The 72,089-nt window shown below is 41.1% G+C and overlaps 1 long non-coding RNA gene across 4 annotated transcripts; it reads left to right on the forward strand.

Moving 5' to 3' along the window:
- The first annotated feature begins 6,807 nt into the window (after positions 1-6,807).
- Positions 6,808-37,422, forward strand: LOC129075501 (uncharacterized). 4 transcript variants are annotated; one of them, XR_008529646.1, is made up of 8 exons: positions 6,808-8,829; positions 17,928-18,086; positions 18,695-18,746; positions 19,359-19,442; positions 24,616-24,749; positions 25,802-26,010; positions 29,502-29,630; positions 30,908-37,422. It is a non-coding gene; the product is annotated as an uncharacterized LOC129075501 (long non-coding RNA). The 4 variants fall into 4 exon arrangements; XR_008529649.1 differs by having other exon boundaries at positions 6,808-7,601; XR_008529648.1 differs by lacking the exon at positions 18,695-18,746.
- The last annotated feature ends 34,667 nt before the right edge of the window (positions 37,423-72,089 follow it).

Below are 72,089 nucleotides of genomic sequence, written 5' to 3' on the forward strand. Positions count from 1 at the left end.
GGCCTTGAGGGCTGAGCTTGAATCCTCAAGGACACTTGTCATTCCCTGAAGAGACCTTGATTTCATAAAAAGACAAGAGATCTCTCTCTCTCCCCTCACCCCTCAGTTCAATTCAAGTTTTCTGTTTTTTTCATTTGTTTTTCACTTACCCAGAATTTTCAAGTGGCTGGTGGGACCTATTTCTGTTTCACATACTTAATTTAACATATGGCCACAAACAAAATCAGGAATTCAATGCATAAACCAAATACCAACTCCTCCTTTATATTCTTGGTTATTTCATTTATACTCCTAAGCAGTCTGGAATTATAAAAACGAAGGATACCAGTCTCATCTTAAAGTAGCTTGCAGTCTGGTAGAGGAGCTGGGACATATAGAAGTAACAGTGATATTGAGACTGTTAATACCAAACAGCTGCCTTTGCTTCCTGAATAACGTCCAAGTTCTTAGGCCTACATGAGTCAAGCCATCCTCGTGTGCCTATGTCTGCTCTAGCCTTATCTCTTACCAGTCTCTCTAGTTCCTAGTTTACCTAAAACTACTTTACACAATATCTTATTATACCCATTCCATGTATCTATACTCTTGCCTGGCGTCTGCTTGCACACTCCCTTTTTCCTCACCACTCTAAATTTTACCCATCCTTCAAGACCCTACTCCTGAAATCTTTTGTGACCATAGCAATCTTTCTCCTTTTCTGCACTATAACACTGACTATCAGTACCACCCATTTTGCCCTTAGAATACAACTGCTTTTGTGAAATCTGCTTTTTATTCACTTTGTCTTCCCCCTCCTTCAAGATCAGAAGGGGTTTAAGAGTCTAAAAATTTAAATCTCTGTATTTCTGAAAAGGGCTGGCGCAGTACTCAGTTAAGATTTCGTTAATCTACTGATCAAGGTCAGGAAAGGAAGGAAGAGTGCTGTCAAATGACTTTGTAAAGGACACTTTAGCCTCTTAGAGAAGAATGTATTCACTGCTCATGAAATACTTACTCTAGCTAGCTATTTTATTTATTCATTTATTTGCTATTTTCGATAGAACCACAGCAGAGTCAAATTTTCCTCTCAATAAAGTAAAGCCTATTTCTGTAGTAAATCTGGCCAGGTTGTTTTTAGGAGGCTACACCACCAACTTGAGACCATGTCTTCTCTTTATTTCTTTTTTTTGTGGCCCCCGTCCCACCAGCCCTAAGCAGTCACTAATAATCTTTCTGTCTCTGTTGATCTGCCCATTCTGAACTTTTTTAATTTATTAAAAAATTTATATATATATATTTGGAGACCATGTCTTCTCTTAAATTCCCATTTCCAACTCAGTGGAAAGAAAAGGCCTAAATCTTAAAAAACAAACAAACAAACAAACAAAAAACCCTCACTTATAGAAATAGAAAGGCAATAATTTTAATAGAAATTTAATACATTTTCTGCTATCATAGTAACTTGCAAAAATGGGTCCAGAGAGAACAGGGTCTAAGGGCCTTCCCAGCATGTACAGAGAATACTTTCTCTTGTTGTACTATGTTACTTGGTGGGGTTGATGCTTTTCACACTTCTTACAGAAAGTCGGGCAGGTTTTAGGAACATTCAGCATGTTTGTGGAGCGCTATTGGCATGGTAAGCTGTAGCTTTCTCTTATTTGTTGTATCTTTGTCTGGCTTTGGTATCATAGAATGAGTTAGGATATGTTTTGTACTCTTTCATTTTTTGGAAGACTTTGAAAACTATTGGTGTTAATTCTTTTTCAAATTTTTGGTAGATTTCACTAGTGAAGCCATCTTGTCCTGTAGTTTTCTTTGTTGGGAGGTTTTATGTTATTGACTTAATCTCCTTATTTGGTATAGGCTTGTCCAGGTTTTCTGTTTCTTCTTGGGCCAGATTTGATAGTTTGTATGTTTGTTGTAATTTGGCCATTCCACTTAGGTTACCTAAAATTTTAGCCTTCAATTGATCATAATAGTACTGTATCTGTAAAGTTGTAGTAGTGCTTGTTATTTTTTAAAAGAAATACAGAAAAAGGTCTATAATTGTCCCCTCTGGCACCAGTAAAACCACAGCAGCAGTGCAGGTTGCCGTCTGCACAGGAGCAGCTCAGCTAGGAAATGGGGAGTGGTAGGTTGGTAAGCAAAAATGCCACAATCTTCTCTTACTGTATTTTAGCAGTCTTTCTTCCCTAAGCACTCCTCTGCTTGCTCTAGTTATTTTTTGTTAGATTCTAGGGTTCTGAAAAAGTTGATTCTGATGTTTTTTTTCCCAGCTTAATGTTTGGTTCAGTGAATGATGAATCCTTGGAGCCCCCACTTCTTTCTTCTCAGTGATGTCACCTGCACCCAACATTTCATTTTGATTATGGAAATTTTAAATCCTGTAGCAAGGATGAAAGAATAGTACAGTGAAGACCCACCACATAAGTTCTACCATTAACATGCTATTATACTTGTTCTTAATCATATAACCACTTATCTATCAATCCATTAACCCATCTTATGCTTTGATGTATTTTAAAGTGAATTGCAGGCTTCCATATACACTCTGACACTTCCATTTGTATGTCATGAATAGAATTCAATATTACTTTATAAGATTTTAAACTTCGATATAAAGTTTATATTATGCATAGTGAAATTCAGTTATTAAGTGTATACTCATTGAGCTTTGACATGTATAATTCCATGTTCTTTTTTTAATAAACAAAAACCTGCCCCAACTTCTTAATATATCCTTGAAAGACACCATAAATATGTGTGTGGTGGGGCAGGATTAGGGGAATTCTCCAAATACTCTGAGAACATTCATAAGCTCTTGAGCTAGGTAGAAGATTGTTACAGGGCATGTGGCCCAACTTTACTATTTGATGATAATCTTCATAGCATCCCCACAAAATCCATAATTGGTTTGCACACATTCAGGGATTGGCATTTTACCAGTTCTGAAGGTAGTCTGTTAAACTTTTGGACAGATTAGAGTATTCAGAAAACTTTATTTATATAGAGATGCACACAACAAGGGTAATCATCTCTTTCTGCATTGCAGACAGTGCTTATGCTTGTAAAGGGCCCTTCCTCAAGGATTCTTTTTTCCCCCTACTTTGTTCCTTTAACTGCATTTCAGTGATAATGACCCCCATTAGCCTGCTAATTTGATTTTTGAATGCTTTATCAAAGCCCTCTTTAAATGGCACTGCATCAAAGCCAAACTTCCACTGAGGGGGAGGGGGTTGTTCAAATAAGAGGAAGTTGAGTACTTTTTGTTCTTTCTTTTGGTACTGAACTGGCGTGATGACCTTGGATCTTTCCCTACAGGGTTATTTTCTTTAATAATTTCATGCTGCCATCTGGTGGCTAAATCAGGTAATTCCTACCATTTTTTTGAACTCCATCAGAGAGGAAGCATAGGCTAACAAAGTGACAAGCCTGGAGGTAAGTTAACTGCAATCTTTTCAAAAGAGGACTTGATTTTTTTTTTCTTCCCACATAATTCCTGCTGTATGTAATACATTTTGATTATGTAAAGCCTGAAGGTGATAAATGTCAAGAGAGAGCAAGACTGTTCCCCAAAATGATGCAGGATCTTCGGCAAATTTTGCGGGGGAGTCTTTTCTATATAAGTAACCGGATTAAAATACAGTCATACCTCGATACTCATCGGCTTCAGAACTCATCAAACCCCATACTTGTCGCATTCTGGTGAGAAAAAAGTGTTTCAGCACTCGACGCTTCGCTTGGAATTGGTCGCACTGGCTAAAACTTGTATGAGTCATGACGCCGCCCCGCAAGAAAAAATGCTTTGTCATTCGGTATTCGTGGATTTTGGCACATGTCACAAGTTCCGGAACAAATTAACAAGGAGTACTGAGGTACCACTATACGTTATGAAATTCATGGACCCACGCGAGGTGAGGTAATGTAACAATGAAGATTCAGAATAATGGACAGAGAAGAGATACTTATCTATTTCATGTGAAGATTATTTTATTTTACAAAAGTACTTGTGAGCATTTAATGAACTCCTCTCCATATGGCTTTTCAAGCTACCAGGACACAGGCCCTTCCAACGCCCTTCATCTTCTCCTCAGCTCATCTGCTGGAGAACTTTGTCCTTCAGGATGACAGGCTTCTTTGGGAGCTATCCCTTTCCCGGAACGTTGTAGTAACCCGCTTGTACCACGTCAGTAATGAGAGCGTCTCCAGTCTTGTTTTTGGAAGCATTTACCTGTGTGTCTGCTCACTGACCGAGGTCCACAGTTTATCAAGGTTGACAGAGGCAGAAGCTCTGGCTCCTCTTTAAGTGGTAATACTTTATACCGACTTTCCCGAAGTAACCCAGATGATATTTGTCGAAGTTGATCCTATGATGAAGCGTACCACCAACAGCACCTTGGCCTCCCGGGTACTTTCTGTGCTTTGCTAATGCGGCTGTGGCTGCGGCTCACGCGGCCCCGAAGTTTCCGGGTCTTCCTCAATCTGGATGGCTTGTTGGTGGCAGACGCAGGAGCTGTAAATTCTTCATAATGTCCATACACCATCTCTTTCTTTTCATGTCTGGAAAAACATTCCTTCATTTAAAAAAATTAAATGCGCCATGTCTGGCTAATCTAATACGTTCCAGTAGGAGAAAAAGGTAACAAAACTGTTGCTGCACTTCTTTTAGATTAGGTTATCGGCAGTATACCTTGGTAACCTAGAGCTTGAAGATATCCTGTGTCCGAAGTGAGAGTCACCCAAAATCATCGTGTTACCATTTCAGCAGCTTAATCTTACTCGATCTCATGAAAGATACTACTGTGATAATCCATGAAAGTGATTTGCTAGCCTGGCCGCTGAACCCTGGGACAACCAGTTTATAGCTCTCGTTTTTTTCACCTTTTTAGGCTGTTTTTGAGGAACAAAATGTTTCAACTTCATAAAATCTTTTTTTTTTGTAGTTGATGCTTCTTTGAGTGTTAAGAAAATTTTCCGTAACCTAAGGTCTGAAAAGTATAGAATAATTCCACAATTCTAGAAATTTCTATTCAATGGAGCTATGTTTGGTGGACCTAGTTACCTTAATAATAGGTTGCCTGTGTTAAAGACACAATAAGCTGAAATAGGTTCAGTTCTATAGTGGGGTCAGATTCCTAGTGATACTATTATTTCATGGCGTATACAAAGAAGTTTAAGACTGGTCCAGTGCCCTGATAATACTGCTGCTGGTGGTAGTCGGTTTGCTTTTTAGGTCCTCCTGGTTAGCTTGGGCTGAGATCTCAGGTGCTGAAAGAATACTATGTATACATAATCGTTTTTTTTTTTTTTTTTCCTTGATCACTGAGTGATATCAAAGTGGTTGTAGCTACTGCCTTCTGCAGGTATCGTTATTTTTCAAATATACTTTTCATAATTACAGTGATGTTAAATTCCGTAGAAATCCCACAGTTCTCACCAGAGAGATCTAACACAAGGTAGTCTCGTCAACAATGTTATTTCACTAAAGTACAAACAAAGTCATCTGAATCCAAGTATTTTTCTTTTCTGGGATCCTCATGCTGCTACCTTTTTAAAAACAAAATCAGAGAAATCAACATTCCTCAATCTCAATTTACCAATCTATATGATGAAATTTGTGAAGGTTTAAATTAGGTTGGAATCACATTGCAAGAGTTGTTGTAGGCTTTTGCTCCATAGTTTATTTTTTCGGTGTTCAGGAAGGCTCCTGTAGAAAATTATCTTCCAGAATGAAATTATATGATTCAATTCTCTCTGCGTTAAACATCATCTCCTCAAGAGTACTGCTTTTGTAACGAAATGTCTCATATGAAATGACAAATGAGATTACTCTTCTCTGTGAACCAAGAACACTTAGAAAATAGAACTTTAAGAATGTTTGTATACTTTATTATTTATCTGGAGACCGGAGGACATGCTTGCTTGATGGTACCACTTTCCAGTTCAGTTAGTACAAGGGCAAAGTATCCTTTGACTATCTAGGAGTTGTGTGATACATGTCACCAATAGTACTCTTGATTATTTAGATACCAAGTTGACATTCTGTGAAATTCCTCTTTCCATTCTCTCTTTTGATCACCATCTGACTTATAAGCACTTTTTTCCAGTATCTTATGATCAGGAGCCAGACAAAAGACAGAGTGCTGGATCAGAAAATACATTGACTCAGAATCATGGTGTAACTTCAAGTACATAATGTACCATTTATAGGAGTCTATTTCCTAATCTGTAAACAGAGGAATAAAGCTTCATCACATTAGAGAATGAAGGAGAAAGTCCCTTGAAGAAGATTCTAACGTTCGAGACCCTTCTTTGGTTCTTTGGTTCAAAATTTTGATGGTGAGTTCAACATTCTGGCTGACGAGCGCATTTAAAAACTTCATTAACATAACAAAGCTCTACCGCATTCAATCTTTTTCAAAACCAAACTAAACTCAAACGTCTTTTGTTATGCTGTTTATGGAGACGTTTAGCATCAGTTATGTAATTTTATTCATACAATGTTCCCATTTTATAGATGACAGCCGATTGAGGTCATCGCTCCTGGGCTAGTAGTGATGACAGTTTCCAGTCTATTGTTCCGGATAAGTTGCCATTTTCATGAAATTTTCCTTTTTGTCAGTAATGAAAAAATTTTAAGGTATATAAATCATAGAAATGTAAGGCTTTCACTCTTCCAGGCCACGCCTCTTTCACTCCCTCCGCCCCCGCTGCTCTCCTCCCTCACTTCTTAAAGCGCTGCAGTTTGCAGCGGACGCCATTATTTTTTCTTCTTCTCTTGTGGTGGAATAGACTTTTTTGCTAATTAGCAGATGTCTTCACCCATGAGGTTCTTTCTGGAACATTTTCCAGCTGGTACTATTCTTTATGGAGCATTTCTTCGAAAAAAATACACCGAAATCCTATAAAATACTTTCAAAATTGTAAATTTTCTCCTAGTACTTTCTTGACACTTTCGTATTCTTTTCAGGTATTTTGAATCTTTTTAGGCCATTTTCCATTTTGAAGGAATTTTTCTTTGCAATAATTTTCGGTTGAACCTTTTTTTTCTTGGTATGTTCTGTTTTTCTTTGGTTTAGTTTTCTGTTCCTTCCAGTTTCGTATACTTCTGCCCATTAGGGTGGTGGCTGCCTGGTTATATTTATCTATTTTTAAAAGTTCGCCCATCGGGGCCGTGGATACCAGCTTTTAATTTTTACTCTTTAGCCCATCGGGGCCTCGGATACCTGCGGTGTACCCTTTTCCCCCAAACTTCTGGCCCATCGGGGCCTCGGATACCTGCTATTAAAAAATTTTTTTTTTTGGCTCATCGGGGCCTCGGATACCTGCTTTTTTTTTTTTTTTTTTCCTCTTGCCCATCGGGGCCTCGGATACCTGCTTCAATTTTTTTTCTTGCCCATCGGGGCCGTGGATACCTGCTTAGATTTTTTTTTTTAATCGCTCAAAAACTGGTTGTTTTCTGTGGTTTGTTATACTATCTGGAATGTCTACAGATTTTTGCTGCTAATCGTTTGGTGGTGTGTGAGTGGACCTACGCCTTTGACTGGGAGATGACTTTGCAGTTAGGCTAGGAGGCTAGTTAGGCTGGGGAGGAAATATGGCGACCTGCCACTTTTGGATTGGTATGTGGCTTGGCTGATGGTTAGTTGGTTGTGCCTAGTATAAATAAGGCAATAGGGAGACCGGTATAGGCAGAAGCAGTTATATGTATTGCATGAGCTAAATATTTTGAATGAGTTGAAATGGAGCTTCTTTGGAGCTAAGTGTGAATTGTGGTATCCTGAGAAAGAATAGGGTCGCCCTGTGTCATATTACAGGGGGCTAGGTGAAAGTGAGAGGGAAAAAACTTAGAGACAGGGTTTAAAATGGCGGCTTGACTTTGCGGTATTGCTCAGCATGGCTGCCTGCTTTGTTAGTGTCCAAAATGGCGTGTGCAATTCTGCCGCAGTGTTCAAGTGGCGGGAATCCACATCATGGTGGTGTCTTTGTTCTAGTGCGCAGCATGGTGGTGAAAATGTTCTATTACATGTTGTAAAATGGCGGCGCACATACTTGCCGCAGTGTAAAACATGGCGGGACTTGGTTTTTGTCGCATGCACTTCCTGACAGGTATTGCCGCAGGGACAGTGTGGCAGTCCTTGTCATGCAGATATAATGGCAGTCTGTCATGTGGATGTTCTGGCGGGCTTCTTTTTTTTGCGCGGTACCTTCTTGGCGGGCTTTGCTCCAGGTGTAACTGCAGCATTGTTAAAGATGGCGAACATTTCCGCGTTTGGTGCAAAAAGAGAAAGTGGATCGGTCAGTGTTAGAATGTCACATGACCCACCCGATCAGATAGCATGGTACAATTGAGTATAGCCAATCAATGCAGGATGGAATTAGACCACTTTAGCATGGCTCCTTGCGGACCATCTTTATTCAGCCAATCAGGAAGTAGAAACCGAGGTGCCACTTTCTTAAGTCTGCTCCCAGTAGGTGGAGCCCAAGGTCTTTCCAAGGACATTTGGCCTGTCCAGCTCCCTCCCTTCTTACCAGCTCCCTCCCTTCTTGCCCAGCTCCCTCCCCTCCAGCACTGCCACTTGCCATGCTGGATATGTAGTTAGTTGCACAGCCCGAACCTCACCCCGTTCCTCTGCATTGGTACTGTGGCCTAAGGCTAGTCTACTTTCCCCTGGCCTCTGTTCTTTACACTGTGGCCAGGGGTAGTGCTCCATGCCTGCCAAGTGTGAACATGGCGGTCAGTCGTGGCAAGGACCAAAATGGATCTCAGATGATCGTTGGCCAGCAGGTGGCAGAAGAGGAATCCCTGCTTTCTTCAAGAGGAACACCTACCCCGTGGCTAATGCTGGGGTTGGATTTTGATTTCTACTTATTTTTTGGATGTCAGTCATAAATAGTTCAATTATATGGTTTTCTAGATTTATATTTAAGCCTTCAGTGACTATTATGGCTTTGTTTATTTGTAGAATTTATTTCAATTACATTTCATTAAATGTTTTTGTTCTTTAAAATTCATTAAAATTTTCAATTTCTTTTTTATAAGTGGCTTAAACATTTTACTTTTTTCTGGTTTAAGATACACAAAGTCAAATAATTTGGCATTAACATTTTTTCAATATTTTTTTTACTTTGAAATAGACTTTAACTACTTTGGGTTTTTGAACATAGTTAATTAAATTTAACTTTATGACCAAATATAAAAAGAACATCTGAAGGTCCATTCCAGTCCAGGCCTTGCTTTGTTCCCATCTTTAGCGCTGCACAAATTGACTAATGACCACTTATCAGGCAGGAAATTAGAATTGCTGTAGACTTATTTCCTCTATTCAAACTTAATGTTGGAGCATTAAATGCCCACATATTCAATTTTCTGTACTGACCTGCCTGCACAGTCCCCAGCCTTGTCCTCAGAATTCCTCCATCTTGCCCTAGTCCTTCTAAACCTGCCTGCGGCCCCAGCCCTGGCCCCGGCCCCGGCCCCGGCCCCAGCCCCAGCCCCAGCCCCAGCCCCGGCCCCGGCCCCGGCCCCGGCCCGGCCCCGGCCCCGGGCCCTGCCCCGGCCCCTGCCCCCGGCCCGGGGCCCAACCCCAGCCCCGGCCCCGGCCCAACCCCAACCCCGGCCCCGGCCCCGGCCCCGGCCCCGGCCCCGGCCCCGGCCCCGGCCGGGCCCAGCCCGGCCCCGCCCCGGCCCCGGCCCCAGCCCCAGCCCCAGCCCCAGCCCCGACCCCCTATTTCTCCCTAAATCCACTCCAGTTATTGATTCAGTATGAAAAATAAGTCATTTGTCATCCATTGCTCATCCATTAGACTTTGATGCCCTACCTGCCTCTAGCACTGCTGATCTTCAGTGCTGACTACCTGAGTCATTTTTTTCAATTAATGTACTAAATCCAATTTGTCCATTGTCCCATGTTAGAACAAAGAGTCTACGCACCATTACTTTATGAAATGTTAATTAATCAAAAGATTCCTATCAGACAATTGTCCTTAATTCTAGTTAGTATTCATCTTCTCAATCCCTTGCTCTTTAAGAAAGGAGAAACCATTCCTTAGCATTGCTGCAGTAGTCACAGTACCAATTGTCTTGCTAGTGTTCATATATTTGCTGACCATCTAAATTCTTTGCAGTGAGTGAAATTCTAATTATCCATAATCCTGCTTACCGGATTATATTTCAGTCCAAAACACTTTTGCATACTGCAGTAGACTCCGAAAACACAAGTCTTTTGTTCAACAGTTAACATGCTCATTCCTAATAACTATAAACTTGTCCAAAGGCACCTTACCAAATATCTTTGCCCTGCTTCTGAGGAATCCTGTTCTGAGACAATTAAAGAACAAAACTGTAATTCTACATGGTCTCACCTGTAATCAGCGATTCTCCATACCTTTTGCGTTGCTACTAGGCTGTGTTCTCTGAGATCGTGTTCCGTGAATAAGTAGTGAGTAGAATTCCAGTTGACCGTGTCCTTGTTCATTGCATAAATCCTTTGCAACTTCGGGCTGTTGCAGAGATGTTAACGCTCAAGGCCTTTTACTTTGGAATATGTATGGGCACAATTGTTGATGGTCCTGCCTAACAGGTAAGGCCCACCCATGCCCTTTTCATTACTTATAGGCTTTGAGAATATGTAAAATCCTCATTGATCATAGTCCCTCCCACCGATTAATCTAGCATATCCCTTTCCTCTTTAACATTGTGCCTTCTCTTAAAGAGTTGATATGCATAATTGCATATATTCATACTCCAGTGCAATAAAAAGGAATGCTACCCCGTCACACCATCTCGAATATTGCTAAGAAATTAGCTCTTGGACAGTAAATTTTCAGCCATAGCTGTCCAGAGTACTATTTATTTGAACGGTCCACTGTATCCTATTTGGTAGCTATGTGGACCCGGACCCTTCTCTTGAATTAATAATATTCATAATTGCTTTTGTCCCTGTCTGTGAACTAGCCACAGACACTCCCTTAGAATTCAGGCAGGGGATGTTTAGTACCTAAGAACAATGCACTAGGGCAGATTATGTGCACAATTCTAATTGATTAGTATGACCATTATATCAAGAATGAAGCACCAACTTTACATCTGAAGAGTGACAGTTACTTACGGCCCTTATCACAAATCAGTTATGTGCAAAATTCTGGTCCCCAATATTTCCAGTTAATCTGGATACTCTGCATACTAACTCTTACATTAACACAGAGGGTACTTGAAACTGTTACTGTGCCAAATGGAGATACTGTCCCTTTGTTAGTCTGAGATCACATCCTGTCTTAAGTTTGCTTTAAAATAGAGGGTTCTTGGAACAGTTAATGGGGTCAAATGCCACTACTGTACTTAATTTTAGTAAAGAACCCACCCATGATGATTTTGTCTTAAAACAGAGGGTCCTTGGGGCAGTTAATGTGTTCGAATGCCACTGCTGTTCTTTTGTTACTTAGAATCCACTAATCCTTACTTTGCCTTAAAACCACGTCCTTGGAACAATAAGTATGCTTAAATGCTGGCTGCATTTCCTTCTTTTCTTTTTCTCCCCATGCAAAGACATTTTTTCATTACTTTGGAATAGAAAGGGATAGAGAGAAAAATATCTGATATGAGAGAAAAACATTGATTGGCTGTCTCCTGCACACGTCCTGACATGGGATCACATACACAACCCAGGTGTACATACCTTGACTAGAGATGGAACTGGCAACCTTTTGGTTTATGGGATGAAGCTCCAACTAACTGAGCCACACGTGCCAGGGCACCACTGCTACTTTTATGAACCCACCCACCCTGACTTTGCATTAAAACAGAGGGTCCCTGGACAGTTAATGTGCTTAAATGACACTACTGTTCTCATTTTACTATGAAACTTACCATGAATGCATTAAAAAAGAGTCCTTGGGGCAGTTAATGTATTTAAATGCCACTGCCGTCCTTTAGTTACCATAGAAAATACATTCCTCACTTTGCATTAGAAAAGACGGTCCTAGGGACAGTTAATATGCCTGAATGCCCTTGCTATTCTTAAATTACTATAGACACACATACCTTCACTTTGCATTGAAACAGAGGGTCCTTGGGACAGGTGATGTGTCTGAATGCCCCTGCTGCTTTTATGTTACCATCGGCCTGAGCCATCCTGATTTTGCTTTAGAACTGAGCGTCCGTGGGCAGTTAATGTGCCTAAATACCAGTATTGCTCTTATGTTACCGTAGGCCCCACCCACGCTCATTTTTCATTAAAACAGGGTCCTTGAGGCAGTCTATGTGCTTAAATGCCACTACTGTCCTAATGTTATTACAGAACCCACTCATCTTGACTTTGCATTAAAACAGAGGGTCCTTGGGGCAGTTAATGTGCCTGAACGTCCCTGCGGCTCTTACGTTACTGTGGGACCCACCCACCCTGACTTTTCATTAAAATGGAGAATCCTTAGGGCAGGCAATGTGTTAAATGCCACTGGTCTCCTATGTTACTACAGAACCCACTCTTCTTTACTTTGCATTAAAATGGAGAGCCCTTGGGGCAGTTAATGTGCCTGAATTCCCCTGCGGTTCTTATGTTACCGTGGGTCCCCACCCATCTTGACTTTGCAATAAAATAGGATCCTTGGGGCAGTCACTGTGCTAAAATGCCACTGCTCTCCTTATGTTACGGCAGAACCCACTCCTCTTGACTTTACATTAAAAGGGTTCTTGGGGCAGTTAATATGCTCGAATGCCCCTGCGGCTCTTATGTTACCGTGGGCCCCACTCTTCTTTACTTTGCATTAAAATGGAGGGCCCTTGGGGCAGTTAATGTGCCTGAATTCCCCTGTGGCTCTTATGTTACCGTGGGCCCTACTCATCTTGACTTTGCAATAAAACAGGATCCTTGGGGCAGTCACTGTGCTAAAATGCCACTGCTCTCCTTATGTTACTGCAGAACCCACTCCTCTTGACTTTACATTAAAAGGGTTCTTGGGGCAGTTAATATGCTCGAATGCCCCTGCGGCTCAGGGGCGGCTCTTATGTTACCGTGGGCCCCACTCTTCTTGACTTTGCATTAAAATGGAGGGCCCTTGGGGCAGTTAATGTGCCTGAATTCCCCTGCGGTTCTTATGTTACCGTGGGTCCCCACCCATCTTGACTTTGCAATAAAATAGGATCCTTGGGGCAGTCACTGTGCTAAAATGCCACTGCTCTCCTTATGTTACCGCAAAACCCACTCCTCTTGACTTTACATTAAAAGGGTTCTGGGGCAGTTAATATGCTCGAATGCCCCTGCAGCTCTTATGTTACCGTGGGCCCCACTCTTCTTGACTTTGCATTAAAATGGAGGGCCCTTGGGGCAGTTAATGTGCCTGAATTCCCCTGTGGCTCTTATGTTACCGTGGGCCCCACTCATCTTGACTTTGCAATAAATCAGGATCCTTGGGGCAGTCACTGTGCTTAGATGCCACTGTTCTCCTTATGTTACTGTAGAACCCACTCCTCTTGACTTTGCATTAAAATGGAGAGCCCTTGGGCAGTTAATGTGCCTGAATTCCCCTTCTATTCTTAAATTAATATAGAACCCACTCCTGCCTTTGCATTAAAATGGAGAGCCCTTGAGGCAGTTAATGTTCCCTGAGTGCTCCTGCTGCTCTTAATGTTACCAGTGGACCCCCGACTCCTCTTGACTTTGCATTAAAATGGACGGCCCTTGGGGCAGTTAATGTGCCTGAATTCCCCTGCGACTCTTATGTTTACCGCTCTTATGTTTACCGTTGGCCCCACTCATCTTGACTTTGCAATGGCTCTTATGTTTACCGCTCTTATGTTTACCGTTGGCCCCACTCATCTTGACTTTGCAATAAAACAGGATCCTTGGGGCAGTCACTGTGCTTAAATGCCACTGCTCTCCTTATGTTACTGTAGAACCCACTCCTCTTGACTTTGCATTAAAATGGAGGGCCCTTGGGGCAGTTAATGTGCCTGAATGCCCCTTCTATCCTTAAATTAATATAGAACCCACTCATCTTGACTTTGCATTAAAACAGGATCCTTGAGGCAGTCAATGTGCTTAAAAGCCACTACTTTCCTTACATTACTACAGAACCCACTCATCTTGATTTTGCATTAAAACAGGGTCCTTGGGGGCAGTTAATGTACTTAATACCTACTATGTCCTTTAGTTACTATAGAAACCACATATTTTTACTTTGTATTAAAACAGAGGTCCTACAATAATAAGTTCTACAAAATAAAATGTATCAATGATTTATATCCTGAATAAAAGAAAACTGAAAAGAGGGTTCTCAGGACAGTTAATGTGCTTAAATGCCACTGTTGGCACTTTTCTTAGGCTGGGACCCCATTTGCTTTTCTATGTGTGCTTTATCACAGAAGGTACTTGGAACTGTTAATGTGTTTATATGGCTACTCTCCCTTTTATTACTCTGGAATCTTATCTCCCATCACTTTGCATACTGTGGGAGCAGAATTGCTACTGAAAGTGCTTAATTGCAGCTATGGTGCCTTGTGTTTGTGTCTTTTCATCTCTTCCCACTCTCTTTGCACACAGCAGACAGTACCTAGGCCTGTTAATGGGCTTCATTGCAGCTACTGTCCTTTCTGTTAACCTAGGATCCCATGCCCTCCAAGTCCGTTTACATTTACTGGGAGTATATTTGGTTCTGTGAAGTTCCCTAATTGCAGCAGTGGTTCCTTCTCTTTGTCTAGGTTCCCATCTACTTCCTACTCCTTTACAATACAAGGATGGGCATTTGGGACTGATAATGTGCTTAATTGGAGCTGTGGTCCCTTCTGTAATTCCGAGATCACATCCTGTCCATTTCCCTTTACATTACCAAGGAGGGTTTTGGGCACTGTTAAAAGTGATCAGTTGGAGCTACTGTCCTTACTGTTAATCTAGGATCCTGTCCCCTCCAACTCACTTTGTATTACTGCAGCATGTAGTTGGGACTGTTAATGTGCTTAAAGGCAGCTACAATCTGAGATCCAAGCCCTTAAATATCTTTCGCATTACCTTAGAAGGTGCTTGGGACTGTGAATATGGTTAAATGCAGGTGTGGTCTCTTTTGTTAGTTTACCTTGAATTTTCTTTACATCACCTGGAAGTCATTTGAAACTTAAAATTTGAATTGTAGCTGTGGTCCCTTCTGTTAATTTAAGATTCCTTTTCCTCCTACCCTGCTTCCTTTACAATACAGGGTACTTGGGACTGTGAAGGTGTATCCCTTCTGTTACATTGGTTAGCCTTACAGAAGAGGATCTGAACACCAAGACCCCTTTTGCACTGTTAATGTGCAATATTGCTTTTGTCCTTCCTCTTCTGCAGTGGATATAGACCTAAGTAATTTTCCTTATATTCAGCAGTGGATGCCCTTTACTAAGGACCTTTGTACTAGTACAGTTAAAGTGAATCATGGTAACTGACCAAAACTGTCTTTCACTTAAGACCTCTGTACCCTCTTCATTCTACAAGAAGGTGTGTTAATTACCTGTTACTTTTTTCCTGGGACTATTTATGTGCATAATTTCAGTGTTTGGGAAATTCATGTGCACAAATGTAATTTTGTAAGCATGTCTTATACCAGAATGACTGGACCCTCTTTGCTTTAGTGCAAGGAGATGCTATTCAGCTAATGCCCCCTGTTTTTGGACTTAAGTGTGCATAATTGCAATTGTCCATCTCTTTTGTTGTATGATTGCGTCCTCCCCTTATTTTGCCTTTGCATTATGGGCATGTTAACTGTGAACGAGTTCTTCTCTTGAGAGTATTAATGTGCATAATGAATTGTATTTGTTTGTGGACTTGTGCAGTAGGAAAGGATGCTCTGTGTCCCTACCACTGCCTTTGAATTACTGCTGAGGAGTGGTATCATGACCTCAGCTCTTGAACAGGTAACCAAAGAACTGATTATTAGGTTGAACCCCATACATCAGGGGTACTGACTCACCAAGGTCCCTTTTATGGACTGTTAATGTGAATATTTGCAATTACCTATGCCCCCTTCTGTTAGAGTCGGATACCATTCCCTTTCACTCCCTTTGCATTACTGCAGAGGCTGCTGATCACACAAAACTTCTGGGAATGTTAACAGGCTCATAGCAATGGGTTTTTCCTCACTGGCCTTCTTAGGAAAGCACTCCCAGCCCCAATTTCCCGTGGCATCATAAAGTATAAACATTACAATATGCTCTGAGCTTGTCCTTCAAACAGCAACCCATACTCCCACTGCTTTTGCATTGCTCCAGAGCATAAAATTCCAAGTAGTCCTGGTGTTACCCTTATCTTCCCTCTCCCCACCTCTTGTCTGTCCTTGGACCCTGATGAACTATTAATAATCACAGTTTCAGGTGTCCCTGTATCCTTCCATTAGACAATATTGTGGGCCATGCCCTGCTCTGCCCCGCCCCACCCGGCCCCACCCCGCCCCCGCCCCGCCCATTTTGTGTTGTTCGTGAGGATTGTTGACTGGTCAAGGCCCTTTCACTTGGCCTTCGATGTTAACAATCTCAGATGTCATTGGTTTACCCAATTTATATTTCTCTGGTGCCTCAGTTGCACTTTCCTTGGTCCTGCCTATCTGACATGGGCCCCTCCACTTCCCTTTTCACATTGCTTCTAAGCATTGCTGACTACCCCAAGGCCCGTCTGTGTTGTTAATTAACACAGTAGTGATTGTCCCATTTTTTTCAGCACATCAGCCCAAGCTCTCCCTACCACTTTGATGTGTTTGCGCAGTGTTGGTTATTACCAAAAGCAGGCCTGAACTAGGTACTGGGTGGGCCTTCACACCTTTTCTTGCATTTGTTAATGATCTGAATTCCAATTATTGTCCCATTCTTGGGACAGGAGCTATCCCTGCCCACCTCTGTTACTGCTTTACTGGGCAAAATGTTCAAGGCAAGTCAGGCCCAGGGAGCTGGATGGCCACCCTTTATATTCTTGATTTTATGTATAAAAATGTATAAATATATATGTATTAGTTGAGAGTTGTCTCCCCAGGGAGGAACATTCTTCATTCCAAAGCAGGTTGTGTGGCTAGGAATCTTTACTCTCCTATTGTATATTGCTGTTCTGCAGAGTCAGTTGCCAGAATACAACCAAAAAGTTGCTGTTAATTTTTTATTAAGAAAGACATCTGGATTGCAAAGTGGTATCAATAGCCTGGTCATTAAATTTTTGAAGTTAAAAACCCATTTATACCATGTACCTGATGACCAGTGTCTCTCATTTTACAAAGGGTGGTGGGTCTATGGATAGACCGCTGTGACTCTTAAGACTAGTATTTTTGGGCTCTACCACCATTTTAAAAACATGCATTGTTTAGGATTTACGACCATTCACTTTTAGAAAAACTATCTAAATTTTCTAATCCTTAAACTTCATGTACAACACCAACCAGCCCCTACTTATTTTAAGATGATTACTGTAAAAGAATGAAATGAGACAACATATAGTGAAGTGCTTTTGAATACCATAGATCACTTTTATTTAACTATTACATAAAATTCACCCTGTTTAATGGTGCTCGTTTAAAGTAGGCTTAAGCACCACACTGAAGAGAAGAGACTTAAAAATTATGGGACCTGTTTCCCTGTTTTATATCGAAAGAAAAATAAGCCAAGATGCAATCGTTTTTGTGGACATAAATTTCAACAGTGAGCCGCCTGGTAAAAATGAATAGCCTAGCCTCTAGTGTACAGGTTGTCGTGGCAGAGAAGTATTTAATAAGGAACTGCTGAAGCAAGTAACTAGTGATTGCAACAGCAGTTCTTTGTAATCACTGAAAAAAGATGCCCTCTGAACAGGACGTCAAAAGGTCAGGCCAGGTCAGGGTGCAGTTTGCACTACTAGCTCCTTGGACAGCTGTAAGAAGAGTCTCTGGCTCTTTAGAATACTGTAAGTACTACTTTGTAGTTACTAAGTAATCTTTTCCCTGTTCTGTTTTCTTTCTCTTAGATGCTACCCATAAGAACTGTCAGAGGTTTCCTGTTAAGTCTCCTTTCCTGATTCCCACCTCATCTGCTATATATACATATCTCAACATATGAGTTAACCAACAGGATTATAGCATTACTATTGTGTACCTGGCCCTATGCTAGGTTATACTTAAGTTATGTAAGTGCTAGCTCACCCCCTAGATGGTTGTATTGTTGAGCTAATACAAGCACACTTGAAATAATTTTAGGAAATGATAATTGTGCTGTCTTGTATGAATTGTAAGTTAAAGTTTAATAAAGGAGCCCACCAAGGTTTGAAGTGTACAGGATAAAGTTAAGGAGTTGGGTTTATTTTTTCTCTTTGGTCCAGGATATGATTAATATTGCAGCCATCTGGGTAGTCCAGTTGGTTTATTTAATGCCATTTGGTTTTTACCTCTTTTGGGAGGCGTGGAAATCGATTAAAGAGATAAGGCCTAGTCATTGTGTTTGGCTATATGCCATGGCTGGCAAATTGTTTGTTGTTAAATCTCAGTATAAGCTTGAGCTTTTCAAGGTTCACAGATTGAAGATATAAATCTGATACATTGGCTCTTTGAACATTTTTATTTTATCTCTGCCCAAGAACAGATGAGAGTAGTGATGATGCCTTTTTAGTCTGAGATATTTGTGGAACCTGTTTAACAAGAGGGCAATGGAGAAATATAAGTTTTATAAGAAAACCATGACCTTGACCACTTTATGATGACGTTAATATACCCTCTTCCCCTTCACCTTTTTCAACAGCAAGCATCACTTGGCAAGCAAAAAAGCTTAGCCTCCCTGATAAAAAACAAAGGTACAGCTAAAAAATATTAAAATCAAGTTTGAAACATTTTTGTGTACATCAGTGCATCCTTACCAGGAGCAAGAAGCATAATAATGAGCTGGGCTTCTCTTACTGCCCCTTTTAATTCATATCCATATTTCCTCACAGCTTGTTGTATTCCACCCCACCCATCCCCACCAGATGCCTAATGACATTATTTGTCTGACGGACTGGGTGATATACAAGTGGTCCTGAACCTTCTTGGAAATATAGTCTGTGCTGTTGTTTCTCAAACTGAAGTAATTTGACAAAATGAAACACTTTTTAGGAACGAAATTCTTTGAGATCCTAAAGAACATGTGTTTTGAGGACCACTGACTTAAGAAAGTTATTTGAAATGTTTCCCAATTTCAATATATCTTTGTGAAAGATATATATATGTATATATATATAAAATGCTTTATATAATTTACATAAGACTTTTGGGGACCCATGAAAATATATCCACAAACCTCCAGGGTTCTTATCACCCCAATTTGAGAAACACTGGTCTATGCTCATGAGATCTTTTATTGCTACTAATCAAATTGTCATTCAGTGTTAACATACAGCTCTAACTATTTATTGGAATTTGTTTTAAAGGGATGAATTCAGAGCCAATTCTGAACTCCGGAAGGATGAGTCAATTTTAGGTGAATTGAAGTCTGGACTAGAAAGCATCCAAAGGTAAATTTTGGAGTTGTATTTCAATTTATTGCTCAAAATAAAATCTCTAGCAGATGTAAAAAGAGATGCTCTAGAAATGTTGGCATCTTCAAAATTGAGATAATTTGTGTTAACTCAGCAAATAGTTATTGGGCCAGGTACTGGAATAAATAACAATACCAAAAACATGATTCATGTGAAGGAATTTGCTATCTCATGGAGGATGCAGAAATGAGCAAATCATTGTATTGGGCAATTTAATGAATACCATAAAAACTTTGGGAAGTTCTGTGGTATATACAGAAAGAAGAGTGGATGAAAACACTCTTACTGAGCCAAATGATGGTAAGGGGAAAATGCGAGGTGTGCCTAGGGAGCATCTTGATCAGTAGGCTCAGGGAATGTGTGAGCAGAGGGCTTACAGCCACTCCTCCAGTATTACTTCTTGCAAGTGTATTTTAATGCTCATTCTCTCCTAGATGGGATAGATTACTATTTTTCATGGTTTTGGGGGCAGAAGAAGTGAGATGATGGTAAAATCATTTTTAAAAAGTTGTAAGCTGGGAATAAAATAGCTCTTGGGTCCTGGCTCTAACCTAGGATCAAATCACCATCCATGTCAATCTTAGCATCTGAGAAATACTGATGAATTAAGACAGGGGCTTGAGGTGAATCCCTCAATCCCTGAAAATGACATTTTTTGTCATTTTGAAAATTTTCAGAGTCAAAAAAAGAAAGCACTTAAAATTCTCTTGGCATTTCTCTAAATGGTTATTCTGATTTTTTTCCTGACTTTCCTCCTTATAAAACCTTAATATATAGGATTGGAGGAAGTTTCCTGATCTCAGGTTTATGCATCTTTTCCCATCTTCCCCTTTAGCTTTTCTACCTATTGTTCTTTATGTTATTTCTCTAACCTCCCTGATTAAATATAATTTCTTTTGTAAAAAACTATTTATTTATTTATTTATTCATTTATTTTTAGACAGAGGGGAGGGGAGGAAGAAAGGGAGGGAGAGAAACATCAATGTGTGGTTGCCTCTTGTGTGCCCCCTACTGGGGACCTGGCTTCCAACTCAGGCATGTGCCCTGACTGGGAATCGAACCAGCGACCCTTTGGTTCTCAGGCCACTGAGCTGCACCAGCCAGGGCTAAACATAATTTCCTTTCAGGGTATCTGGGCCCTGGTTATCAAATGTACATCTGGATGGGAGTTTGTGACTTGAAGTAAAATAATGAAATGTTGCTCTGTGGTTGCTGCTAAGATAATTCTTATTTGTGAAGCAGTTTTGGAAAATATTTTACTAGCTTTAAGAGGAGAAAACTGTTATTTGAACTGAGCTGTTTCCCCAAACTTTGTATTCTTGGATGGCAAAGAATACTGCTGTGTATGGTTACACAGAGCTGAGACCTTCCTCTGCCTCAAGTCTTAAAAACTGAATTGGAAGAAAATTTTATTTTCCCACTACAATATTCTTGACTACAGACGAGTAGCACTTAATACTGGTTTCCTTCCAAATCCAACACAAGTTGGGTCTCAAATATTTGTTTGAGACTTAGCTGACTTGCTGAATTACCAAATTAAACTTCAGTGGCCATGTACCATTATATATCATTGTATTGGTGCTATTAGAGAGAGAGAGAGAGAGAGAGAGAGAGAGAGAGAGAGAGAGAGAAACATTAGTTGGTTGCCTTCTGTACTCGCTCCCAAATGGGGATTGAACACACAACCTTTTGGTGCATGGGATGATGCTCTAACCAGCTGAGCCATCCAGCCAGGATGAATTAGCTATATTTTTATTGGTGATTTAGGTTTTACTTGATTGTTCTTCCTCGACTGCTCCAAATTAAAGCACTGAGACTTGAAATGTTAGTTAGGTTCCTTGTGCATCCTCTACAATCAAGTTAAATAAAGAACTCTTTACTGTTTTGAGAGTGCCAAATACTAACCATTATATCACCAGGGAGGCCGTTCTTTACTGTTTTGTTGTCTACATTGGAAATGACTTTTTGATTTGCTCATGTTAGGATGTGAAATTGAAGCAAAATTTAAGTTTGACCAGTGCTAGATTTCTTAGATGGTGTATGGGCTTAAGGTATTTTGTTTGACCAACTAGAATGCTTTACTTTAGTTTTTTCCAGAAATATTAGAGGCTATGCAGCAGGCTGAAATAATACCCTCTTATTGCATAACATAATCACATGCTTTTAATAATTTCAGAATAGGGATATGCCTGGGAGATCACTGTACGTTACTGAGTTTCATAAAATGTGTAGGTACTTTATCCACAGCTTTGAAAACTTTTGGCATACTGTATTTAATGCTATATTTGTTAGTATGACTGCCATTGTGCAGTATTGGTATGCAATTACTCTGTAATCTGTATGTCATTAAAATTTTCCAGCCTTACATATACCCTTTGATTGAAAACTAGCTATTAATGTACTACCTTCTTTTTATAATGGATTGACTAAGTCTTTCCAGGAAATCTGTTGATGAATAATTAGGAAGAGTTTAATTGCTAGTGTCTTTTAAAATAACTTTTTGATATTATGGATAATTGAACGGGCCTTATGTATTTCAACTTTAAAACAAGTAAATCCTTGTAAAGAGAAAAGAAAGAGAGAGTCTATTGGCCAGATTTGCAAACAATGAAGGTACCTACTTGTAGCAAAACATGTATTACCAGTTCTCAGGTTTCTATTTCACTTGCTTTTTAAAAACTCTGCATTTTATATGTCTTCAGCATCTAGTTGGGAGAGTTAAAAAAAAACCCCAAAACTTCTTATTTTACAACAGTTTAAGAGTTTTATAGAATAATTCTAAAGCCATTACAGAGAGGTCCTGTATACTCCATAACCAGTTTTCCCAGTCAACATCTTACAGTAGTACTATGGTATGTTTGTCATAATTAGTAAACCAATATTGAAACATTATTATTAGGGAAAGGCCATACTTCATTGACATTTCCTCAGTTTTCCCTACTGCCTTTTTGATGTTCCAGGATTTCATCAGAGTACCACATTGTATTCATTAGTCATATCCTCCTTGGGCTCCTACAGGTTTGAGAACTAATGGTCAAGTATTCTGTAGTATCCTATTGAGACTTTTCTGTTGTTCTTCTCATGACTAGGCTGGGTTTGTCAATTTTTGGAATGAAGACCACAGAAATAAACAGCCATTCTTATTTATGTCTTCAGAGTTTATACTATCCACATGAGACATGACACACCACTGTTGATATTGATTGTGATTACTCTGATTCTACAATTAATATTTTTGTTATATTTGATTAAACTCTTAAAAAATTCATATACATACTTTAAGTTCATGGAAATAATTTTTAAGTTAAAGGGTATGAACAAAATAACGTTCTTACTTAGATCTATAATAAAGCTATAAAACACAGCACGTGTACAGAATAGTTGTAAATAAATGGCTATTAAAATGTAAAAATAGTACTACTACTATAGTGTTGCTTCTTTGAAGCATAGCATGTCTCTACTGTCCTGTGCTATGATAATGCACTTAACCAAATTGTTTTTTTCAAGCTGCTGCAAAATCTTATTATTATAGCACATAGCAATAGTATTTGTTTTTTATTAGGCACAAAACACATTGTTTTCCTCTGTTCTTTTCTTTATGCTCCAGGCAACAAAACAAGTTACATTTGCCAGCAATCTAGCAGTCCAGTCCTCCATTATGAGGCAGTCATCTAGTTGATTCATAATATACTTATGGTGAAATAAATATGGTAAAAGTTTTGCAGAAATCTGTATCTCTGAGAATACTTGTCCAGACACCAGAGTGAAAAGACCTTTGAATTGATAGAAGACCTGGGTTTACCTATCACTCTACCACCCATTAGTTGTATAAGAGTGAGGGAGTCTCATCTACTGCCTTCCCAGTTTCTTTATGTAGAGAATGAAAAATACTGGATTACAAGATCATTAATATTCTTTCTAATGGCAATAAGTCTGTGATTCATCTAGTGTTAAGAGTATTTGAACTAGGTGGCTGGCTATGCCACTTGGTTTTTATGTCTAAAGTACCTTGACTTTTTGTTGGGCTAAGGGATAATGGATCAAGAGTCTTAAAATTCTTGTCAGTGAATAATGAGCCCTAATGAAATGCATGGTTCTGTACCAAATCCAAAATGTAACTACTTTCTCTGGCCTTAGCTTCCCTTTAAGGGAAAGGGAATGCTCCTTGGATATATCATCACTATAATAACATAGAAAACTACAGGCTTTTGATGCTAAAACAGCCATACTCAATAAATATGGTTTAGAGTAGCTCAGAAGATCTGGAAAGATGGGAAAAGTTGTTTCCTTTTAGGTACCTTAATTAGACAGTGTATACATTAATTTGAGCTTGGATCCATTTAAAAGTTCTTTGGGAAATTTTCCTTTTGCATAGTGTCTATTTATAATCACTCCTGGGTTTTCAGGAGGGAGCACAGTAAATATGTATAATTGGAAACCTGTATTTGGGGATGAAGTCTCTAATCTTAGGTTAAATAAGGATGGGGAAAGATTTGCCAGAGATTTTTAGTTTGTTCTGCTTATATTGAGAACCAGTTTGGCTTTACTGGACATTTTCTTTAGAGAATATAGAGTTGAGTAAGTGATCTTTCACATACTACTATGAAATTATTTTTGATGTTGACATAAAGGCCCTTATAAATAGCATGGTGATTCCTGATCAGAAATCTGGAATCCTTATCTGGTTCTCTCACACCATACCATACGATGCAAAGTACTTTCAAGATTGCAAACCTGGCTTAGATTTGCTTTAGTGAGCTCCTGTCCTATAGTAGAGGCAGCTCACCAAATATTAAAAATGGTCAAGGCAATTGTACGTCCAGGAAGTAGTAGCAATTGCTCTGCTACCTGGAGCATCTTGAAGTATTTGACATTTAGGCCACAAGTTTAGTCAACCCTTAACATGGGTATTGGTTTGATTCGTATTTTTGTTTAGTTCTTTTCTTATACTTGCCTAACCTTCTGTGATACTGACAGTGCTTGTCATTACAGGATCTTAGGGAGACTGTACAGGCTAGAAATAAGAGACAGGACACATTTATACTTAATGATTCAAGTTAATGTTTCCTAGTTTTTGTTTTTGTTGTTGTTGAGGTTGTCTCAATAGTTTTGGTATCCTATCCTACTGTGCCTTGTCTTTCTTTCCAAGGACATTATGAACATGTGAGACCTGAGGAATCTAAGCAGTTCTAAGAAGCTCTATATTCAGCAGATCTTTCTTCTGAGAATCTGGATAAGCTCCATCTAATCTAAGGATGGCTTCTAGGCCACCTGGAGGAAAAGGTAGCCTTCTGATTAACGGTCCTTGGAAATTATTTCTACTTTTCTTTGGCATACTGGTAGTAAGTGCTGAGGATTTGTTGGTGAGTAGCACCAACTTGATCTGTGCCATAGTCCTGTTTTGGCAGGCCTAATTCTATTGTCTCTGTCTTTCCTTTATTATCTTAAGAGGTTGAAGGTTTGTTAGTTTGAAAGGTCATGAAATTGCTAAAAGATCAAATAACGGATACCCATGGGACTGTATTAAGTTGTTTAATGGATTCCTAACCTTCTATATCTTGTTTTTCCTTTTGCATAGATTTGCTTAGCTGTCATAGTAACAGTCACTGTAGCTATTCTCGATTTGAATATGGTAACATCCCACCTATGAAAGGTGTTCAAGAAATATACCATGTGGATTGAGTAGAAAACAATTTTGTTTACCATGGCAGTGCTCCAGCATCTGACTACTTAACATACGAATTAAAAGAGAGGAATGCTACAAAACTAGCTTAGAGAGACACTTTGTGGTAGATTGCTCTGTTATTAAAACAGTGCTTAATAAAAGATACCTGAGACATATGTGAAGAAGAGTTCTTACAGAACTCAATAAAATCAGACCACATTGGAGCTTTTCTAAGTAGATTGATAGCTTTTTTGGTTGAGAAACTTTATCTTTTCCTTCTATTATTTTTAACCCCTGAATTTTTTGACCCTTCACTACATTTTATGGTGAGAACACCAGAAAGTTAATAATTCACACTATAGAAGATTGCTTATTAGTAGAGACTGGAGAATAAAGCACAGTAAGGGAATTTGGTGATTATTCAACTCTAAGTTTCTCTTTGAGATGAAGAGAAATTTGAGGTTTGGAGTTGGAGTGAGTAGAAAAACTTGCTTTTTTTGTAGGCTGGTAGCTAGAATATAGAGCTCTCCACAGTTCTCAATCTTTACCCCTCAATCCATATGAGAAAAAAGGAAGACATCATTTAATTTAATCAACAGGTGCTGTTTGAGACACACTTTCCCAGTATATTGCATTTCAATAATTTCTTTTTCTTTTATCTCTTCTCCAGATCTTCCTCTGAAGAACAGGCTTGTTGCTTTACAGTGTTAGTGACCCATTCCCTTTGACGATCCCTAGGTGGAGATGGGGCATGAGGATCCTCCAAGGGAAAAGGTCACTACCACTGGGTAACAATCCTAGGCCAGAAGTTTCTACCAAGATTCTTTCTGGAGCCCAGATAGGAAGGTGAAGTCTCAAGTTATCCTCCACACGTTAGTGGTGAGTAAGCTGTCTTCAAAAGTACAATAAGGATACTGTCTTTAATTTTTCAGTATATATTACTTCTGGCTTTCCACTGAGATTGTTTTCATCATTACCAGCTCTGTCTGCTTTGGTAAAAACAGCTTCCTAACTAACCTGGGAAGTGACTGTGTGTGCGATGGGTGAAAATGTTGTGAAGAGAGCAGCAGGCTGTGTAATTTAGGGTGTTTAGGCTAGGACTATAGTATGTTGTATAGGCATGCAACTAGGTTGTTCTTTTAGGAGAACATGGACAACAGCTGCTACATCTACAATATTGATCATAGGCAATTCACACTCTGACCCTGTAGTCCTCAAAGTCTCCCCTGAGACCCTGTTGTGGAATTTTGGAAATCATCGCATACTTCAGGATGTCCTGGGATGCCTGTGGGATAAAACACAAAACAAGCTGTTGTCCATGTTCTCCTAAAAGAACAACTTTTTTCTTTTGCTTGAGAAGATAAATAAGAGTTGTATCTTTTTATTTTGTATTTGATGATTGATGGAAGCCTCAGAACTACAAATAAGTACCTGACCAGAAACTGTACTGTTACCTATTGTCCAGCAGATCTAAAGAACCACAACCTTGCATACTGTAGGTCAGTGATGTGAGAGGATGATTAGGGAGCTGCAGGTTGGGAGATGGAGGTAGCTATTTAGTGTACTAAGTCCTGATTGTAGGACCTCTGGTCAAGATGGCCATGTAGGTAAACGTGGCTCACCTCCTCATACAACCACATCGAAATTACAACTAATCTATGGAACAACCATGATTCAGAACCATCCAAGATCAAGCTGAATGGAAGTCCTGCAACTGTAGAATTAAAGGAGAAACCAACTCTGGAATTAAAGAAAAAGCCACAGTGAGACTGGTAGGAGGGGTAGAGATACTGAATAGGCTGGTCCCACACCCACATGTTGGCAGATAAAAATCAGGAGGGATATCTTAGGACCAAGGGGTCCCAGTCCCCCAACTAGGCTCCTCAGCCCAGGGTGCCAGTGCCAGGCAGGTAAGTCTCTATAACTTCTGGCTGTAAAAACCAACAGGTATTGAAGCTGTGGAAGAGAGAAACTGTTGGAGTCTCAGGCAATTCCTCTTAAAGGGCCCATGCACAGTCTTATTTGTACTCATTTCTCCTGAGTTCCAGTGCTGGGGCAGCAGATTGAAAAACATCAGAGACATACAAGAGGAACTGAATTGTCTGGCATCAGGGCAAGAGCTGGGGGGCAGCTTTTTCCCAGACATAGTTGCTGGTAGAGGCCATTGTTCCTTTTCTGAGCCTTCCCCCAACAGAGGTGGCAGACAAGTGCTATATTTGAGTCTTCATCAACCTGGCTCATACTCTTTACCCCACCCTGGTGATTCCCAGAGGCCCTGCCGCATCCAACTTTCAGAGCCACCGAAGCTGTTGCCAGTGGCTTTTCCATACAATTGGCTTGTCTTGGTCCATGCTTCAGATTTTCCTGAATTCTTCCAAACCAACAACATCTGGCTTCAGCAAACCCTGTACCTCTTGCTAAGTAACCCCAGGCTGGGCACTAACAACAGCCAGCCTTGGTTCATAGCTGGGCCTCTTCTGGGCAGCTCCAAGACTAGCACAAGTAACATCCATCTGCAGATCACTTTATAGCTTATGTTGTGTGACCCCAGATAGAACACAGTTGGTGGCTGACCTTGGACATGCCAATAGCAATCAAGGCTCAACTACAACAGGAGGTTATACAGAGCCCACACAGTGGGAGCACCTTGAGTGCCCAGCTTGGGTAATAGGAGAGACTGTGCCACTGGACTCTACAGGACACCTAGTACATTAACCACTTTACCAAGCCTGGGAGACATAGCAGCTCTACCTAATACATAGAAACAAACACAGGGAGGCTGCCAAATGAGGAGGCAAAGAAACATGGCCCAAGTGAAACAACAGATCAAAATCCCAAAAAAGGAACTAATCAAAAATGGAGATAAGCAATCTATCAGGTTCAGAATTCAAAACACTGATTAAAAGGAAGCTCAGTGAACTTAGGGGAAGAGTAGACAAACTCGAAGAGAACTTCAGCAGTATGAAAAAGGACATGTAAACCATAAAAAAGAACCATACAGAAATGAAGGCTACACTAATTGAAATGAAGAACAATTTACAGGGAATCGAGAGAAGAGTGGATGAGACTGAGAATCAAATCAGTGATTTGGTATATAAGGAAGCAAAAAACAACCAATCAGAACAGCAAGAAGAAAAATTAATTCAAAAAACTTGAAGATAGTGTAAGGAGCCCCTGGGACAACTTCAAGCAGACGAACATTTGTATCATGGGGTGCTGGAATGAGAAGAGAGAAAGAAATTGGAAACTTATTTGAAAAAATAATGACAGAAAACTTCCCTAACATGGTGAAGGAAATAGATGTACAAGTCCAGGAACCTCAGAGAGTGCTAAGCAAAATGAACCCAAAGAGGCTTACTCCAAGGCACTGCATAAATGTCAAAGGTTAAAGACAAAGAGAGAATCTTAAACTCAGCAAGAGAAAAGCAGGAAGTTACTTACAAAGGAACCCCCATAAGACTGTCAGATGATTCCTCAAAAAAAAAAAAAACTTTGCAGGCTAGAAGGGATTGGCAAGAAATATTCAAAGTGATGAAAAGCAAGGACCTACAACTAAAAATGCTCTATTCAGAGAAGTCGTCATTTAGAAAGGAAGGACAGATAGAGTTTCCCAAATAAGAAAAAGCTAAAGGAGTTCAGCACCACCAAACCAGTATTACATGAAATGTTAAAGGGTCTTTTTTAAGAAGATCAAGACTACGAAAAATAAAATGGCAATAAATACATATCTATCAACAATTGAATCTAAAAAACAAATAAGCAGAACAGAAACAGAATTGTAGATACAGAGAACATTTTGTTGGTTGCCAAATGGGAGAGGGGTCAGGTAGCTGGGTGGAAAAGGTGAAGGGATTAAGAAGTACAAATTGGTAGTTACAGAATATTCATGGGGATGTAAAGTACAGCATAGGAATTGGAGTAGCCAAAGAACATATATGAATGACCTGTAGACATGAACAATGGTGTGGGGATAGCCTGAGGGAGTGGGGAGGCTGTAAAGAGGGAAAATTTTTGATAACTGTAATAGCATAATCAATAAAATATAATTTAAATATTTTTTTAAAAATTAAAAAACAATGTCCTGATTGTAAAGCCTTTGTACAGATTAGTAAGAAATAAGGCTGTGGTTAATGGTGGTGTTCCGAGTGGCTCGCTGAATATTTTTAGGCAAGACATTTTCCTATTTATGCCAGTTTCTCATTCTGTTGAATGAGGAAGTTGTATTAGTTTTATCTCTAAGGACCTAAAAGCTTGAACTCTGTAAAGACAGTTTCTATAACTCATTAATTTGAATTTTCCCATAACTCTAGTGAGTACTCAATTAACGTTTTTAATGGCATTTATATAGTTTCCCTCTCATTTTTTTGTAGCTCCTGATTATTTCCTTCATATCTACCAAATTATCTTTCTCAAAAGCAATGCAGAGAGCAAGAAATTTGAACACACCAAAGGAAGAGCAACATGCCTGGCACTCCAGCATTTTAGAACAGCAGAATGAAGTAAGTTGTTGGTGTTGTAATCTCGTGAGGATCGTTTTAGAGCTAACAGCTATTTTTTGTAGGTTTTTGTGGGATGGGGTATGGCAGTCTAATGTAGAGGAAGGGTCTGAATGTGAGATGGGAGGATGACCAATAGCCTCTACAGGCATACCTTGGAGATACTACAATTTGGTTTCACACCACTGCAATAAAGCAAGTATCACAATAAAGTGAGCTGTAAGCTTTTTGCTGGTAGAGGATGTTGCTTTTAATTAGTTAAAAAAAAAAAAAAAAAAAAAAAAGCAACATCTATGAAGCACAACAAAGCCAAGTACAATAAAATGAGGTATGCCTGTATTACTAACTGGGTTAACTGAAGCAATTCAAAAATATTAGTTGCTACCAATTGTGTCAAGGTTAGTCTCACCTTACCTATTCTTTATCTTCAGTGCATGAATTCTTTGCCACTCTTAGAGGCCTAAACATATAGAAACTTTAAAAAGTTTTTGTTTTTTTGCTGAAAGGGTGGCTCTTTTTTATCTCCTTGTGAGAGAATCTATCTGCAGTTAATATTTAGTGTTAAAGGAAAAGCCAGTGTTATAAATGTGAAGGGTGCAAAAATCAAGTCAGTTTCCTAAATGCATGGGGAAAGGTGAAGATGATATAAAATGGGGGCATTGACTGGGACCTCTTTGAGGGCCCTTTATAGTAATATTCACTCATCTGTGGCATCTTGTTTGGCTCTTGGAAATTCTTACAAACTATCATAGTAGAATGTTAGAGGTGCACATTCTGTGTTTAAATCCTGTGCAACTCATTAAGTGTGTGGCCTTTTTGACAATTTAGTTTCTGATCAGACTTGTCTGTTTATGAAGATTAAGTGAAGTATTGTATGTAAAGTGCTTAATACGGTGCTTGGCACAGGGTAAGTAAAAGGTTACCCAAGAATTTTCTTAAGTTTATTTGACCAATATGAGTGACCAGTACTACCATTTAGTGGCAGGCAGAGTTGGAATGTTTTGGTTCTATGTAAGAAATTTCAAAGGTAAAAATAGTCTGAGTAGAAGAGCATCTGTGTTGGTGGGTCGTTGTTATTATAATTATTATTATTGATAGTGATATAAGTAGTATTGGTACTAATAATAGATTATTGTAGTTATTAATGTACTTTTTGGTTTTCTTTTGTTCCCTTTGTGATGTTTCTCATGGTTCTTGTGCCCGTCACTGTATGTTGTCTCTTCTAATTCTTACCCATTTCTTCTAAATGTCTGCCTTGGCTTTTCTCTTTTACTCGTAAGTGTGTATTTCTTTGCTTGTCTATTTCCTCCTTGAATGTCCTTGGTCTTTGCTCTCTAAAGTGTGTGCTACCCATTTCCACGTTTGTCTTGCTTATTTCTTCTCTGTGTATCTTTGTCTCATTTTCTTTTTTGTTCATAAGTTGTTTGTGCCTTGTCTTAGATGTCTCTCTCATTTTTTCATTTTGTTACTGATTGTCTTTGCTCTCTTAGATCTGGCTCTTTCAACTGTTCGTACTTACCATTGTGTCTCTGAGTCGCATGCTGTGTGCTTTTTGCTCATTTCCTTGTCCTGCTTACCTCTCTTTTTTTCTCTTTGTGAATTGTGATTGTCACCCTCTCCCCTTTTGTTGGTTTGACATTTTACCTTTTTGTGATTCTGGCCTCCTTTCTGCTGTTTCTACTCTTTATCTTAGATTTCTCTTTTCTACATGTCCTTTATTGCCTCTCTTGGGCCATTTTCTTTCTTTTTTCCTGCTCTGTGTACCTCTGTGTCTCCTTTTTCTTTGTGACTTTCCATTTCAATGCTTTTCTTCTCTTTGTTCTCCTGTCTTTTTGCTTTTCTTCTTCTACCCAGTTTTGGGTATTTCAGCCTCTTCATGAGTCTGTGTCTCCCTCTTTCATTTCCTGCAGTCCTCTTTCCTTACATATTTTTTGTGAACATGTGTTTGTATGTACACCTATGTGTGTTTATGTATACCTATGTGTGCATGTTTGTCTATGTTTGTGACAAAGGGGTTTCCTAACCCCTTCCCAGTAGGTGCAGAGTGTCTGCTATCAAAATAAGCATTGCAGAGCTGTTCCTTATGCCAGGCTGTCCTGTGAAATAATCCAAAATGAATAGAAAGCTCATGGATCCAAAAACCTTAAGGACAGAAAATGGAAGGCCCGTAATGGATAAAAGTCCCAAAGTAGAAGACAAGTGAGCTTGAGACTTGAGACTTGTGAACTAAAATGGAAAACCGGTATCCTAAGATAGATGGAAACCTCAGGCTTGAGACCATCAGAAGCTCTGAGAATCATGACATACATACTGAAGATGGCCCTTGTCAGACAGAAGGCCTGAGTTGAATGAACGTCTCATGTCTTGAGTCAAACAGAAGGCTGAAGACCCAAGATGAGTGGCTGAAGACCTAAGAGTGGGGACACATGGGAGACCTAAGATCTGAGACACAAGGCCCAAGACCTAAGGAAATCCCAGTATGAGAACCGTAAACCTCAGCTCTTTTCTATTGCTGTCGTCCCTACTCTTGGACATTTTCAGTTCTCCATTTCCAGTTTTTATATCTCCATTTAAACTCATTTTGAGATGCTCTTTTTGATGTTGTTATTATCTTGAAGAGCTCTCTTTACATTGGAAATATGCTGGGGTCATTGTAAGCCAGTTTTTATCACAGTTTTGAGTCATTCATTAAGTTTTATGTATTTTTTGTAACTTCCACCTCTCCTCACGTTCACTCCATTTGAGAGAGACATATAGATGAAATTGTATTTCAGTCTCACTTTTTCCTCAGAAGCTCTAGGTTAATGAGAAGAGTAAAGCATCAGGCTATTGGGGAAAAAGTGCCAGGCTATGTAGAGAAAATGTAGAGGTGCTCCTGGGCAATGAGAACAATTAGACATGAAATACATAGATGTGTGAGCCTGTTGAGAAGAATCAGCCTGCAACACCTGACTTCTTTGAACTTGGGTGAGCAGGATTCCTGGGGTCTGGGATTCCTAGTGATGGTTACAGAAAAGTGGGCTTGGAACAGAATGAGGCCCCAAGGAGGCAGCCTGAACTCCCTGCTCATAGTAGTGGCCTAATAATTTGGTAGTCTGCACCAACCTTGCCTTTGGGTTTAATACCAACCTCTAGGCTTAAAGGTGAGAGAATTTAGGAGTATTTAGCAGGTTTAATCCTCCTAGATCCCCCCCACCTTACCATGAGAGAAGATCATTTAAATAATTGAGAATATATATGAAAGTAAAATGTTCTCATTAATACTGTATTGGCAGCCATGCATTGCCAATATTTGAAAGAGCACTGTCAGTTGTGAAGCATTATGTACTTCAGGGGTTATCTCACCCTTTCTGTAAAAGGTGAGATGGTAAATATTTTAGTCTTTGGAGGCCATATGGTCTCTACATTTTTTTTTTTACAATCCTTAAAAAAGGAAAAACTTCTTAGCTTGTGAACCAAGTGGATATGGTCTGTGGGCCATAGTTACCCCTGATGTAAATGCCAAGGACTGTGCTGAATATTTCCTTGTGTGAGCCTGTCCTTTTGCTTGGCACTAAGGATTCAATGATTATTTATGATCACATGCAAGTGACCTGAATAAAAATGTGTGAATATACTTTTAAACTATGACAGTGCTTAAAGACTTACAAGTTTTAGAGTTGACGAATGAATATTGATTACACAGTATATACATTGTACTGCATAGGCACTGTGGATACAAAGATTAGAAGAAGCATGAATAAAGTGCTTTGTCAAAAGTATGTAATACTATACAGATATTCAGAATTAAGTGATTGATAAATGAAAATTCATACATTTGGATCCATGATGTTTCTGCCGCTTTGGTGATTTTGAGTAAAAATACAGTATTCCAGGTAGCAGAAAAGAAAACCATGGAAGCTGCTTTTAAAACTATAATATATACAGCAAACATAAGGGATTAAGCTATTGTGATGACTTATAATGTGCCAGATAACATGCTCTAGGCACTATGGATAACAGGGGAAAAAAGCATATTCTCAATATAGAATTAAAAGTTTCAGATAAGGTGTGCATTTTAAAGTGAGCTAAACTAAAGCACTAAATACTGATGGGCTAAATGTTTATGAATTAATAAATGTTAACAGCCTTTTATGGGCCACCTATTGTTTTGGGTTCTGTGAAATCTAAAATAATGCTCTCAAGTAATAAGGGGAGCTGTATGTTCTGCATTATTAGATGTAAGGACTTAGATACTGCTTATTTTTATCAGACAAGACTTTACTGGTGATGTCAAGTTGTTACCGGTATATTTTCCCATGTTACAGGGAAATTTAGTGAATGAGATTGAGCCTTCTAAACTATAAAGTGTTACATAAATATAAGACATTAAGTGTTTCTGTGTGCATAAAACTGAGATAAGCATTCTCTACAAAAATTATCATAGTGTGTTTGACCCACTATGAGAAAGCTAGTATAAATAATTATACAAACTGAGGCATCCAATACTTGTTAAATGAATGAATATCAGTTGCCTACTATGTCAGCTCACTGTTAAAGGCACTAAAGAGTACACACATTATCATTTCATTGTGCCTACTGTTGAGAAAAAGGCAATACATATGTTAGCATTTTGTGAACTCTAAAGTACCATATAAATGTAACTGTTGATTTTATTATTTGGTGCTGAGTACTAAACTTAAAAATTGTATCACAGCTATCATACTGTGAAAAAAGTTGGAAAAAGTTTGAGGAAGTATTGTTAAATATTGAAGATTATGAATATAATATGTAAAAGATTATGATGAATGCAAGACTGGATAATAATTGTCTCTTCTGTGCCAGTCATTTTGCTAGGCATCAGGGATCTGAAGATAAACCATCTATATTGCAATTTATAAGTCTTAAACAGCCATGCATATATAAGCAATATATGCTGGATGAATAATGATGATTTACTCTCTTCATCTCCAGAGATAACAACTAGTAATGCAAAAATTCATTACCGTTATCATTCAACCTGCTACAGAGATCTGTGTGTAAATCTAGAAAGCCAAGTGCTCTATACAGATATAAGGAATTAACTTGACTTAATGAATGACTGATTACTTTCTATGAGGCTCAAAACTATATATGCCCTAGTATATAAAATCATTTTATCCTTATGGAATGCTCACAGGAGGAAATGAGGTAATAGGTGTGAAATCCAGAATAAAAGGTACTTAACCACTGCTAGGCTTATTTAATGATGAAAACATGGGAAAAATAGAATTGTGCAAAGCAGTATGCAACAGAGGCCAAGCAAGGTGAAAAATACAACATGGACTAAAAGTCTACCTGCTCTTTGGCCTGAGTGAAGAGATGGGAATTTTTTTGAAAAAAGCAAGGTGTTTTGGTTCTCCATCAGTTTTTTTTAATGCTGAATGTTGAAGATGGAGGTGAATTAGATCCATCATAGCCTTGCTCAGAGACATATAAAGAGTAAGACTAAATGACTCATAGATTCATTTGACAAACAGCATATTTTATGTGGAATAGATAATTCTAGGTCCTGAACATAAAAGCAGTGAAATGGGCCTAGTCTAAAGGTCTTTAGGTCACAGATCATAGTTGAAGATATGGAAATACCTTTGATTTTTGAGTAAATATTTGAGGGCCTGTTTTCTGGGAAGTACTATGCTTATTTAATTGAGTAAATGTAGTCCAGAAAGCCCATTGACCTGCCTCGGAGATTAAAAAATAGAAAAAAAAGGCACGGTTCTTTTAATATAAAATGAAGGCATGTCCTCTAGTCCTAGATAATACCAATGTCACTTGCTCTTTTACCTAAGTTGAAGCTAGAAGACTAATAAAAAAGCTCATGATTTGTCCTTTAATTCATTAATTTAAGACTGTTTTTATTATAAACAGTTTAAGATGAGAAGATGAAACAAGTGGTTTTAAAAGTATTTGCTCATTGATATGGCTTAAAGTGAGGAAACCACTTGAAGAATAAAAAAAGATTTTTTTCTAGTTTTTCCATATGTTGTAAACGTTTATTTACTCTGATTAAAGTACTGTCTTTAAGTGCTGAGGAGAATGAAGAGATTCAAAAGACCAAAATGTACTTTAATCTCAGTTGCTTATTGTTGAAACACAAGAATACATTTTATGACTGCAGGTCTTTTCACTAGTTAATAAAATTCATTGAACATCTGTGATAGTAAGACACTGAGAAGGAATGATTGAATAGATCATCTTCTCTTTGGCATCTTTCATAGAGTGGGGATGAGAGAGCTTTTTATGCATTCATACAAACATTGGAGGTGATGCTAAATGTAGATCTGGTATAAAAGGCACTTGATCTTGGAGATGCAATAAAAAAAGCAAGGAATAGAACAAAAATCTTTAAACAGAATTGTCTATTTGAAGACAATGTGCTAACTCCTAGACAGAAATCAAAAAAGATCTTAACGGAAAGACATTTGTTTTTTTAAGTGGCTTGGAGACTACATAGATGTTCCATTCATTTTTTTTTCCACTTGTTCATTCATTCTACAAGTATATTTGAGTACCTATTGTATATAAGGTCCTTTGCTAGGTACTCAGTTGACCCCAGAGACATGAAAAAAATGAATGCCTTCCCAGAGAAAGTTTAAAACTTTTGGGTTGTTTTCTTGTTAGGGGTATGGCTTAGCACCTGAACAACATTGTGTGGTTTAATTCCTACTCCATAATTCTTTCACTCTGGCCACTACAATAAGCAGGGTTTTCCATTGAGCTTGCTCCTTTAGTTGCAGAAACCCTCCTTATAAATAGACACTTCATTTTTCCTAGCTTGTCCCATGAAAAATGGCTATGGCCACTGCTAGGCAGAGGGAGGGGTGACAGATTCCCAGACTCCAGTCTCAATTGTACTAGCCTTGGGGAACCACTCATACTGAAGTCACTTCCTTTATCAGTTTGTCTGTTTTCAATTCTTTACCTTTTATATTCTGACAAATATATACTGCCTAAATAGATCTCTGAAGAACAATCCCCAGATACTGCATAGCAAGATTGGAGGTGAAGACATGATTTCTCTTGCAACATATTTTCTACTTAAACCTTAGGTACCACCTTATAAGCACCTAAAACCTGTTCATGAAAAGACTTGTTATGGTAGAATAATGTCAGTGATTGAAAATGGCTTAACAATTTTAAATTGCTTAAATTTTAAGAATAATAATTGGAAGTAATTGGCAAACCCAAACCTCTAAATCTAGGCCCAACTGGGCTTTGACCTTTTCTATTTTTAAATCACTCATAGAGGGTGGGATAGGAGGAAGAGTGAAAGAAAAGGTCAAACCTGTTTCTAAGGGCACCCTGCCTTTGTTTTAGACTGGTTAAGAAACATTCTTTATGTGGAAGTGAGGGTGCACTGTTGGAAAATGCAAAGGCGAAAGTAACCACAAGCCTTCCTTTCACAGTCTCTGGCATCCTAAGACTACCACTACTGATAAAAGAAAACATAGTACCATCATCTGATTTTTTGTGACATAAATGAAGTAGTGAACAAATTCATTTTTGTAAGAAATGGCTTCATCTCTATCCTACCTCAAAGGGAATATATGCCAAAATGGAAGAAACACTTGGACTTGTGAACTGATATGAAATGTAGAATCTGTGAACTTTGTTGAAAATTTACAAATCTTGCTTAGCATGGTGATCATCAAAGCATAGATCAAAGTAATCTAAAGCCATCTATGTATCACAATTAAGACAAATTAGGGAGTATGTTTTCTAATGTCAAATAAAAGTATGGTTTTGAAAACTTGGTATTTTGATGTCATAAGTTATATGTCATTGTCTATTCTTACACACTTGTTCTTTTTTTCTTTTTTTCTTTAACCACCTTAATCAGCCAGTATGGGTAAATGATTTGCTGTCTCATTTCTTTCTAACTTCATTTGCTTTGGTCAAGAATACTGAGCAGCACAAAGCCAATAAAATTGAGAAGCAAAAAAACATTTGAGGAAATAGCAGGGTGTGAATAGGGCATGAAAAACCATTTGTAAGTGTGTGGCAAGTAGGATGTATTCAAGAAGGAAATCACTGTACTTAAAGAAGTGAACAGTCCCAATCTCTCAGTTCGTGAAAGAATCACTGATGTTCCTAGAATTCTGAGTGAGTAAATACCCAAATTGCTGGGATCCAGCCTTGGCGGGTCTCAGGGTCCCCGAAGGAGAGATGGCTCGGCGAAGGAACAGGAGGACACTACGGTGAGGTGCGGGAGGGCAGCCAGACTTGTGAGTTTGGACTGACAGCCTTTAAGCTCAGAAACTTTATTTTTATAGGGATAAAACAAGGAACTGATACATGGCGTGATTACATAAAAGGTTACTACAAAAAATAGCACAGTGTAGTACAGGGAGACTTAATTTTTAGTAAAAGTTACTTTGATTGGAAAAGTACCATTGTTTACAGGTATAATAGTACTAGACAAAGGTTATTCTGACAAAGAGGGCTATTCAGACATTCAAATAGAGCGAGAAGTACAGAATATTACCTCCTACTGAATGTCTATCAATAAATCTCAAAAATTAACAGGTTAAGAAAAATTCAATAGAGCAGTTATTCTATAAAGGTTATTTTTAAGCCTTTAGTGGCTAGCTGTCTAGGGAGAGAGTTGATGTCTGTATTGTTTAAGTGCAGCCCCTGTGTCATGTGCAGTCTTTAGAGCCAGCCAAGGTCGTAGAGGGTTGGTTCAGCAGCCCTAGTGGCTGTTCTGTGGAGGTTTAGCTTGAAGCCATACACAAAGAGGAGGATTTCTATGTGTGTGTTCCCAAGTACTTAAATCATAATGCCTAACTTCCCTGGCCTTTTCACCCATATGTCTCCATTAATCCTTGCTCCTGCCCCGGGTATAGGAGGGGTAGTGGTCTCCATAATTCTGGGAGGAGGTGTCCTACCACGGGGAATTCTCAATAGACCTTTTCTCCACTTTTCTGGCAGCTGGTCTGCCCAATGTCTAATATTAACTTTCCTGACAGGGGAAGTGGGAAGCAGCGGGGTGTGTCATGGGCTTTTGCTCTGCAATTAATAATTCTTTCTGGGCAGTATTAGGGGAATTGTGCAAGTTTCCAGCAGTAAAATACAAGCGCCATAAAACCCCACCACCAACCACCAATAATAGCAGGCATGCAACGAAGGATGACCAAGAGATCCAGCCGTGGCTGCTTCTGCTGTGCAGTCGCGCCTCATCTGTCCCGACTGTGTCATGGGTCAGCTATTGGTTTGCTCCCGACACCAAATGTTAGATTGGTGACTTCATAAGCATATGACTTAGTGCAGTATTTATAGGCAAGAGTTTCTATTCCTTTGTTGGCAATTATACTGGGAAGTATTGCTTTTAGAAGAAAGACTTAAACTGTTGTGGGCCAAGTGACTATTCAGTACATGTGGTTTTAGCACTGGTGCCCAAAGAACTCTTGCCTTATGTGCTACAATCAAATCTTGTTATTACAAATGAGTAGGATGTGATGTGATAAAATTGCCCTGTGACCTGGTGTGTTGCTTTTGGAGGGAATGGGCCTAGGTTCCCACTGCTACTTCCATTTCTTTGCAAGGGTAGGTGGGGACAGGGATAAAGCCCATGGGGAAAGTGGGTAGAGAGGTTAGGAAAGAGCTCTTAAGTTTTTATGGGTCTTCCATGCCTCTGACTCTTGGCAGCTTCTGTCTCCTTGGGTGGACTTCTAGTCTTGTCATTTTATATGTATTCTTTGGTTCGTGGTACCTTTGGCCCTCAAAATTTTCATTCTGTTGTAATCCTGTAATGGAGAGGAAATGAAAAGCACCATGTTTCCTATTTACTAAGAAAAAGTCAGATATGGCAATTTGAAAATGACAGCAGGAATATTTAGAAAATAAAGTATTTGATAGCCCTTCTCACTTTTGTATTTTCTGCGGGATAAGCATGGGGTGACCATTGCTCCTAGTTATGTTTTGTCCATGCCAAGCCACTCCCACAGACTAATTTGTGCCTCCTGTCAAATTACTATTCTACCCTTGGTCATAAGATTTTCCCTGGTTTCTTAGGGAAAGGCAATGTTAATGGTTCTAGTAGAATTAGGGAAGCTCATACAATTATGTATTAGCTGTGAATCATTTAGCAGGAAAGCTGCTAGGTATAGATGGAACTTCTAAAAATGATGAAGGGTGTCAGGAAAAACTATTGAAAGGCCTTAAGATAGTTCTTAGAGTTTCTACCAAATCAGGGAGCACAGAGACCCGGTAGCCAAATGAATAGGTCTCATACCTTTAACTTCTCAGCTGTATTGCTTCACTTAGCTTGGTAAAAGTGATATTTTGAGGGTTTCTTAGTGCCAGTAGTTCCTAGGTTTCCCGTAGCATTTCTACCAATGACCAGCATTCCTAATGATTTTTCATTTACCCAATCTGGTTTATTTTCCATGTATACTCTGAATCAGTATCATAACGCTCCTGGAGTGAAAGCCCTCATCATTTGAATGCATATGGTAAGACCAAAGCAATGTATAAAGTAAGTTGGAAAAGAGAAGTTGGATTTGAGGGTACTTGCGAATAGCTTATACTTACAGCCTGTCACTTTGGGAAACTTCAGTAATGAAACAATTTGCAGGTAGGATGAAAAATTGGAGGAAAAATATATAGAATATTAAAGGTAGGGTGGGTTGTGAGGACTTCACTGTATAATCTACAAGAACCACCTTAGATTCACCGTGCAGGCCTAAAATAAATCTCCCCTTTTCCTTTCACACATTTGTTTTTAAACAGTCAATAATTCTGACAATATCCCTGGAAGGCCAAATGTATTATAATGAGAATAGAGAAAGGTGTGGGATCAGTCTCTGGCAATGAGCTGTTGTGCCCTCCCTGACTCCCAGAGGGCATTTGGCAATAGTTCTGGAGCTTAACAAATTGCTCTTCAATTACTGTGCAGATAGGTTCCTTTGCATAGTGTGGTTTTACTACAGTTAAATTCCATTGGATTTTTTTGGTGTATAGATTTTAGCTATGTAATTCTTATTAGGCTAACTAGAATTGTGTATATAAATATACACCATATAGATGAGGTACATGAAGTCTTTTGAGCATGACTTGCTTAAGTGTCACAGTGCAAACATTGCTGAGTTGAACCCAGATCTAAGATCACTTAGTTTCTAAGCCTCTTTTATGAGAAGGGGTACATTCTTACAGAAAGGAGTGGGTTATGAATAGCTTTTAGTTGGGGATACCTCACTCTAATCATAGCTAACCTTCAGCAGACTACTTCATATCATTACGCTTACAGGGAAATACAGTCAAATGGAACATGTGGAGGCATGGATTCCAGTTGCAAGATAAGCCTTGGGAATCATTGACCAAGTTTATATAGCTATTGCCACTTAACGAATATGAAGTCACTGAATCTCTTTGCTTTTGTTTCTCAGTAAACGGGGATATTGACTATCTCATAGAGCTGTAGTGGGTTTTAAATTAGAATATACATGTAAGCACAACAGTGTCACATAGTAAACAAATTAATGCTAGATATAATTGTTAGCTATATGGTTGAAGTGGGTAAGACCACCTTTTGGTGATTCACCTTGGCTCATTATAAATGAGTTCCTTTTGGGATTTGGGGTTAGAAGACCTGTGGCTTGCATTTTCCTAAAGAACTGGCCAGGCCCTGACCAGTGTGGCTCACTTGGCTGAGTGTCTTCCCACAAACCAAAAGGTCACCAGTTTGATTCCCAGTCAGGACACAATGCCTGGGTTGAGGGCCAGGTCCTTGGTTGGGGGTGTGTGAGAGGCAACACATTGATGTTTCTCACATCAATGTTTTTCTCCCTCTTTCTCACTCCTTTCCCTCTCTCTAAAATGAATGAATGAGTGAGTGAGTAAAAAAGAATTGGAGAAGTGACAGTTTCCTCTAATCTTAAGACTGTTTTTGTGCAGGTGGTCATCTTGGACCTATATGGAAGAAATTGTCATTTTTACTGTCTGTAACTACATGATTCCAAGGGGACGGATTCTATTCAAGTGAGAGAATTATGAAAAATATGTGATCCTTCCTATTAAGGGCAGGATTTGAAGCATGGAGTTTTTAATACTCCTGTATGTGAATAACATTTTAACTCAAAGCACATGAAGGGGACTGCTTGGTAAATCCTGTATGCCTTGTCTGGCACAGTAACCCATGGTATTTAGTATATAGACATAGAATAGTTGAAACTGCGTCTGCAAGGAGGTAGTAAGACCATGAGAAGCAGTTGTCAGGGTACTTTGGATGATACTATTTTATTATTCCAAATCCATCTTCTCATTGTCGCCCCTTTGTTGATTGAATAATCATTGGACAGAATGTGTCTTACCTGGGGAATTTAGTCTTGAGCCATGAGAAGAGAAAAGATACAGAAATAGATTTGAGCTCTCCTTCCTATACTAAGCTGCTGCCTTCAAAAGGAAAAGGATAAAAAAGAATGTAGCTGGCACTGACTAGTATTGGCTCAACTACACTGTGATGGAAAAGATTTTCTGTAAAAGATTTGATATAGTAATTATACATCTATTTTTGGGTTTTAAGACAAGAGCTCTAGCCATGGGCAGCTAAGGGGTTGAGAAGCAGGGCCTGATATATAGGACTTACCTTAACTGTAACCAAATGGAAACGACCACTGGATACTATGGATGACAGGTTGGCTTTGGAAAACACAGAATAAGTCATAAACACCACAGTTTTCAGCACAAGGAAGTATGCTGAAATTGTACAAGGTTCACAGAAAGTAGTTCTAGTAGCAACAGCCTCATTAGGCACTAGATTGGTTACCAGTTCCTGAAGGTACAGTAATCATACCCTTAGCTATTCTTGGAAAGGCTAACCAAGCAAAAGCCAAAGAAAAATCACAACCAACTATGAGTTTCTTTCCAAGTTTAGTCTGGAATCAGTCCCTCTATTTCTTCTCTTCTATCTCTTATCCTTTCCCTCCATTCTTAGGAGAACATATTGGACAGAATAGAATCTGGATGATCTATGAACAGCCCATAGATTAAGTAGTAAACAAATAAACCACATGGAAAAAAAGAATTAAAATAGCCCCTTCTAGTCAACAGCAAGATTATGCTAAGTCAGGCACTTGAGCCATCTTTATGCCATTCTTTTTTTTTTCTTTATTGCTTATAAACAACAAATTTATTTCTCACAGTTCTAAAGTCTGGAAGTCTGAGATCAGTATGCCAGCATGGTGGAGTTGTGGTAAGATCCCTCTTCTGTGTTCCGGATTGTCAACTTCTAGTTGTATCCTCCCGTGGTGGAAGGGGAGAGGAAGTTTTCTGGGGTCTCTTACATTGAGCCAGAAACAGTACTCACTCTCTTTTTCCAATGCCAATCCCTGTGCCCTTTTTCCTCCATCAAAGATTTTTTTACCTATCCATCTGCAGAATAAGACATGCTGGAAGAGCAGCCAGTGTTAGAGGAAATAAGCCTTTAAAGGAAGAAGGCACAGAAGAGGCCACAAGATTTAGGATAGCAAAAATAGGTTTACATTTCATATGGAAAATAACACACTATTAAATACTACAATAAACTGTTTTACATACTTAAAACTGTAAACCTACTTCTTCCCCAACCCTGTGCATGTGTGTATATTGAGAAAGAGTAAGAGAAAGAGAAGAGCTGTATAGTGCTTGTGTGGTGTGATTTCCAAGGTACAAGAAGATCTTAATTCTCAAGGCTGTACTTCTGCTTCTTAGTAGCTATTGTCTTAAATTACATTATCTAAAGATGAGCCCTTGATTATTTAATATAAATAATCCCTGGGGATCTCCAGGACTGGGCAAACCGTGTTAGCCAGGTTGATGGAGACTCAGATACAACACCAACCTGCCAGCTCCGTGGGAGGATTGCCCAGAAGAGGGACAAGGGCTGTGCTGGCCTTGATGCAAGACGCCTCAGCCTCCCCCCTGCATGTCACTGGTGCCCCTCAAGCTGCCACCGCTGTGCTGAAGCCCAGAGGGAGTGAGTCTGAGTGTGGGCTCGTTAAGAGGAACTTCTTGGGGCTCTAGAAGTTTCTTCCAGCAACTCAATCCCCACTGGCTTTTGCAGCCAACAGTTATGGGGACTTGTCTTCCTGGCACTTGGAACCCTGGGCTGGGGAGCCTGGTGTGGGGCCGGGACTCCTTACTCCCAAGACCTCCCTCCCGAATTTTTATCTACCAGACATGGATGTGGGACCAGCCCAATCCATATCTGCACCAGTCTTACCAGTCTGGATGGATGTGGTTCATTTAATTCCGTAGTTGTCAGACTTCCATTCAACTCAATTTTTGACGTTTCTGAGTGATGATTGTTCTATAATTTAGTTGTAATTTTGATGTGGAGTGCAAAGAGGCAAGCCATGTTTCCCTACACTGCCACCTTGACCAACAGTCTAGTTTGTATTTGTCTTTAAATTCAAAGTGGGTTTCTTGTGGACAACACATAGTTGAGTCTTATATTTTGGTCCAGTCTGTCAGTCTCTGTCTTTTAATTGAAGAATTTAGATCATTGATGTTTATAAAGTGATTATTGATATAGTTGGGAAAATAATTTCCATGTCACATTTTTCTACTCTTTTCTCTTGGTCTTTGTTTATATTTTTGTCTTCCAGTCTTTTTCGACCTTCTCTGGACTAATTGAGTATTTCATATGATACTATTTGTTATACTACCATAGCATATCAATAATCCTACATTTTTATCTTTTTATTTATTCATTTTTAAAGATTTTACTTATTTTTAGAGAGACAGGAGGGGAAGGAGAAGGAGAGAAACGTTGATATGAGAGAGAACATCAATCAGTTGCTTCTCACACACCCCCAACTGAGACCAAACCTGCAACCCAGGCATGTGCCCTGATCCGGAATCGAACTGGCAACTTTTCACTTTACACTGAAAAGTAGTCAACTGAGCCACACTGGCCAGAGCTTTTTTAATATTTTTTAATGGTTGCCCACTATAAGTGATTTTATAGTACATGTATGTATGTATGTAAGCAATCCAGATGCACTTTCAAATAACACAATACTACTTTTCAGTTAATACAAGTACCTTATTATATTGGTGTTACTTTTAACACTTTAAATGCAGTTATGTGTTGCTTAATGATGGGAATATACTCTGAGAAAGGCGTCATTAGGTAATTTTGTTCTGCAAACACCACAGAGTGCACTTACACAAATCTAGATGATATAAGCCTATTACATAGCTAGGCTATATGGTGTACCACCGTCATACACACAGTCCATCACTGACCAAAATGTTGCTGTGTGGCATATGACTGCAGTTCATTCCACTGTCTTCTCGGCTTGCATGATTTCTAAAGAGATGTTCAATGTAACTCTTAGCCTTGCTTCTTTATATGTAAGGTATTTTTTCCCTTTGCCTTCTTTCAAGGTTTTTTCTTGATTTTCTTCACTTGGAGTATAAGATTAGTAGGTGTAGGTTTGGGGTTATTTATTCAGCTTTGTACTTTCTGAGCTTCCTCTATGTATGGTTTGTTGCCTTTTATTTATTTTGGGAAAGTCTCTTCTTGCTTTAAATATTCCTTAAATATTTCTTCTGGTCTTTTCTCTTTACTTTCTGGTATTTCTATTATGTGTCTATTGCTCCTTCTATAATTGTATCATAGTTCTCGGATACTCTTCATTTTTCTGTTTTTTTCCTTTTAGTTTTGGAAATTTCTACTGATATATCTTCAATCTTCACTAACATTTTCCTTGGCCATGTTCAATCTGTAGATGGGCCCATCGAAGGCATTCTTCATTTCTGTTATGATATTTAGGTTTTCTACCCTTTTCTTTTTATTTTCTTTATAGTTTCCATGTCTCTGCTAACATTTTCTATCTGTTTTTTCATATTGCCTACTTTTTACATTAAAGCATATTAATTGTAAAGCATATTAAGTGTAAAGCATATTAATTGTAGTTGATTCATATTTCCAGTCTGATAATTTCAACATCTTTGCCATTTCTGGGTTTGGTTCTGGTGCTTCCTCTTTGTTTACAGACTGGTTTCTTTTGTCTTTATTTTTAAGATTTTATTTATTTATTTTTAAAGAGATGGGAAGGGAGGGAGGAAGAGAGGGAGAGAAACATTGATGCACGAGACATCTATCTGTTATCTCTCATACTTGCCTCAACTGGAGGACCAGGCCACAACCCAGGCATGTGCCCTGACTGGGAACCAAACTGATGACCTTTCACTTTGCAGGATGATGCCCAACCACATGAGCCACATTGGTCAGGGCTGCTCTCTTTTGTCTTTTACTATAACTTGTCATTTTTGCTTGAAACCTACACATAATGTACCGAGGTAAACAGGTTTTTAAAGTAAGATTTTGTTTGTCTAGCAAGGAGTTTGGCTGTGTTTACTATTTACTATAGCTGTTAGTGTTGGAGGCTAAACTTTCCCTGATATCCTAGTTTTTGTCTGGCTTTTTTCTTTTTCTGTTTTTTTTTTTTTCCTTTCAGATTTCCCTGGAGACTTCTTAGATCTTATTTGAGATGCACATTTCCTTCTGTTGTATTATAAAATAGAAACCTTATTGATGTTTTGGTTGGGGGACTGGATAGTACAATAATTTGGCTTAAGTTTTTTAGTGAGCCAGTGCCCCTTGGTTGTGACCTTCACAAGTGCTTCGCAATTATCTTTTGTTTTGTTTTCCCCTTTAGGTGGGACAAGGAAGCTAGAAGGTGCTGGAGTTGTGTATCTTACTTTTCCAAGCTTTGTTAGGCACTGGTGAAACCCCAGTAGGTACAATAGTTTCCCTTGAGAACAGGCTCTGTTAAGAAGAGAATATTCTGGGCATATTTAAAAGTAGAAAGACAAGGGCATTTTTCTCCAATCGCTATGAGAACCTGATAGGGCTCCAGGTAATAAAATTCATAAAGGTATAGGAGTCTCCTCCAAGACTGGGCCCCCTTGGAATTTATGACTTTCAAGGTTTTCCTCACTGAACTTTCACCAATTCATCAATTAAAGTTCAGGTTCTTCTACCCTAGACCTGATTCTCACAGTTTTCTTTTCCTTCATTTCTACTCTGATAAATTGTGCTTCTTTGTATCCGCCTGCCCATCTCTTCAATTTAGGGATCACTGGTATGTCCTATGCCCTCACTTCTCTAATAAATCTGAGAGAAGTTGTTGATTTTGAGGTTCAGCTTCCTTTTTCATGATGTGTGGGCAGGAGAGACAACGTCAAAGCTCCTTACATGCCTAAATGTATTACCTTCATTTTTTTAAGTTAGTTTGATGCATATAGGATTCTTGGTTGCCAGGCTTTTTTCTTTCATCACTTTCAGTTTGCTTTTTCACTATCTTTGCCCTACATTACTTCTGAGAAGTCAGCAGTTAGTCACATTGTAGATTTCTTGTAAGTGATGTCTTTTACATCTTTCTGTTTTCAAGATTTTCTATTTTTTCATGGCTTTCAACATTTTACTGTAACATTTCTGCCATGAATCATCTTGTGCTTGTCCTACTTGGACTTTCTTGAGCTCCTTGGATGTGTAGATAAATATATTTCATTAAATTTGGGGAGTTTTTAGCCATTGTTTCATTAAATATTTCTTTTCTAAGATTTTATTTATTTTTAGAGAGAAGGGAAGGGAGGGAGAAAGAAAGGGAGAGAAACACTGTCGTGTGAGAGAAACATCAATTGGTTGCCTCTTGCACACTCTCAACTCGAGACTGGGCCCACAACTCAGGCATGTGCCCTGACCGGGGATTGAACCAGTGACCTTACAGTTTGGAGGCTAGCACTCAATCCACTGAGCCACACCAGCCAAGGCTTATTAAATATTTCTTTTATTTTATTATTGCTCTTGTCTTTATCCTGTACTCTCAATGTGTGCTCCCCTTGGGTACACTTAATGATAGTACCACTTCTGTTTTCTTTGTGCTGTTGATATGCATATCTTTCGATCTCTCTTCAAGTTCATTAATTTTATTGTTCCTGTTCAAATGTAATCTTGTACCCTTATACTGAATTCCTTGTTTTCAGTTATTGTACTCCTCAACTCCAGAATTCCATTTGATTCTTTTTTAAACATATATTTTATTGATTATGATATTACAGTTGTCCAATTTTTTTCCTCCCCTTTATTCCCCTCTGACCTGCAACCCCCTCCCAACAGCATCCCCCCCCACCTTAGTTCATGTCCATGGGTCATACATAAGTTCTTTGACTTCTCCATTTCCTAAACTATTCTTAACCTCCCCCTGCCTATTTTGTACCTACTATTTATGCTGCTTATTCCCTGTACCTTTTCCCCCATCCCCTTCTTCTCCTTCCCCTCTGATCTCCATTTCTGTGATTCTGTTCCTGTTCTAGTTGTTTTCTTTGTTTTTGTTTTTGTTTTAGGTTCAGTTGTTGATAGATGTGAGTTTGTTATAATTTTACTGTTCATAGTTTCTGATCTTCATCTTTTTCTTACATAACTCCCTTTACCATTTTGTATAATAAGAGCTTGGTGATGATGAACTTCTTTAACTTGACCTTATCTGGGAAGCACTTTATCTGCCCTTCCATTCCAAATGATAGCTTTGCTGGCTAGAGTAATCTTGGATGTAAGTCCTTGCCTTTCATGACTTTGAATCCTTCTTGCCAGCCCCTTCTGGCCTGCAAGGGTTTCTTTTTGAGAAATGAACTGATAGTCTTATGGGAACTCCTTTGTAGGTAACTCTCTCCTTTTCTCTTGCTGCTCTTAAGATTCTCTCCTTAAGCTCTCGTGAGAGCGCAGAGAGATCCCAAAAAATAGCCCAGCCCTGACCGAAGGGGTCACAGAGCTGCTCCAAGCAGGAGTCAGACACAGGCATTAAACTCCTGAAAGGCTCAAACAAACAACCCAAGGCCCTATAGGGTCAACAACTGACATCATCAGAGGCAAGCCCAGAAAGAAAAGTAAAGGAGAAAAATACTTAACAGACTCTCACAAAAATGGGAAGAAAAAGAAGTTCCCCCCAAATGAGTGGAAAAGGGGACTCCCCACAGAGAGAGCTCAATGAAATAGAGGTAAGGGAACTCTCAGATATGGAATTTAAAACAATGGTTCTAAGGAAACTCAATGAGCTCAGCCAGCTCAAAGATAACTATGAGAAACCGCAGAGAAACTATCAGGATCTTACAGCAAACTATATCAGCCTGGAAAAGGACATAGAAACTATCAAGAAGACACAAGAGGATATGAAGAATACCATTTCTGAATTGAAGAACACAGTAGAAGGAATCCAAAGCAGGCTGGATGAAGCTGAGGATCGAATCAGTGAGATGGAGGACAAGGTAGAAAAAAGCTCCCAGAAAGAACAAGAAATGGAAAAAAGACTCAAAAAGAATGAAGAGGCATTTAGGGAAATGCAGGACAACCTGAAACGCAATAATATCCGTATAATAGGGATACCAAAAGGAGAAGAAGAGGAGCAAGGAATAGAGAACCTCCTCGAAAAAGTAATGATGGAAAATTTCCCTAATTTGAGGAGAGAAAGGCTCTCATGGATCCAGGAGGCACAGAGGACCCCACTCAAGAAGGACCCAAGGAGGTCCACTCCAAGACACATCATCATTAAAATGGCAAATGTCAAAGGCAAAGAGAGAATCCTCCAGGCAGCAAGGGAGAAGGAGAAGGTAACATACAAGGGGGCCCCGATACGCCTAGGAGCTGACTTCTCAACAGAAACACTACAAGCCAGAAGGGAATGGCAACAAACATTCCAAGCCATGAAAAGCAAGGGCCTACAGCCAAGGCTGCTCTACCCAGCTAGGCTCTCCATTAAAATAGAAGGAGAAATACGGAGTTTCCCAGACAAAAGAAAGCTAAAAGAATACATCTCTACCAAACCAGCACTCCAAGATATGCTCAGGGGACTGGTTTAAGCAGATGAAGGAAAAGAATGAGACAGAGAGGAACACAGGTACAAAGAGAAAAGATGAGTAAGTTTCTATCAGTAATATCTCTCAATGTGAATGGACTCAATGCCCCAATCAAAAGACACAGGGTAGCTGAATGGATAAGAAAACATGACCCACACATATGCTGCCTACAAGAGACCCACCTCAGAGCAAAAGACCTACACAGATTGAAAGTAAAGGGATGGAAAATAATATTCCAAGCAAATGGACATGAGAAAAAGGCTGGCGTTGCCATACTTGTATCAGACAAAGTAGATTTCAAAGCAAAGGCCATAAAGAGAGACCCAGAGGGGCACTTTATCATACTTAAAGGAAGAATCTATCAAGAAGACATCAACATTGTAAACTTATATGCTCCCAATATAGGAGCCCCCAAGTTTATAAGGAAATTGTTGGATGACTTCAAAAAAGATATAGATAGCAACACACTGATAGTAGGGGATTTCAACACCCCACTGTCAAAAATGGACAGATCTTCCAAACAAAACATTAATAAACATATCGTGGCGCTGAATGAAACACTGAATCAAAGAGACTTAACTGACATATATAGAATCTTACATCCCAAAGAAGAAAAATACACATTCTTTTCAAATGCTCATGGCAGTTTTTCAAAGATAGACCACATGATAGGACACAAAGCAAGCCTCAGTAAATTCAGGAAAATTGAAATAATACCAAACTTTTTCTCAGACCACAAGGCCTTGAAACTCGAAATCAAACTCAAAGAGAAACTTCAAAAACTTGGAAACTCATGGAGACTGAACAGTACACTATTAAACAATGAATGGGTCAATAATGAGATAAGAGAAGAAATCAAAACATTTCTGGAAACAAATGAAAATGAACAGACAACTGTCCAAAACCTATGGGACACAGCAAAGGCGGTCCTGAGAGGGAAGTTCATAGCAATACAGGCTTACCTTAAAAAGATAGAAACATTTCAAATAAAAGACCTAACACTACAACTTGAAGAACTGGAGAAACAACAACAAATAAATCCCAGAGCAAGTAGAAGGAAGGAAATAGTCAAGATTAGAGCAGAACTGACTGACATAGAGACAAAAAGAACAATTCAGAGGATCAACCAATCCAGAAGCTGGTTCTTTGAAAAGATTCATAAAGTGGACAAACCTTTAAGCAGACTCATCAAGAAAAAAAGGGAGAGGACCCAAATTAATAATATCAGAAATGAAAGAGGAGAAATAACAACTGATACCACAGAAATACAAATGATTATCAGAAACTATTATGAACAATTATATGCCAAGAAATTTGAAAATCTTGATGAAATGGACAAATTTTTAGAAAAGTATAATCTTCCAACACTGAAGGAGGAAGAAACAGAAAGCTTGAACAGACCGATAACAGTTGGGGAAATTGAAGCAGTAATCAAGAAACTCCCAGCACACAAAAGCCCAGGGCCAGACGGTTTCCCAGGAGAATTTTACAAAACATTTAAGGAAGAGCTAACCCCTGTCCTTCTCAGAGTATTCCAAAACATCCAAGAGGAGGGAAGACTGCCAGACTCCTTCTATGAGGCCAGCATCACCCTGATCCCAAAACCAGATAAAGACCCTACCAAGAAAGAAAACTACAGGCCAATTTCGCTGATGAACATGGATGCTAAAATCCTCCACAAAATATTGGCAAACCGCATCCAGCAATACATTCAAAAGATTATCCATCACGATCAAGTGGGATTCATCCCAGGGATGCAGGGATGGTTCAATATACGCAAATCAGTAAACGTGATACACCACATAAATCAAAGAAAAGACAAAAACCACATGATCATCTCGATAGATGCAGAAAAAGCATTTGACAAGGTACAGCACCCATTTATGATCAAAACACTCAGCAAAATGGGAATCAATGGGGCATTCCTCAACGTAATAAAGGCCATATATGAAAAACCTACAGCCAATATCATACTCAACGGGCAAAAACTGAAAGCTTTCCCACTAAGATCGGGAACACGACAAGGATGTCCGCTCTCACCGCTTCTTTTCAACATCGTATTGGAAGTCCTAGCCACAGCGGTCAGACAAGAGAAAGAGATAAAAGGCATCCAAATAGGAAAGGAGGAAGTAAAACTATCATTGTTTGCAGATGACATGATAGTGTACATAGAGAACCCTGTAGACTCTACCAAAAAACTCCTCAACCTAATAAGTGAATTTGGCAAAACAGCAGGATACAAAGTCAACATTCAGAAATCAAAGGCGTTTTTGTAGACCAGCAATGCAATAGAAGAACAAGAAATCAGGAAAAATATACCATTCGATATAGCACGAAAAAAGATAAAGTACCTAGGGATAAATTTAACCAAAGACACAAAAGACCTGTATGCAGAAAACTATACAACATTGAAAAAAGAAATTAAGGAAGACACAAATAAATGGAAGCATATACCGTGCACATGGATTGGAAGAATTAATATCCTTAAAATGTCCATACTACCAAAAGCAATTTATAGATTCAACGCAATCCCTATTAAGATACCAATGACGTATTTCACAGAAATAGAACAGACATTTCAAAAATTTATATGGAACCATAAACGACCTCGAATAGCCGCAGCAATTTTGAGAAAGAAACACAAAGTAGGAGGGATCACAATACCGGACATCAACCTCTACTACAAAGCCACCATACTCAAAACAATCTGGTACTGGCACAAGAACAGACCCATAGACCAGTGGAACAGAATAGAAAGCCCAGAAATAAGCCCAGGTCTCTATGGACATCTAATATTCGACAAAGGGGGCAGAAGCATAAAATGGAGCAATAACAGCCTCTTCAACAAATGGTGTTGGGAGAGCTGGATGGCTACATGCAAAAAATTGAAATTGGATCATCAGCTGACACCATACACAAAAATAAACTCAAGATGGATAAAAGACTTAAATATAAGTCGCAACACCATCAAAGTCCTAGAGGAGAACATTGGCAGGAAACTCTCAGATATCCCACGCAGCAATTTTTTCACTGATATGTCTCCTAAAGCAAGGGACATAAAGGAAAGAATAAACAAGTGGGACCTCATCAAAATAAGAAGCTTCTGCACGGCTAAAGAAAACATCAGCAAAATGAAAAGAGAGCCAACCATTTGGGAAAATATATTTGCTAATGATACATCAGATAGAGGTTTGATCTCCAAGATATACAAAGAACTCACTCGACTTTACTCCAAGAAGACAAACGATCCAATCAAAAAATGGGCAAAGGACCTGGGCAGATGCTTTTCTAAGGAGGAGATACAGAGGGCCCAGAGGCATTTGAAAGGATGCTCTGCATCACTAGCCATCAGAGAAATGCAGATCAAAACCACCATGAGGTATCACCTCACACCGGTCAGAATGGCCATCATAAACAGATCCACAAACAACAGGTGCTGGCGAGGCTGTGGAGAAAAGGGAACTCTGGTCCACTGTTGGTGGGAATGCAGACTGGTGCAGCCACTATGGAAAGCAGTGTGGAATTTCCTCAGAAAGCTGAAAATGGAACTGCCTTTTGATCCAGCGATTCCCCTGCTGGGACTATACCCTGAGAACACCAAAACGCCAATACAAAAGAACCTATGCACCCCAATGTTCATAGCAGCACAATTTACAATAGCCAAGTGTTGGAAGCAACCTAAATGCCCATCAGTAGATGACTGGATCAAAAAAATTATGGTACATATACACAATGGAATACTACGCAGCAGAAAGAAAAAAAGAAGTACTAAACTTTGCGACAGCATGGATGGAACTGGAGAGCATCATGCTAAGCGAAATAAGCCAGGGGGCGAAAGACAAATACCATATGATCTCACCTATAAGTGGAACCTAACCAACAATGCAAAGTAGCAAGGAAAATAAGACCAGCAACACTGAAAGAAAAGAAATCAACAGAGACAAGAGTGGAGGGGGGGGGGCAGGGAAAGGGAAGGGAAGGGGAAAGTCAAGGAACATATAGCAAGGACTCATGGACAAAACCAAAGGGGAAGAGCTGAGGGAGGGAAGGTGGGAGGGGGCAAGGGAAAGAGGTGGGGGGAAGGCAGAGACAAATGTATTTAAAAAGTAAATAAATTAATTAAAAAAATAAAAGATTCTCTCCTTATCTTTAATCTTGAGTAATGTAATTATGATGTGCCTTGGTGTGTGCTTCCTTGGGTCCAACTTCTTTGGGACTCTCTGAGCTTCCAGGATGTCCTGAAAGTCTATTTCCTTCTCCAGATTGGGGAAGTTCTCCTTCATTATTTTTTCAAGTAAGTTTTCAGTTTCTTGCTCTTCCTCTTCTCTTTCTGGCACCCCAATGATTCAGATGTTGGATAATTTACAGTTGTCTCAGAGGTTCCTAAGCCTCTCCTCACTTTTTTGAATTCGTTTCTTCACTCTGTTCTTGTTGAATGTTTATCTCTTCCTCCTGCTCCAAAATTTGATATGAGTCCTGGTTTCCTTCCCTTCACTGTTAGTTCCCTGTAAAGTTTTCTTTATTTCACTTTGTATAGCCTTCACTTTTTCCTCCATTTTGCGACCACACTCAACCAATTCAGTCGTCCAATTTTTTTTCACCCTTGGCATCCTGATTACCAGTGTTTTTAATTGTGCATCTTATAAGTTGGCTATCTCTTCATCACTTAGTTCTATTTCTAGAACTTTGATCTGTGCTTTCATTTGGGCCATATTTCTTTGTCTCAGAGCACCTGTTACGTTGCAAGGGGTAGAGCCTTAGGTATTCGCCAGGGAGGGACAACCCAGGTGGCTGTGTTGTGATGTTCTATGTAGGAGAGGAACAGTGCTGCTTGCTTGGCTCCAGGCTGGCTTTCAGTCACTTCCCCCATCACCCGCGAGCAAATTGTGTCCTTCTGGTGCTGATTCCCAGATGGGTGGGTTTGTGTACGTTCTACGACCCTGTGGGTCTCTCCAGTGAACTCTCCTGTGAGGCTGGGAGTTTCTCCTGCTGCCGCAAATCCCGCACATTTTTACAGCCAGAGGCTTTGAGGCTTTCTTTTCCTGCTCTGGAACCCTGGGTTGCATGGTCTGTCTTGCTCCCCAGCTGTTGTTCTTCATGGTTTATCTGCAAGCAAATGTGGGACTGTCCAGTCCGCCAGCCACCATCTTGCCGAGCAGCGTCTCTGTCCCGGCTGCCCATCTCCGCCCCTCCTACTGGTCTGGATGAATGTTTTTTTCTTTAATTCCTTGGTTGTCTGACTTCCACGCAGTTCGATTTTCTGACAGTTCTGGTTATGTTTTGTTTTTATATTTGTTCTTGTCCTTGTTTTGGTTGTGCAAGGAGGCAAAGTGTATCTTCCTACACCCTCATCTTGGCTGGAAGTTTCCATTTGATTCTTTTTAATAATTTCTGTGTCCTTGTAGATATTCTCTTCTTAATGAAACGTTGATGTCATAATATCCTTTAACTCTTTTTTATTTCTAGTCATGGCATGACATATTCTTTGTTGTGAGAATCTGAATTCCTTTTTTGATGCATATGTCCTTCTTGCTGTGCACATTTAAAGTTACTTCTACTCCATCTTTGTTTCTTTCCCAGGCTCCTGCATCTCCATAACAAGATTCTGCAGTCAGCCTTTAATTTTTTAGAGTTCATTTCTTTCCTTTCAGGGTGGGATCATTTATCTGTCATATACAAATTCCATATATTTTTGTCAGCTGATAACATCCTTTCTTGATTTCTACTGTGGACACTGGAATTTTTTTTTTTTTGCAATTTTTTTGTGGCAAAATATACATGGCATAAAATTTATCATTTTAGCCATCTTTAAGTTTTAAAGAATTCTAATGACAGGTGCTCCCGTTCCTTCTCCAGACCAGCTTATGTCAGAATACCCTCCCATAGGTTCTGCAGGGCTTTTTGCCATCCCATTAAGGCCAAAAACTCTCCATCTGATACCCCAACTTTCAGCTGCTAATGTGGTGCTGGGGATGTCAATGAAGGAAGGAGTTTGATCCTTGCAAGGGGACCAGACAATTGGTTTATCAGGCCTGGATTTAAATTCACACATAGGTGTATCTGGGGGATATGCATCTTCTCCATCATATTCTTTGACAAAACCTATTGCTCCAATTAAGGAGATATTAGTTTGGAATTCCCTGTTTTTTAAGGCATAGGCATACTGCTTAAAGGTTATGGGGAGGCACCGCGTGTCAGACAAGGTAGAAAACACGCTGGCAGATGATCAGAAACATATACAGTATTATTTGGGACGACCATCCAATGTCTGTTCCTTTGCAGAGGTCCATCGGGGGGAGCCAAACACCTCCCATCCACTTGGTGTCATTACTGGACAATGGAGGTTCTGGATTCCACCAGGTGTGTAACACTGGTGGATCTAAGATGTGACTCCAATAAATAAATTGATCATCGGCTGCAACCCGTGAGCCTCCCAAGCATAGCAGAATAAAGCAAATGGTTATTCTCCTCACAAGGTTGGCAGAAAACACAGAAAGATATGCTAAAGAACGATTTTCAGGGAGTGGGAGAGTCCTGATTATTGACCTCTCCGGCTTCTGGTGGCAGGTCTGCATCCTTTGTCGTCGGTCGGCTATGCCCATCTGGGATAGCTGATTGGTCGTGGTGTTTCCATCCGGTTCATTCAGACAGGTTGCACACAGTGGTCCTGTTGGGACTTCAGAACAAACATACCCTCTTCCCCCAGGCTGGTAACTCTGTCAGCCCTTCACAGTTTCCATTCCTAGGGGGTCCACATAAAATACCAAGGGATGAGGCTCTTCATTGGGCTTCCTCCGGTGGAAATGTTTCTCTATTGGAATAGTGAGTGAATTGTCGCAGTTAAAAAAACTGTAGATATACATGGCTATCATTATCAAATTTTTGGTAAGTTTTTAGTGAATTTCTAGTGGAGGACACCTGACTGCCCCTTTTTTGTTTGTTAGGGTGAGACTTAAAGGTATGATGAGTGCGCTCCACAATTGCTTGACTGATAAGATTATAAGAGATTCCTGTTTTATGTTGAATTTCCATCTGCTTAAAAATTCTTGAGTTGACTTTGCCATGCAACCTGGGCCAATATCGGTCTTGTGAGTAGGCTGAGGTTGCAGGCCTCAGGCGCAGCTGAAAAACTGCCTGACTTTCAAAGTGCCACTTTTTTTCCTTCAATCCTGTAGAAGCAGACACCCTGCTGTTAGGATTAGCAAGTTAATTACCCTATTGTTCTCATGACTTAGTCGCTTCCAGGTCTGAACGTTTTAATGGTGTTTCAAAAGACTTTTACTTATTTTCCATTCATTCATTTTTTATTTTTAATGGTCTTCCTTCCCATGCCATACATGGACCTGGCATATATATATATTTTCTTTTTATTCCATCACAATCCTTCATTACAATCCTTCATTAACAGCCACAGCAAGTTAAGTGGCTTCCAGTGCCTACATTCTGGCAAGCTTTAATAAGTTGACTTGATGTTAAGTGGTTGTTAGCTTGATAGAATTGAGAACAGCTTTATAATTATTATTTGCGTTCTCATAGGCTAACTGTAAGAAAAGAGTTTCAGTTGCTTTATTTATTCACTTATTTATTTTCACAAAACGTAAATAATTAAATTCTATTTATTATTCTAAAGTTTATTATTGTTATAAAGTTTATTATCTACTTATTTAGATTTGCAAAAATGCAAATAATTAGTTTTTATTATTATAAATTGTATCATTATATTGTTACCTGTATATTATTTAGTTTTGTGTTTAGTCACATACTTCATACATATATTATGTATAAGATATATGCCTATATAAACATACTCATATAAATATTCACATATATACTTATAAATTATCACTATTATTTTATTATTATTATTTAACCTTTACCTAAGATTATATTATGAAGAGTAGAAAACTTAAAAATGAAACTTACAAAGTTCAGTAAAGAAATGGTAGTTAGGAGGAAAAACACTTGAAAACCAATACTTTTCATTCAGGGCTAAAAGCAGTTGGTTTCTGGCAAGTCCCCTGCTGCGGTTGCTTTAATATGCAAAGGAGCCATGTAGCTGCTATCAAGCTCCAAGTAATGAGATTCTGATGGTTAAAATTCCTGAAGCCAATTTAATTTCTTTTTTACCTTTTTCCATGCCTTAATATTTAGTGAGTCCTTGTCAGGGAACCACGGACAGCATTCCTTTACTCTCTGCTGACAACCCGCAGCCTTAAGAAGATGTTGGAGCAGTCTGAGATAGACCTGCTGCTCCTTAGAGAGTTTCGAGCCTATTTTCGCGGCTGGGAAGTGTTTTGTTCCCGTTTTTTGGCTCTGCTTTCTCTCCACTCCGTTTTTTATAAAAACCTGTTCTGACTAAATGCTAGAAATTGGGAAAATGTGCTGCTTGCGTGAAAAGGCTTCCGAGGGTGTCCCTCCTAGGTTACCACCAACTTTATTGTGAGTGGAATTCCCTGTGAGGCCCCTGCACGTTTTAGGAAATGATCACAGACCCTCCCGTGAAAGCCTCCACTCACGTGGAGACGCCCCAGCGGGAGCGCCCACGCCAGGAGGAGGGAGTGCCTCTTGTTCCTTGGAGCTCAGCTGAGACGGAAGCTCTCATTCATTTTCCTGACTACTTAATTACTTAATGGCTGCTCTCATTCACTTTCCTAACTACTTAATTACTTAATGGCTGGAGACTTCCTATTTGAAAAGGGGAGGGGGAGGAGATAAAGAGTCTGGAAAACCTTGTGCTTTTCACTCCAAGTGTTGCGGGAAATCAGACTCAGACCCGGTGCAGGGAACGGAGTAAGCCTTTATTCACGCGCGCGGGCTCAGAGGAGGTAGTCTCCAAATTCTGGGCCCCGGACTAGGGTTGGGGCGGGGTTTATAAGCCTTAGTGTTGGGCGGGAAAAGGATCGGAACGCCAAAATAGATTGTAACGGTCAGCCCTTTGGCTGAGGGCTTATCGCGGCTGGCGGTGGTTACCAATTTACAGAAGCGAGAGCAGAGCTGGTTAATTAGTATCGGGCTTTCTGATTTTTGGTTTGTCTTCCCCCCACATTCCCCCCTTTGATGCCATTAGCTACTCAGGTGGCTTTTGGCATCATCATAGGGCTGGCTGTAGGTCTGGCTATCCGAGCGCTGGAGAGCCTGGTACTGGTAGTGCTGTAGGGCCAGGATTTTTGCAGTAGTCAGTCTGGTGACTGTTGTCTCCATTATGTGAACTAAGGTTCGCAGGATGTATGGCCCTAGATACATAAGCAAGGTAGACGACCTGGAGGGCTACTCGCTCTCCTGGGCTCCATTCAGAGGGCGGTACCGTTGCCAGCCCGATGCCCAGGATGACACTGCAGACACTGATGATGGTTAGGTGTCCGCTGGAACTATGGTCCGTGTCCCTGGCTGCCCTCTGGTGGCAGCCTCTCTCCGCAGTCTCAGGGTCGGTGCAGCCAGTTGCTGTTCCGGGGTTGCACTCGGCCCTTGGTCCTCGGGGCTGCCCTCTGGAGTTCTTGCAGTCTTCCTTCTATCTGGGTCTGCCACCGCTTTGGCTGTGCTGTAAAGGATCCACGGTGCAATGCCTGCAACTTAATAGTTAATAGCACCAGGTCGGGGGCCGTCCAGGTTGCCTGGAATGGCTTATTTTTCCAATCCTTTAACCATACGTATTGCCCTGGTTGGAAGGAGTGCGTTGGCCTCCCTTTGGGTTGGGGTTCCTGGCCTAATTTGGCCTGGTAAATGGTATCTGAGGTCTTGCCCAACCGCTTTAGGTACTGGGTCTGACTCAATTCCCCCCTTTGTCTGAGGTCATAGAGTCCTTCTAGGTTAGCTACTGGTGGGGGCCTGCCAAAGACTAACTCATAGTGGGTATATCCTGAGGGGTTCGGGGCATTCCTGACTCGTAGCAGGGCTAGTGGCAACAAGTCATTCTATGGCAGGTCTATCTCCTGGTGAAACTTAGCTAGAGTTTCCTTAAGGGTTCGATTCATCCATTCCACTTTGCCTGAGCTTTGAGGTCGGTATGCAGTGTGTAGTTTCCAATTTATTTGTAGGAGTCGGGCGACCTCTTGGACTACCTGGGCGACGAATGCTGGCCCGTTGTTGCTGCCGATTGTGAGCGGGAGCCCATACCTGGGTATGATTTCCCTGAGGAGAACCCGAGTTACTTCCCGCACCTTTTCAGTCCTGGTGGGGAAGGCCTCTACCCACTCTGAAAAAGCGCAGACCAGAACCAGCAGGTATTTAAACTCTCGCCATGCCTTGACCTATGTGAAATCTATTTGGAAGTCCTCGAAGGGGTGAGTTCCGTTGCGCTGGATACCCGGCGGGACCCCTGGGTGTGGGGCCGTGTTGTTCCTCGCGCAGGTGATGCATTGGGCGGCCGCTGTTGAGCACGGCCAAGAGATTGGGGAAGTAGAAATGTCTCTCAAGCAGCCTTTCTAGAGAGGTTTTGTCCAGGTGGGTCAGATGGTGGCAATTCCTCACTAGATTACTGGCCTGACTTTGGGGCACTTATAAACGTCCATCAGGTAGTTTCCAAGTTCCCTCGGGAGTTTCATGGCCCCCTGCTTGCTGGGCCCACTTTACCTCTGCTGGTTCGTAGTCCTGGCGGTTAATAGGACTTCCCAGCAATGGTCCGAGAAGAGACGGCTGTGTTTCTGCCATATCGTTGCTTATGGCACCAGCCTTCTCTGCCAGGTCCGCCTTTTGGTTCCCACGGGCCGGCATGGTGTCCGGTCTGGAGTGGCCTTTGCAGTGGATTACGGACACTGCGGCCGGAGCCCAGACTGCTTCTACGAGGAGGAAGATTTCTGCCTTATTTTTGATTTCCCTCCCTTCTGCTACCAGTAGGCCGCGTTCCCGGTAGATGGCCCCGTGGATGTGCAAGGTGGTGTAGGCATACTTAGAGTCAGTAGATATGTTGACCTTCTTGCCCCAGGCTAGTTCTAGCACTCTGATCAGGGCCCAAAGTTCAGCTCTTCGTGCCGACCATCCAGGGGGTAGGGCTTTCGCCTCTACTATCTGATTGAGCGTGGTTACTGCATACCCAGCCACTCGATCCCCTCCTTTCATGTAGCTGCTGCCGTCTGTAAAATAAGTCACGTCCGTGTTTTGCAACGGCTGGTCGCGCAAGTCTGGCCGGCTGGCGTAAACTTCTTCAGTCACCTCTAGGCAACAGTGGTCTGGGTCCCCTAGTTCGGCGGGCAGGAAATTTTCAGGGTTTATTCGCCTTACCGTTTTAACCTGGACCCGAGGGTTCCCTTGGAGAATGCCTTGGTACTGCGTCAGACTAGAGTTTGACAGCGACCTGTGTCCCTGACCTGCCAGGAGGCCATGGATACCTTGGGGAACAAACAGGGTTATTTCTTGCCCCAGAGTTAGTTTGTCTGCCTCCTGCAGTAGGGCTACTGTGGCCGCGACTGCTCTTAAGTAAGGTGGCCACTCAGCAGCAACGTTTTCTAGTTGCTTGGATAAGTAGGCTACAGGGCGCTGCCAAGGCCCTGCAGTTTGGGTCAAGACCCCTAGGGCCACCCTGTTCTTCTCATGAGCGTGTAGATTAAAGGGCCGGCTGGGGTCAGGTAGGCCAAGGGCTGGGGCCTTGCTGAGGAGGTCCTTTATCTGATCGAAGGACTGCTCCTGTTCCCCTCACCAAGTGAGGGGAGTGGTGTCCAGCCTGCGTAGGGCCTGATGGAGTAGCTTCGCTACGGCTGCAAACCCTGGGATCCAGATTCTGCAGAAGCCGGCAGCCCCCAAGAATTCCCGCAACTGCCGTTGGCTGCCCAGGGTCGGGAAGCAGGCAATGACTGCTTTTCTGTCTATGCTCAGAGATCTCTTGCCTTGGCAGATCAGGAACCCGAGGTACTTGACCTCCTGCTGACAAATCTGTGCTTTCTTCCGTGAGACCCGGTATCCTTGCTGAGCTAACAGTCCCAGGAGTGTTCTTGTCCCTTCTAGACATCGACTCTGGTTAGGGGCGGCTAGGAGGAGGTCATCTACGTACTGGAGAAGGGTGAGATCCCTCTCCTTTTTCAAGAAGGATTGCAGGTCCCGGGCTAGCGCCTCTCCGAATATTGCTGGGGAGTTCTTAAACCCTTGAGGCAGTCAGGTCCAGGTCAGTTGTGTTTTCATTGCCGAGTGCGGGTCTTCCCACTCGAAGGCGAAGATGGGCTGGCTAATAGGAGCCACTGGGATGCAGAAGAAAGCGTCCTTCAAATCAAGGCACGAAAACCAGGCGGCAGTTGGTGAGAGTTGACTTAGCAGGGTGTATGGATTTGGAACTACTGGGTGCACAGTGGCCTCGTTCACCGCCCTGAGGTCCTGGACTGGACAGTATCCTGCACCATCGGGTTTCTTGACTGGCAGGAGTGGCGTATTCCATGCTGATAGGGGACTAAGATGCCCTCCCGTAAGTGTCTTCGGATAATTTCTGATATTCCTAGGTGGGACTCCTTCGAAATGGGGTACTGCCGCAGGCGACAAGGTCTAGCCCCCGGCTTGAGTTCAATGACCACTGGAGCCTGATTTTGGGCGAGTCCAGGGGGATTGTCTTTGGCCCAGACCGTGGGGAACTCCTGCGATAGTTTGTCCCTAGTTCCCGGTTCGCAGTCTGGGCTGCCCAGCTCCTTCGAATATAGCTGGTACTCTTCCTCTTGTGGTAGGAAGACCGCCAGGAAACTGGGGCCCCCTATTTGTAGCGAGGCCTTGCCTGATGGCTGGAAGGATATCTGCGCCCCGATTTTGGATAGGAGGTCTCAGCCCAGTAGTGGGGACAGGGCACTCTGGCAGGTACAAGAACTTGTGTTTAACTCAGTGGCTCGCTAGGTCTACTGTCAGAGCTTGATTGAAGCTCTTTGGGCTACTAGGTCGGCCGGTGGCCCCGACGATGGTGACTTCTCACCCTGACGGTGGTGTCACCAGGAGGTTAACTACCAAGTGTTCTGCCCTGGTGTCTACCATAAAGGAGAGGGTTTGGCCCCCAACAGTGGCTGTGACCATGGGCTCACAGGGGCTGAGATTCAGGAAGCCTAGTCTTTCTCATTCTGAGTCTAGGCCGGCCAGACTGAGGAGGGTGGGGGCTGACTCGGGAGGCTGAGGGCCAGCTCCCTTTTTCTTTCAGTTTGGGCATTCTCTTTTCCAGTGTCCTCTCTCTTTGCAGTAGGCGCACTGGTCCTGCTCTCCCTTTTGACGCCCTTTTCCTTTTTTGTAGCCCTTCTTAGGCTCTGTGGGGGTGTGGCCTAGGGCTGCTGCCAATAGGGCCGCTTTCTTTTCTAGCCTTTTCCGGGCTTCCCTTTCAGCTGCCTCTTCCCAGTTATTGAATACCTTGTTAGCAATTTCCATAAGCTGGCTAGTGTTCATGCCAGCAAACCCCTCCAGCTTCTGGAGCTTTTTGCGGATGTCTGGCGCGGACTGCAAGACAAAGGCGGGGTTAATCATCTGCTGGTTCTCAGGGCTCTCGGTCAAATGGGGTGTATATGCGATATGCCTCAAAGAGCCTTTCCAGGAAGTCGCCGGGACATTCGTCTGGCTTCTGGGTTATGCTGGCTACCTTCAACATATTGGTTTTTGGGCCCCTGCTCTAATGCCGCGGAGGAGTGCCTCCCTGTACCTGTCGAGTGCTACTCTCCCTTGCTCCGTATTATGGTCCCAATTGGGCTGGGTCTCTGGGGCCGCAGTGCGGGCGTATTGGGCCGGGTCTAGGGTCCCAACAGGGGCAGTAGTAGTCTCTAAATACTTGTGGGCCTCTTGCATGATTCTCCTCCTCTCTTCAGTATTGAACAGGGTGAGGAGTTGGCGGCAATGGTATCAGGTGGGCCTGTGAGTCTGCACGATTGACTCCATTAAGTCGATGAGAGCCTGCCGTTTCTCCGAATAAGAGGGCATGTGGTGCTTCCAGTTCAGGAGGTCAGTTGGGGAGAACGGCTGATAGTAGAGGACTATCTCCCCAGGCTGGATCATCCCAGCCAGGTTTATGTGGGGCGGTCCCCGGGTCTCCCTAAGGGGCAGTTGGAGGGGGTGTCGGTCCTGGAGACGTGAGGCTACCGGCGACGGCTCTCTTGGTGGAGCCGTGGGGGGGACGGGGACGGGGACGGGGACGGGGACGGGGACGGGGACGGGGACGGGGACGGGGACGGGGACGGGGACGGGGACGGGGACGGGGACGGGGACGGGGACGGGGACGGGGACGGGGACGGGGACGGGGACGGGGACGGGGACGGGGACGGGGACGGGCTTCCTGTGGGCTCGCCAAGTATGGAGGCGGGCTGAGGAGCTGGTGCTCCTCGTCAGGGTTGTCAAGAATAGGTGGCCTTCTGGTCCTGGCGACCAGGATCTGGGACCTATCTCCTGACTTACTTCCTGGCCCCAAACAGCACCCCCGAAAGCCTTTTAGGCGCACTCTAGTAGCGCCCAGACGCCTGGGAGCTTGCTTAGCACACTGCTGCAGCCACTTCGTCATGTCCTGAGCCCACTCTTGCCATCTGTCTATATAGACAAATTGGTCAGGGTGCCCTGGTCTCCCTGTCACTATTAAGTGGATTGCCCTGATAGTGGAGAGGTTGAGGGTTCCCTCGGGAGGCCAACCTACTCCAAACGTGGGCCATTCAGCGGAACAAAAAGTCTCTAATTGACCTGGTGTCATGCTGGGGTCCTGGCCACGGAACCGGTCAAAATTTCGGAGCATGCAATCTAAAATTGTCGAAGGTCCGCCTCCCATGTTTTCCGCCCAACACAGCGCAGACAGACAGCGGTTCAGGGGTGGTCACACTCGCCCGCCTGGCCTCTCCTCTCGCGAGGGACTTGCATCCCTCTTAGCTAAGGCTGCCCGAGTCGAGTCCGGGTTGATCTCCCAGCCATTATGCCGTATGACAGACCGAGGAACCGCAGGTTGGGGCTCACTCAGACTCCGTAGGCAGAAGGCGGTGGAGTCACAAACACAAGCACTCTTGCACTTTCTCACATTCGCATTCAATCCAGAGGTTAATAGTCCCCTCCCGAGTGGGGACACCTTATCAGAACCAGAGGCCAAGGGCCTGAGAGGTGATCAGTCTCTCCTTCCACCGTAAGGGTGGGTCAGGTCTCGGGCTGGTCCCCGGGGTACTTACCCATCCGGCGCCTGCTGGCTGGCTTGGTTCCGCTCCCCGAGCGCCCGGGTTGTGGAACGGTCCGAGGTTGGGGCCGAGGGAGTCTAGTTCCTCAGGACCCGAAATCACCGGGGCACGAGCTTCCCTCTGGCTTCCAGGCCCACCCGGCCGACCCTGGCCGTCTTCACCGGAGGCAAGCGGTCTGCTTGTGTGAGTCGGTTCCCGCTCCGGGAACCAAGTGTTGCGGGAAATCAGACTCAGACACGGTTCAGGGAACGGAGTAAGCCTTTATGCACGCGCGCGGGCTCAGAGGAGGCAGTCTCCAAATTCTGGGCCCCGGACTGGAGTTGGGCCGGGGTTTATAAGTCTCAGCGTTGGGCCGTAAAGGATCGGAATGCCCCGGGCTGGTAGGGAGCACGGAAGGAGATTGTAATGGGGTCAGCCCTTTGGCTGAGGGCTTATCGCGGCTGGCGGTGGTTAGCAATTTACAGAAGCAAGAGCAGAGCTGGTTAATTAGTATCGGGGTTTGTGATTTTTGGGTTTTCTTCCCCTCACACAAGCTAGAGCCTTGCTTTCTCATCTTTAGAACTAAATCCTAGGTGGGAATGTGCCACAGGGTGGGGACTGTGAATGCTTTTACAGTGTGCCTCTCGTTGCGTGGACTTTGACTTTCCGCTGTCAGGAGACCTAGTCTCCTGTCGCGGTCCACATCCAGCTGATCCTTTCACAGAGTCTTTTACATTGCTGAGCACCCTATCGGCGTTTACATGCTCCACCTGTGCCCGAAAAGCCGCTGACTCAAGGGAGAGAAAGCAAGACTGCAACGAGTTTTTTTTTTTTTTGTATTCAAATAAACTTTCAGATGTCATCTAGGGGAGGGAAAACACAGGACAGAAAATCGAAATGGACCCAATGGGCCCTAACCAAATGGCACGAGAGACAGACCTAAAGGAAAAACCTTCTCTGGAGCTCCAAACACTCGCAGCTTTACCATCAAGCGATGGTGCTGCTGAGTCCCTTACCCGGGCATGATTAGCATGCCAAAATTTCAATCCAGTCAGTGTGTGGTCCGTGAAGGCTGTCTCAAAGCCCCTGGCCGTTGATTTCTGATGGTCACTTTTCGACCCCCTCCAGGGGCGCCAAGTGTTACGCTGGGTTCTGTCGGGGCGTGACATGTGGCGGAACGTCTGTGTTTGGGTCCCCAATTGTTACATTGTGTGGCGGCAAAGAGGGGCCCACCACTGTTGGACGGGCGACTGGTCGCCGCTCGCCCCAGACCCGGGCAGCAACTGCCATGGGGAAATAGAGCCTGTCGCAGGGAGCGCAGCGCTCCCAGGATCTGAGGGATACAACCATCCAGGGACAGCTGAAATGGAGCAGGGCTCTGAATCCCAGAGAGCCGGTCCTGGGGTTGTCACAGGTGAGGGAAATAAACACCAATCATCGCAAACACTTCTCTGCTTGCCAGGAGAGCAGCCATGGGCACTTCCCTCTTAGTGGAAAAGCCCTTGGCACATCCCTCTAGTGAGGAAGGCCCCCAGTCCCTTTTTCCAAACGCTTGTATCAAAAAGGTTATCAGTGGGGCTAGGTTAACAGGAATGCACAGGTGATCTCATTACATCAGTATGTTAATATTCATAGAGAATGGGTGATGTTTTGAAGAAAACAAATGGCAGGAACACACCGATTTACAAAGGATCTAAGATACTAGTAAAGAAGAGAGATGACAAGACATAAGAGCCTAGTAAACAAAAGAGTGCCTAAGGGTATAGGGTTTGGGTCTGTGAATAATGTAAATTTCCTTCCCAGCATGAGCTGGCTAGTGCTTCTGAGGGAAGAATAAAGGACACTTTAAAGAATTTACTTTTAGGCCTGATTTCCCTGGGAACCAGCAGATCTGGTTTAGAACTGATTCTGGGGAGAGGGAACAACCAAGAGACAAGGAGACTTCTTTCAGATAGAATGAGGACTCTGGCCATGTCCAAGCTGAGCCAACGGGTGTGGATCTTTTTAACCTTTCTCTGTGTCCCCCAATTTCTTGTCTGTTGCCAATAATCGATTGGAATCTGTCTTAGGTTGTATACCTCAGTTCAACGTAACTTACCCATCCTTGGTACACAATTCTCCATGGCAAAGCAGAGAGTCAGGAGCTACAACCCTGCCAGCTGGGACAGGTTATGTCTCTTCAGGAACCTGTTTCTCCAAGGCCTCCTGATTATTCCCAGCCTTGGGGTCCTCCAGCCTGTCTACGTGGTTCCAGTTCCTGAAACCAGACAGGGCGTTTCCCAACAATTGGGGGATTGGTATTATTGAACTAAATCATGGCAACTGAAATCCATGCATTCCAGCGCGCTCCAAAGATTACCTGTACTTCTACTGTTTTTTAAATTTATTTTTTATTTATTCAAATACATTTGTCTCTGCCTTCTCCCTACCACCTTCCCCTGCCCTCTCCCCCCACCCCCCCAAATCTTTCGCCTTTGGTTTTCTCGATGAGACCTTACCACACATTCCCTGACCCTCCCATTCCCTTCGTTTTCCCCATTTCCCCCCTCCCTCCATCCTTCTTCTCTCTTTTAGTTTCTTTTCCTTTCAGTGTTGCTGGTCTTATATGCCTTGCATCTTTGTATTGTTAGTTAGGTTCCACTTATACATGAGATCATATGGTATTTGTCCTTTGCCCCCTGGCTTATTTCGCTTACCATAATGCTCTCCAGTTCCATCCATGCTGTTGCGAAGTTTAGTAGTTCTTTCTTTCTGCTGCATAGTATTCCATTGTGTAAATGTACCATAGTTTTGCGATCCAATCATCTATGGATGGACATTGAGGTTGCTTCCAGCACTTGGTTATTGTAAACTGTGCTGCTATGAACATTGAGCTGCATAGGTTCTTTTGAATTGGCGTTTTGGGATTCATAGGGTATAGTCCCAGCAGGGGAATCACGGGATCGAAAGGCAGTTCCATTTTCAGCTTTTTGAGGAAATTCCACATTGCTTTCCACAATGGCTGCACCAGTCTCAATTACCACCAACAGTGCACCAGAGTTCCCTTTCCTCCATAGCCTCGACAGCGCCTGTTGTTTGTGGATCTGTCTATGATGGTCATTCTGACCGGGGTGAGGTGGTACCTCATGGTGGTTTTGAGCTGCATTTCTCTGATGGCTAGTGATGCCAAGCATCCTTTAAAATGTCTCTGGACCCTCCTTATCTCTTCCTTGGAAAAGCGTCTGTCCAGGTCCTTTGCCCATTTTTTGATTGCATCCTTTGTCTTTTTGGAGTGTAGCCAAGTGTGTTCTTTATATATTTTCGAGATCAAACCTCTATCTGATATATCATAAGCAAATATATTTTCCCATAGGGTTGGCTCCCCTTTCATTTTGCTTATGTTTTCTTTGGCCGTGCAGAAGCTTCTTATTTTGATGAGGTCCCACTTGTTTATTCTTTCCTTTATGTCCCTTGCTTTAGGAGACATATCAGTGAAAAAATTGCTGCGTGGGATATCAGACAGTTTCCTGCCAATGTTCTCCTCTAGGACTTTGATGGCGTTGCGACTTATATTTAAGTCTTTTATCCATCTTGAGTTTATTTTTGTGTATGGAGTCAGCTGATGATCCAATATCAATTTTTTGCATGTAGCCGTCCAGCTCTCCCAACACCATTTGTTGAAGAGGCTGTTATTGCTCCATTTTATGCTTCTGCCCCCTTTGTCGAATATTAGATGTCCATAGAGACCTGGGCTTATTTCTGGGCTTTCTATTCTGTTCCACTGGTCTCTGGGTCTGTTCTTGTGCCAGTACCAGAGTGTTTTGAGTATAGTCGCTTTGTAGTATGGTTTGATGTCCAGTATCGTGATCCCTTCTACTTTGTTTTTTTTTCTCAGAATTGCTGTGGCTATTTGGGGTCATTTATGGTTCCATATAAATTTTTGAAATGTCTGTTCTATTTCGGTGAAATATGTCATTGGTATCTTAATAGGGATTGCGTTGAATCTATAAATTGCTTTGGGTAGTATGGACATTTTGGTGATATTAATTCTTCCAATCCATGAGCATGGTATATGCTTCCATTTATTTGTGTCTTCCTTAATTTCTTTCTTCAATGTTGTATAGTTTGCTGCGTACAGGTCTTTTACCTCCTTGATTAAATTTATTCCTAGGTACTTTATTTTTCTTGTTGCTATATTGAATGGTATTTTTTTCTGATGTCTTCTTCTTCTTCTATTTTATTGCTGGTGTACAAAAATGCCTTTAAATTCTGAATATTGACTTTGTATCTGCTGTTTTGCCAAATTCACTTATTAGGTTGAGTAGTTTTTTGGTGGAGTCTACAGGGATTTCTGTGCACACTGTCATGTCATCTGGACACAATGACAGTTTTACTTCCTCCTTTCCTATTTGGATGCCTTTTATTTCTTTCTCTTGTCTGACCACTGTGGCTAGGACTTCCAATATGATGTTGAAAAGACGTGGTGAAAGTAGACATCCTTGTCGTGTTCCCGATCTTAGTGGGAAAGCTTTTAGTTTTTGGCCGTTGAGTATGATGTTCGCTGTAGGTATTTATATATGTCTTTTATTACATTGAGGAATGCCACATTAATTCCTATATTTCTGTTTTGATCATAAATGGGTGCTGTACCTTATCGAATACTTTTTCTTCATCAATCGAGATGATCATGTGGGTTTTGGCTTTTCTTTTATTTATGTGATGTACTACATTTATTGACTTGAGTATGTTGAACCATCCTTGCATGTCTGGGATGAATCCATCTTGATCGTGGTGGATAATCTTTTGAATGTATTGCTGGATGCGGTTTGCCAATATTTTGTTGAGGATTTTCGCATCTGTGTTCATAAGCGAAATTGGCCTGTAGTTTTCTTTCTTTGTAGGGTCTTCATCTGGTTTTGGGATTAGGGTGATGCTGGCCTCATAAAAGGTCTGGGAGTCTTCCCTCCTCTTGGATTTTTTGGAATAGTCTGAGAAGGACAGAGGTTAGCTCTTCCTTGAATGTTTTGTAAAATTCTCCAGTGAAACCATCCGGACAAGGGCTTTTGTGTGTCTGGAGTTTCTTGATTACTGCTTCAATTTCCCCAGCTGTTAGCGGTCTGTTCAAGCTTTCTGTTTCTTCCTCCTTCAGTGTTGAAAGATTATACTTTACTAGAAATTTGTCTATTTCATCGAGGTTTTCAAATTTCTTGGCATATAATTGTTCATAGTAGTTTCTTACAGTCCTTTGTATTTCTGTGGTATCAGTTGTTATTTCTCCTCTTTCATTTGTGATATTATTTATTTGGGTATCTCCCCTTTTTTCTTGATGAGTCTGCTTAAAGGCTTGTCTATTTTCTTTATGTTTTCAAAGAACCAGCTCCTGGATATGTTGATCATTTGAATTGTTCTTTTTGTCTCTATGTCATTCAGTTCTGCTCTTATCTTGACTATTTCCTTCCTTCTACCTGCTCTGGGATTTATTTGTTGTTCCTCCAGTTCTTGAAGTTGTAGTGTGAGGTTTTTTATTTGAAATGTTTCTATCTTTTTTAGGTAAGCCTGTATTACTGTTAACTTCCCTCTCAGGACTGCCTTTGCTGAGTCCCATAGGGTTTGGACTGTTGTCTGTTCATTTTCATGTGTTTCCAGAAACTTCTCAATTTCTTCCTTATCTCTTTATTGACCCATTCATTGTTTAGTAGTCTACTGTTCAGTCTCCATGAGTTTGCAAGTTTTTGAAGTTTCTCTTTGAGGTTGATTTCCAGTTTCAAGCCCTTGTGGTTCGAGAAAAATTTGGTATTATTTCAATTTTCCCGAATTTGCTGAGGTTTGCTTTGTGTCCTATCATGTGGTCTATCTTTGAAAAACTGCCATGAGCATTTGAAAAGAATGTGTATTTTGCTTCTTTGGGATGTAAGGTTCTATATATGTCAGTTAAGTCTCTTTGATTCAGTGTGTCATTCAGCTCCACAATATCCTTATTGATGTTTTGTTTGGAAGATCTGTCCATTTTTGACAGTGGGGTGTTGAAATCCCCTACTATCAGTATGTTGCTGTCTATATGTTTTTTGAAGTCGTCTAAGATTTTCCTTATATACTTGGGAGCCCCTATGTTAGGAGCATATAAGTTTACGATGTTTATGTCTTCTTGACAGATTCTTCCTTTAAGTATTTTAAAGTGCCCCTCTGGGTCTCTCTTTATGGCCTTTGTTTTGAAATCTATTTTGTCTGATATAAGTATTGCAACTCCTGCTTTCTTCTCTTTCCCATTTGCCTGGAATATTTTTTTTTCCATCCCTTTACTTTCAATCTGTGTAGGTCTCTTGCTCTGAGGTGGGTCTCTTGTAGGCAGCATATGTGTGGGTCTTGTTTTCTTATCCATTCAGCTATGCTGTGTCTTTTGATTGGGGCATTTAGTCCATTTACATGGAGAGTTATTACTGATAGAAACCTATTCATTCTTTTCTCTTTGTACCTGTGTTTTTCTTTCTCACTCTTCTCCTTCATCTTCTTAAACCAGTCCCTTTAGCATATCTTGTAGTGCTGGTTTGATAGAGTGTATTCTTTTAGCCTTCTTTTGTCTGGAAACTTCTTATTTCCCCTTCTATTTTAATTGAGAGCCTTGCTGGGTAGAGCAGCCTTGGTTGTAGGCCCTTGCTTTTCATGAGTTGGAATATTTGTTGCCATTCCCTTCTGGCTTGTAGTGTTTCTGTTGAGAAGTCAGCTCCTAGGCGTATAGGGGCTGCCTTGTATGTTACTTTGTCATTCTCCCTTGCTGCCTTGAGGATTCTCTCTTTGTCTTTGATAGTTGCCATTTTAATGATGATGTGTCTTGGAGTGGACCTCCTTGGGTCCCTCTCGAGTAGGGCCCTCTGTTCCTCCTGGAACCATGAGACCTTTTCTCTCCTCACATTGGGGAAATTTTCCATCATTACTTTTTCAAACAGGTTCTCTATCCCTTGCTCCTCCTCTTCTTCTGCTATCTCTATTATATGGATATTATTACATTTCAGGTTGTCCTGCATTTCCCTAAATGCCTCTTCATGCTTTTTGAGTCTTTTTTCCATTTCTTGTTCTTTCTGGGAGCTTTTTTCTACCTTATCCTCCATCTCACTGATTCGATCCTCGGCTTCATCCAGCCTGCTTTGGATTCCTTCTTCTGTGTTCTTCAATTCAGAAATGGTATTCTTCATATCCTCTTGTGTCTTCTTGATAGTTTCTATGTCCTTTTCCAGGCTGATATAGTTTGCTGTAAGATCCTGATAAGATCCTGTAAGATCCTGTACGTTTCTCTGCAGTTTCTTATAGTTTTCTTTGAGCTGGCTGAGATCATTGAGCTTCCTTAGAGCCATTGTTTTGGATTCAATATCTGATAGTTCCCTTACCTCTATTTCATTAAGCTCTCTCTGTGGGGAGTCCCCTTTTCCACTCATTTGGGGGGAACTTCTTTTTCTTCCCATTTTTGTGAGAGTCTATTAATTAATCAATTACTTAATTAATTATTTTTGCTTCTGCTTCAATTGATCCGTCTAGATTTCCTGATTTTGTGGATTAA

Source organism: Pteronotus mesoamericanus, unplaced genomic scaffold (assembly GCF_021234165.1).
Source record: "Pteronotus mesoamericanus isolate MK-2021 breed Mesoamerican mustached bat unplaced genomic scaffold, CSHL_Meso_final contig_55, whole genome shotgun sequence".
NCBI classification, from domain to species: domain Eukaryota; kingdom Metazoa; phylum Chordata; class Mammalia; order Chiroptera; family Mormoopidae; genus Pteronotus; species Pteronotus mesoamericanus.